The 60,948-nt window shown below is 41.8% G+C and overlaps 6 protein-coding genes, 1 long non-coding RNA gene and 3 other non-coding genes across 11 annotated transcripts; 9 read left to right on the top strand and 1 right to left on the bottom strand.

Moving 5' to 3' along the window:
• The first annotated feature begins 6,059 nt into the window (after positions 1-6,059).
• Positions 6,060-9,250, top strand: si:ch211-106k21.5 (leucine-rich repeat-containing protein 38). Its single transcript, XM_054767701.1, has 3 exons — positions 6,060-6,165; positions 7,348-7,471; positions 7,543-9,250. The coding sequence occupies exon 3, from the start codon at positions 7,545-7,547 to the stop codon at positions 8,622-8,624; it is 1,080 nt and encodes a 359-aa protein (XP_054623676.1). The 5' UTR covers positions 6,060-6,165; positions 7,348-7,471; positions 7,543-7,544; the 3' UTR covers positions 8,625-9,250.
• A 7,285-nt stretch (positions 9,251-16,535) lies between these two features.
• best4 (bestrophin 4) lies at positions 16,536-20,405 on the top strand. The gene is made up of 9 exons (XM_054769037.1): positions 16,536-16,687; positions 16,760-16,860; positions 17,949-18,182; positions 18,287-18,441; positions 18,529-18,606; positions 18,680-18,832; positions 19,817-19,897; positions 19,982-20,136; positions 20,204-20,405. Exons 1-9 carry the CDS (start codon positions 16,536-16,538, stop codon positions 20,403-20,405), a joined length of 1,311 nt encoding a protein of 436 aa, XP_054625012.1.
• Positions 20,406-20,532: 127 nt separating this feature from the next.
• On the bottom strand, positions 20,533-23,008 carry LOC129177064 (uncharacterized). The gene is made up of 5 exons (XR_008569568.1): positions 22,915-23,008; positions 22,274-22,344; positions 21,164-21,203; positions 20,938-20,992; positions 20,533-20,672 (listed from the first exon to the last, which is right to left on the bottom strand). It is a non-coding gene; the product is annotated as an uncharacterized LOC129177064 (long non-coding RNA).
• A 4,876-nt stretch (positions 23,009-27,884) lies between these two features.
• Positions 27,885-33,361, top strand: hectd3 (HECT domain containing 3). The gene is made up of 19 exons (XM_054767163.1): positions 27,885-28,035; positions 28,326-28,778; positions 28,919-29,172; positions 29,252-29,387; positions 29,467-29,588; positions 29,664-29,777; positions 30,523-30,605; positions 30,688-30,853; positions 30,959-31,040; positions 31,133-31,315; positions 31,385-31,606; positions 31,810-31,923; positions 31,999-32,088; positions 32,158-32,364; positions 32,440-32,569; positions 32,655-32,729; positions 32,797-32,884; positions 32,968-33,036; positions 33,125-33,361. Exons 2-19 carry the CDS (start codon positions 28,431-28,433, stop codon positions 33,207-33,209), a joined length of 2,568 nt encoding a protein of 855 aa, XP_054623138.1. The 5' UTR covers positions 27,885-28,035; positions 28,326-28,430; the 3' UTR covers positions 33,210-33,361.
• A 582-nt stretch (positions 33,362-33,943) lies between these two features.
• Positions 33,944-37,312, top strand: rps8a (ribosomal protein S8a). Its single transcript, XM_054767957.1, has 6 exons — positions 33,944-33,987; positions 34,803-34,909; positions 35,120-35,219; positions 35,396-35,571; positions 35,804-35,933; positions 37,163-37,312. The coding sequence occupies exons 1-6, from the start codon at positions 33,984-33,986 to the stop codon at positions 37,270-37,272; spliced, it is 627 nt and encodes a 208-aa protein (XP_054623932.1). The 5' UTR covers positions 33,944-33,983; the 3' UTR covers positions 37,273-37,312.
• On the top strand, positions 34,943-35,051 carry LOC129177941 (small nucleolar RNA SNORD46). Its single transcript, XR_008569711.1, has one exon. It is a non-coding gene; the product is annotated as a small nucleolar RNA SNORD46 (small nucleolar RNA).
• Positions 35,257-35,323, top strand: LOC129177940 (small nucleolar RNA SNORD38). Its single transcript, XR_008569710.1, has one exon. It is a non-coding gene; the product is annotated as a small nucleolar RNA SNORD38 (small nucleolar RNA).
• Positions 35,654-35,722, top strand: LOC129177939 (small nucleolar RNA SNORD38). The gene has a single exon (XR_008569709.1). It is a non-coding gene; the product is annotated as a small nucleolar RNA SNORD38 (small nucleolar RNA).
• Positions 37,313-38,466: 1,154 nt separating the features above from the next.
• Positions 38,467-51,455, top strand: acadm (acyl-CoA dehydrogenase medium chain). 2 transcript variants are annotated; one of them, XM_054767955.1, is made up of 12 exons: positions 38,467-38,596; positions 39,687-39,795; positions 44,963-45,060; positions 46,052-46,121; positions 46,251-46,351; positions 46,429-46,509; positions 46,640-46,770; positions 46,843-46,951; positions 47,973-48,113; positions 48,183-48,278; positions 50,054-50,302; positions 50,365-51,455. In XM_054767955.1, the coding sequence occupies exons 1-12, from the start codon at positions 38,582-38,584 to the stop codon at positions 50,434-50,436; spliced, it is 1,272 nt and encodes a 423-aa protein (XP_054623930.1). In that variant the 5' UTR covers positions 38,467-38,581; the 3' UTR covers positions 50,437-51,455. The 2 variants fall into 2 exon arrangements, with proteins under 2 accessions (XP_054623930.1, XP_054623931.1); XM_054767956.1 differs by lacking the exon at positions 39,687-39,795 and having other exon boundaries at positions 38,534-38,596.
• Positions 51,456-54,693: 3,238 nt separating this feature from the next.
• On the top strand, positions 54,694-60,449 carry rabggtb (Rab geranylgeranyltransferase subunit beta). The gene is made up of 9 exons (XM_054767055.1): positions 54,694-54,837; positions 55,129-55,236; positions 55,523-55,720; positions 55,810-55,915; positions 56,015-56,067; positions 56,153-56,263; positions 56,346-56,471; positions 59,496-59,645; positions 59,721-60,449. The coding sequence occupies exons 1-9, from the start codon at positions 54,835-54,837 to the stop codon at positions 59,859-59,861; spliced, it is 996 nt and encodes a 331-aa protein (XP_054623030.1). The 5' UTR covers positions 54,694-54,834; the 3' UTR covers positions 59,862-60,449.
• Positions 60,450-60,948: the final 499 nt, after the last annotated feature.

The following is a 60,948-nucleotide window of genomic DNA, read 5'->3' on the forward strand; positions in this document are numbered from 1 at the left end:
AGTGATTGCCCCCGAAACCTAATAATTGGTTGGACCACCCTTAGCAGCAACAACTGCAATCAATCATTTGTGATAACTTGCAATGAGTCTCTTACAGCGCTGTGGAGCAATTTTGGCCCACTCATCTTTGCGGAATTGTTGTAATTCAGCCACATTGGACGTTTTCCAGCATGAACCATTGATTATGTTCTTTTTTCTGAAATGCGGCCTTACTTTTACGCCAGATGGGGGGGATTCGTTGGCTGATTGGATCTGGACCCGTGGCGGACAGAAACTAATCATCCTGGAATTTTTTTTTTTCCCAAGCCTCTCTCTGACATTCGGAGTTGCTGAGGGATGACTGTCCAGGACAGATCATCACCACTGGAATCTTTTATCAGAGTGCAACTACATCTTTTGCACGATGAGAATGCTGAAATAAATACTATTTTTGGCCATTAGGTAACAATATACACATTGTAATATCTCCCATATGCACATTTGGTCACAGCTTTCTTAATTGTGCCCGGAGGAACAATTTGGATTCACAGTGAAAACGGCATCTTAGGCTTTCTTCATTGTGCCCGAGTGAACAATTTGGATTCACAGTGTGTCTAGGCTTTCTTACAATACAATAGTACAATTACAATAGTATTCTCATGGGTACAGTGCTAATTAACCCAAGAGAAGGCCTTGCCGCCGTTCATGCGCTTGGATTGTGTGTTGGTGATCTCTCCCGTGTCTTACCTGTCTGTGTGTGTGTCTTTGTGATGCACAGATGGTGTTTCCAGAGGAGCCAAGTTGATCAACCTCAAACAGATAGCAGATGAGGCAGAACAAAAGTGCAGGGAAAAGTACGCCCTCTCTTCCCAACACACACACACACACACACACACAAATACACTTCCTTAAATCTCTGCAGCACCACATGTTTACAAGGTAATGGCCTGTGAGTCATCGCACACACTTTGCTATCAAGGACATTGTGGAAACATGTTCTTGTTGCCAGGCGACACAGATGCACTAATTCAGCAGATAATCGCAACGCATCCCAGGAGAGAGGTTTGTAAGTGTGCGAGAGAGGTTCAATACACACTTGCCGGCCACAATATTAGGTACACCTGCACAATCTGTATAATCTGTATATAAGAGCTCTCCAAGTCAGTAAGGTTTGGTGCTCATTTCTCTTCAAAAGAGAAATGCTTGTCTTTTTTCATTCTCTCACAGCGCATCATTATGCGATGTTTGGTGGTCAAAGCACCATGCACTGAGGACAGAGAGCAGCAGCAGCATGCAACAAACTACAGGTATGCATGTACTTGTAGTTACATGCATATTTGTCCATTGCAGGAGGTAGGTACACTTGCACAAATAAGCCCAAATACAAGAGCTGCATCACAAACTCTGCCTTTACAAAGATAATGATGTAATAATTTGATCAAATGAGCCACTCAGAAGAACATTTACACTCTAATTTCTTTCACTTTTGGAATCCATTAAAATCAAGATGATGTCTAATGGGATACAATATGGATCTATGTATGTACACTGCTCAAAAAACAAACGGAACACTAAAATAACACATCTTAGATCTGAATGAATGAAATATTCTTATTAAATACTTCCGCTCTTCGGGGTAGTTTCAGTGTTCACCGTTAATAATCAACGTGCACAGTTGTAGATGACCACTATGTATCCCACTGGACATCTTTACTTGATTTTATCATGGATGAGAAGCATAAATTGATGCTTTATTGTTATGCTTTGTAAATGTACATTTGTAAAGAGTCACCTACCTCCTCTTCCTCCAGGTGTGACCTCCCCAGCCCATCAATCCAGAGGCGTGACACTGGTTCCACGAAGATGTCGGTCACTTTCTGGCAGACAGAGACCGTAAAAGGACAGTAAAGGATACAATGTTATCACAGTCATGTTAGCCACTAGTCAGCACAGTCCTTATGTCATTAACACTAGAATGAACGAGTACACCACTGTCTGTATCTCTATCTGTATCTGTTCACCCATCTAAATGATCCGTATCTGTGCTCAGAGTGGGCGGAACATAAATCGAAAGTGGGCGTGGCTTACTCTGAAATGGGTGGGGCTTAAATCAGTACATTATTTTAAGTCTGAAATTGACATGGCTTGATGAGAAGTTGCTATATTTACTGTTTATTATTCATCTATATGTGTACTGTGTATGTGTGTAAGTGATCTATAAGACTATTTCATTATTTTTAATGATCTGTGTGAAGTTGGTGATTCATGCAAACATCCAGTGATGGCAAACAGGGAAATCATCTGTCAGCCTTGTTCACTGTAGTTTTCGCAAAAGCACACCGTTCAGTATTACAAGCAAACTTAGAAGCAAGTATATAACTTCGGTATAAATATTGGTTTGTCACCGTCTAACTGATGAAGGTTGTCCAAATTCTTAACACAGTGGGCCGTATACAGAAAAATTGAAGAATGTTGGGGGCGGATTGGGAGGGGGGCACGTTGATACATTTTGTACATTAAAGATGCTAAAAGCAATTCAAACTATCTGAACAAAACAAACACATCTCAGCTTGTAGTGTATTACCTAATAAATCAATCAATCAAGTCAAATACATTTTATTTTAACAATATGCCAAGGGCTAATTTAAAAAAAACAGCTGGGGGCTAAAATGGCCCCCGGGCTACACTTTGGATACCCATGTTGTAACCTATACAGTAGAGTAGCACTGATACCCCAATTGTAGTCAATACCAACCAACAGCTTTTGAAACTCTCCTGTAAATGGTTTCCTCCTTTCTGACCTTTGAGCACAGATGACGGGAGCCATGACAGGAGGGTGTGTGTGTGTGTGTGTGTGTGTGTGTGTGTGTGTGTGTGTGTGTGTGTGTGTGTGTGTGTGTGTGTGTGTGTGTGTAAAACAATGGGCAACACTGCGTCATCACTCCCCAGCAGTGGTAGATGAGTGGTTGCCATGACTACCCCCTCATATCCGGCCCCTCTTCCACTGCAGATGTTTTTTTTAACCCTTGTAATACAGTCAGAGAGTAGTTAGAGATAGAGGTGCTCCATATGTGCTTTCTTACCAATACCCAATATAGCAATATTGTCTAGCGCGTCAGTATAAGCAATTGCTGTTAATTTACAGCCAATTTCCAACAGTAATATACTGTATTAATGAAATACTACTAATGTACTGTTTGTTCAACGTGAAGCAACAGAGCACAGGCCTTCAACAGTAAAATACAGTATTTTTTTAATTTGCTGTGTGCCAAACTCCTGATGGTAAGTTTTCCTGCCAGAGCATTGGCGACATGTGTTGCTACACATGACCAAGAAGTTCTTCTTCCTCCTCGGGTTGTGCATCTACATATAACACAGGAAGTAAAAACTTACTTATCTTTGTTTCTTCGGCAAAAGATTACAACTAAAATAATGTTTGAAATACTGTTGCTCGGCAAGTCGTCCTAGCTAGAGCGTGTTTTTGTTTTTGCATTTGATTTTGCTATGGATAATTTAACACCCTGCTCATCTTCCTTCGAACAAGTGAGAACTGCTGCTCAGTGCTAGCAGTCAGCACAACCAGGCCAGGCCAGCAAGACTGAGGGTATGAAGAGCACATTCTTGGAATAACGACTATTACTTGTTTGATCCAGGTAAAGTTCAATATGGTAAGATAAGACACTCTTAGTAAAACAAAAGTATGGAAACAGTCACACGTTTTGGTACGTTTTTAAGGCCTTTATTTTGATTGCAGTGAAAATTGAGATTTGAGACATTCTAAAGTGCTGAGTTACTGTGTAACACCTGTCTACAGTAAAACAGTGAGAAAGTAACCCCAGAACGTTGCTGTAAATTCAAATAATTACTGAAATACACTGCATTTTATTTTTACTGCAGGCTGTGAAATTGGTCAACAGTATGGAAACTGCAAAATGACGGTGTATTGCTGGCGTCTGTGCTGCCAGAAATACAGGAATATACTGTATTTCAGTGAAACAGTAATTTGCTGTGAAGTCATTTCACAGCATAAACACTGTACAGTAAAATAACAGTAGAGTGCTGGCGTCTTTGCTGCCAATACTTTACTTAAATAAAAAAAATACAGAAACATACCATATTTCACTATTACAGTAATAAGCAGTGAAGTGCTGGCATCTCTGCTGCCAGCACATTACCTTTATTTTACAGATACATTTTTTACAATGTTCATTTACCGATACTGATATCAAGCGATAATGATGTTGGCATCAGCTCTTCCTTCAAACTAATGTCATGTAATGAACACATTACACTTCTTTGACTGTGATACCACTGGATGCATTTCACAAATGAACACAGCTTGTGCAAAATAAGACAAATACAGCAATGATACCATTTCAAAAGCTGCACATTTCTATGTGGCACAAACATCCGTATAAGAACAAAGTACAGTATTGTGCAAAGTATGAAACTGTGGACTACTGCAATCTGTGAAATTATAAACTAGTTATAGCTGCGTTGTTTTTTCCAGTCGCGCTGTTCCATCATTATTTTGCAGCATAGCGCTGTGTGTGAGTCCGAGTGATTCTTCCTGGCGTGCGATATTAGATTAGAAGTATCGAAGGACTACGGCTTACCTTACTCTCCCCTTGCATGAGTAGCGCTGCAGTGTCATTGCAAATTGCATATTTACAATCCAAACGCAAAACGTGGATATAATTCAGACTGCGGCCATACTGAGCTAGCAAGCTCTGTTGCTTTGTTGAGCACAATGAAATCTGATGAGTTCTCACTCGCACACCAATATCAATATAGGCAGAAAAGCCGATTACAATATCCGATATCTAATTTTTATACCAATATAATCAGACCTCCCTAGTATTAATATAACAATATATTTTTATATTCTTGAGCTTGTAATATTGTTTGCGGCATTTTTTCTTATGTGGATATGTAGTAAATGTCTAATTAATTCATTCATTCATAAATACTTCTAATAAATATTTGAAACAGGTCTCCTTATGATACAGCGCAGTACTAACGGATAGATATGCAGAGTCCCATAAAATCACATAGCAAAGATCAGTCGAGGGCAAGGGTGTCCAAAGTGCGGCCTGGGCGCAATTTGGGGCATTTGCCTGTGGCACATTCTGAAAATTCAATGAAACAAGAAAACAACAGCAAAAAAGGAAAAAAAACTTTTTACAAGAATAAGGTTGAAATTTTAGAAGCATAAAGTTGAAATATAAAAAAAAAGATGTTGTTTTCAAAAGTTGTATTATTATGAGAAACAAAACAAAGAATTAAGCTGAAAATTTGGGAAAATCAGGTTGGGAAAAAGTTACAATATCATAAGAATAAACTCGTAATATTCAGAGTAAAAAATGTATAGAAGCATAAAGTTGAAATACTAAATAAAAACATGTTATTTTTTAAAGCCGTAATATGAGAAACAAAACAAAACAAAAAATGAAGTTGCAAATTTAGCAAAATTTGGTTGGGAAAAATGTTATATTACGAGAATAAAGCCAAAATATTACGGGAATAAAGTCTGAACATTACAAGAAAAAGAAAATGTAAATGTTGAAATATTTGAGAAAAAAACGACAGAAATTGAAAAACAAGCCAAAAAAAAGTGTCATTTAAGGAGAAAAAGTCGATACTAATAATAGGCTTTTTCACCTATATCACAAAGCTGAGGTGCAGGCTGTTTTTTTCTTTAAATATATATATAACTTCTTAGCATGTCCACGTGTTGCTTTACAAAATGTAAATGATCAAAGTGGCCCTTCCATCCTTTCATTTTTGATTATGCGGCCCTCTGGAAAACGTTTGGACACCCCTTGTCTAGGGTAATAAAGTTGCACTAGCCACCAGGGGGCGCCCTGCCACCACATACAGTACTTTCCATGTGTTTAGTGACTCTTCAGCGTGGATGTCAATGAGGATCATCTCCACTAGAGTCTAAAGATGTTAAATTCATTTTTTAGGTGCTGCTAAGTCATCATGAAAAACACTGGTCAACACCAAGTGAGTGGAAGCTTAAACTCCACCCACATGGGTGGAGAGACACACCTCTTCTTCTGCATGAGGAGGAGGAAGAAGAAATGAGAGTCATTGGGATGCAGGAGGAAGAGAACGTCTTCTTCAGCATATTTTTTGGAAGATCCATATTAGGATTGTGAATGAGCTGCACCCACTCCTCAGGTATGCGTTCAACTTTAAAGTCCTGGCAGTGTTTTATCTCCAGCAGGTGTCAATCACTTGAGTGCGGTCGTGTACATCACTGCAGCCTGAAGGGAACTTCTCTACACTTGACATTTACAGCATATCTGAACCTTTTTTGTCTTTGTCTACATTTTTAGTCCCGGAAAAGGCATAAACATTTAGCTTTTCAGTCCTACAACTAGTTTATATGGAACATAAATGTCGACGCTTTGTTCTCGAAGGTTTTAGAGGCAAACATTGTGGTGATGAACGAGGAGAACGGAGGCGTTGTTTCACAGGAAGCTGGGGAGGATGTTGCATTGTTTGGGAATGAGATCATCCCAAATCTCCAGATTTATAGTTCACATACACATTAAGACACGCACACACACACACGCGCGCGAATCTTGACAGATGAATCTCACCAAGTTTGAATGTTGTACGTTGAAAAGCCAGAGATCATAAAGAAAAGGCCAAACAAGGCAAATGTGTCCCCAGCGACCTTTAGTCTCTCTTACCACACAGCACAACAAGCCATGATGGCACAAAACGTTTCCTCTCGGACTCTCTTTCAGCATGACATCAGCCGTGCAACACACAAATAATAAAGACATTCATTCTGCCTTTTTACACACCGCACGATTCCTTAGACAAGCAGGCCGGGAGAACCGTGTTGAAAAAGAAACTCCTCATTCCGTTTGTAAAAACCCACAGCAAGTAAACAAGTCGTCATGGTCTTCCAGCCATGCAGCAAGCACACACCTGAACAGGCAGCTTACTCATGTGACAGCTATTCTCCGCCTGTCTTACTCCGCCCACAAATACAAAAGCATTCTGGTGCTGACTGCAGTTGAGCAGCTGAACTCCTCCCAAGCACCACTTGAGGAAGTATGCTTGTCACACTTTGGGAAAAGATTCCTACTCTTGCTTTGTAGTTGTGAATGAATTCCACTAACTGGAATTTTTTTGTATGTATTTCCGTGTCAAAACTCAAATAAAAGGCAGTGCAAATGTTCTGAAAAAGATGGCACGACAATCCAATATTTGAGTCTGAACTTTTGCGTATAACACCCCCACAAAAATGGGGATTGAAAACTCCAATTGAGACCACACTGATCTTAGCTGAAGCTGGTATTGGAGTGCCTTGACAAGCCCCGCCCTACCTCTAATAAACCTTCACAGGAGACTCACATCTGTTGTCCCCAACCACGCCATATCCATGCCGACGCTCACCATCCCCGGAGCAACCAGGCGTCGTCAGAGAAGGGTGGCAGTTTATGAGCCTTTTTCTACGCTGAGAGTTGAGGTGGGAGCATAAGATGAAGATGTTTTGTAGAAAATGCAATGGCTAGGATTGACTTAGTCTTTGTCCTGCAGAGATGCATCGTCAGTGGAGTGTCCTCGTCGTCACTCTGCTGAGGACGGGGCTTGCGGGCGGCTGCCTATGTCCACCTGCCACCATCTTGTCTGAGTTCCCCTCAGAGGCGCCCGCCGCCGGTTGCTGCCTAAACTTCTCCGGCTCCACTTTGGGGCATGTGCGGTGGTCCTGGCTAACCAACCAGTCCATCCTGCAGATTCTGGATCTTTCCAACTGTAACATCACCTCAGTGGAGATGTCAGGCGTGGAGGCCTCCTTGCTGGAAAAGGTTTACTTGGGCCACAACAGAATCGCAGCTTTGCCGCGGGACTTCCTAGCCGGACAGCCCCGCCTGGAGGAAGTGGATCTAAGCAGTAACAGACTCGAGGAGCTCCCGGAAGGTTTCTTGCAGGACTCGGACAACCTGCGGAGTTTGCATTTGCAAGAGAACCAGCTCAGCTTCCTTCCAGCCTCTGTGCTGCAGAGGCCTGCTCTGCAGAGCCTGGAGCTGGATGGGAACCCTTGGGACTGCTCCTGCTCCTTCCTGGAAGTCCTGGAGAACAGCAAGGATACAAAGACGGGGGACTTGGTGAGAAACCTGACATGCATCTCCCCTTGGAAACTGGCAGGCCGGGTGGTGTGGTCAGTGAGGTTGAGCGACATGTGTCGCCCAGCCAGCCTCACTGCGCTCTTTATCGCGCTCCCGCTCCTCATCCTCTCCACCCTGGTGGTCTGCTGGTGCTGTGGGAGGAAGAGGAAAGAGGCGCTTATTTTGGGGTCATCAAAGAAACGGACGTCCGGCTCCCACGGGCCGCCTGCAGGTGGTCAGCAGATGTCAGCTGACTGCACGGCTTCCAAGCTCCTGAGCAGCACCGCAAACGTCGATGAAGAGAAGGAAGTCCAGCTGGGTTCTGTGGAGTCTCTCCACCCAGGATCCTGCTGCTCAGATGGGAAGCCTAGCAGGTCTGAGCTGGACTCAGTCAGCGTGTCGGAGGTGCTGAAAGACTCGGCGGACCGGGAGAAAGCTTACATGACTCAGTCCACAGAATATTACAGCCTGGTACCGGGAATCCAGCTGGATGACTCTGACCATGGCGAGTGACAAGGTGAAGATTTAGGATGTTTGTTTTGGAAACTTAATACAATGGAATCAACCTCTTTAGGTGGAAAACATGATTTTATTGATAGATTTGTTTGCATTTCAATGCAGTCTGACTTTAAAAAAACTTTAAATGCAATACTTTGGTCTGCTGTTTAATATATTTCTGAAGGAAAGGACGCTGTTTGTATTTGGTCAAAGTTTCACTGTAGATGTTACATATTGAATTCCAACCACCATGGCTCAGTTGTAAATAACTTGTCTGCCTTCTTTTTTGAAGAATATGTGCTTGTGGCACCTCCCCAATATGGGAGTGTTGTACTCGACATGCATTCCCGTTCAACTTGTTTCTTATCCTTTTCCATTTGGGAAGTTGGGTATCAAACTCCCTCGAGTGGAGCCGCGCAAACCAGAAAAGTCAGTGCTTGCTGACAAAGCCCAGCATGCCAAGTCTTGACATGATACACGCACACACGCATGCTGCTTCAAGGCCCAAACGTGGGGCCTTATTTTGAGGTGTGTCAAAGTGCGTAATCCTGCTCCTGCTGTCCGTCATATTGTAAAATGTGCCCACGCTGTTGTTTTTATATCAGCCAATTACTGTCTGATGTACTTTTCATTTTCATAATAAACAGACACAGACACAGTCTATGACAGAGGTGTCCAAACTTTTTCCACCGAGGGCGCGAGGCCACTTGCGCTAGGCTGAAGTTGCATTTCCTGGGCTATTGAGCAGAGGGCAGCACTGCCACACATAGCAGAGAAAGGACAGGGAGAGTCTGCAGGAAACAGGAAGCCACAGAAAGACACACTAAGTAAAAGCAGCACTACAAGGATTTGTTAGGCCAGTTCATTACCCCCGCCAAGCGCAGCGCAAAAATAACTTGAAAAGTTATAAAGATGGATTTGGATTACATTTTCAGGAATTGTCGGAAATAGGATATGGAAGAACTGATCACATTTGGGGGGTGATCCAAAATTCAACATTTTCCCAAAATTCACCCTTTTCCCTACAACTAATTATTCCCGATACCTGCTACTTCTTTATACTGAAACAAAATTCAAAATGATCCCAAAATTCACACTTTTATGTATACCTGCTGATGCCTACTACTGCTTCCACATTTGTCAACCGATTCACCTCATTCCAACATCAACTCATTCAACAACATCAGGACATCCATGCTATTAGCCACAGCACGAAAATTCCCACATTTTTTGTTCCGGAATGGAAAATACCTCTGATCTCAAGAGTTCTGGCTACTTCCACATTTCTCAACCGATTCAGACCGTTCCAAAGTCAAAATTCTCAACATTTAGCTTTCCTGGTACATTATGCTAGGTGTTAGCATGCTAACATTAGCATGTTACCATTGCTATCATGCTAATGTTAGCATACTAGCAGTTTTAGCAAATTTCATGGGTAGACACATATATAAACCTTTAGCATTATCATGCTAGGTATTATCATGTTAACGTTAGCATGTTAGCATTGTTAGCATGATAACATTAGCATAGCAGCATTTTTAGCCATTTTCATAGCTTGACACATACAGTATACAACACTTAGCACTATTATGCTACATGTTAGCATGCTAACATTAGCATGTTATCATTGATAGCATGTTAACATTAGCATAGTAGCATTTTAGCCATTTTGATAGCTAGACATTTATATAAACACTTACCACTATTATGCTAGGTGGTAGCATGACAACGTTAGTATGTTAGCACTGCTTGCATGCTAACATGAGCAATCTAAATTCATCCATCCATCTATTTTCTTTGCCACTTCTAATATGTTGATAAAATAAATGTAGAACATGCTGTTGGAATATTTCTTGACATTAAAAAAAGCATTGGGCACCATAAATCACCATAAATCACCTCATGAGTGTTGTAGTGGTTAGATATAGAATTTTTGTACACGGTGGTTCCAGACTCTTCTTCCTTGTATATAGCAAACATCAACTGCTTGTATTGTTTCTTGAAATCGCTCATCTTGTTGTTTTGTTTGAGTTCCTTACTCAATCCGTTCCATATTTTCATCCCACATACTGAAATGCTGTGGGTTTTAGCATTGTTCTCGCGTGTAAGTGTTTTATAGGGATACACTAGGTCCCCAACTTACGAACAAAATTGGTTACAGACAACCGTTCGCAAGTCGATTTGTTCGTAAGTCCAACAAAAGGTAATATTACCAATGATATAGGTACTACATGTACATGTATACATATACAGTATATGTGTATGTATGTAAATATGAGTTTGGATGCAGTAGTAATATTAAACATGGATAATTAATGAAAAAAACAATAATAAAAGTGATATAATAATACGTAATGATAAATGTTATTTACGTTTGAAGAGGAGTGGTCCAGCATACGTCGTTGTGGTGGAGGAGGAGGAGTTATTGAGAAAAGGACAAATGGTCGTCTTCGTTAGACTCTTCTAAAAGAGGTAGTGTTCTGTGGGTGGTGTAGAATTAAGCAGGCCTATTAACTCTTCATTAACTTCAATCACACGCTCTGTCCGGGTTGTATCATAAACCTCTTAGCCTTCCTCTCTCCTCTTCCTCGTCTTCCTGTATCTGTTGGTCCCATTAGCAGTGTCACAGTGCCCTCTGCTGGTCAAGCATGTAGCAGTATAAATATGGAGTTCCAAAAGGCAAAATACATGAAAATATAAACCAGTCAGCTTGCGTTCGTATCCGCGAATGTTCGCTAGTCGGATGTTCGTAATTTGGGGACCTAGTATAGTTCAAATTTTTTGACATGGAGTTGGTTGACATCCAGGCGGGAGTGTACTACACCAACAGTGACATACAGGACCCAACTGGTCCTGTATGTCCAATTCTGGTCAGAGATCAGTGACGAGGAACGAGTTTGGCTTCTCCAAACAATATGCGTTCAAAAGTGGAATACATTTGCATCACAAAAATGCCTCCTCAAAAAAATCTGACCTCACAAAACGCTCGGTGTTATATTTTTTTCCCGACGTATCCCTGCGCACTGTTGCCTGTGCATTTATGTGTATGTGACGAAGACGCTCGCATCTGCTTCCGCTGTGGAGCACATACGTGGCCGCAGCGCCCTGCGCGGAAGAAGAGTGGCATTGCCCCGAGCGTCTTCGTCACTGTGTTTCAGAAGCACACTGACTTGTGCTTGTGCTTGGTGCTGGCGGCTGAGAGCGCTTATGACAAAGAAGGTCCAGATTACTGCTTTGATCAATTCTGAAGCCGATAAGCGTTTTCTACGGTTCATTCCTGCTTGGTTTTCAGCAGCGCTTTAGTTTTGATATCCTGCTCGGTTCTCAGCAGCGTCCTTTGTTACCGTGTAGTTGTCCTGCTGGTTTTTGGCAGCGCTTTATGTTCCTTTTTGGCTTCTGCAACCTGTCTTTTTGTCTGTGTAGGCTCTCAGTCGTACAGGAGTTGTCCATCGAGGAAAAGGCTTCTTGAGACGTCATCTGTACTTCTGTGAAGAAGGTGTCGGACGTTTCGCTCCTCATCCGAAGAGCTTCGTCAGCGAACTAATAAGTGCTGGTAGCTTAGGCCTTAAATACAGTAAGAGTGGGCGGAATTGGTGTGCCAACACCCTCCTCCTATTGGTTCGTTACACTAAGCCTGGGCGGAGTAGTGGTATAATCCTATCCTGTTATTAACACCTCCGATAAAAGGGAAGTGTCGCTCCCTGAATTGGGTATGAACGACTCTGATACTGGCTTGTTAGCATCTATTGTTCTGGCTCGGCCCTGCCTTCACCTCATTTGCAAGACTAAGAGCTGTGGGTTTTGGTCTCAGTAACCTGCTGAACACAGGGTCCAAATTAAACCTCAAGCCACCATTCCGATTCAATGACGGGTTCTGTTGTTTGACAAAAATAGCTTCCTTTACTCCTCTTTCAAACCATCTGTTTTCTTTGGCCAAAATCTTTACCTCGCTGTCCTCAAAAGAGTGATTGGTAGCTTTCAGGTGTAGATGTACTGCTGATTGAGGACCACTAGCATTGTCCCTGCGATGTTGATAAAGCCTTTTTTGGAGCATTTGCTTAGTTTCCCCAATGTAGTGCTCTTTGCATTCCTCATCTTTACAGTGGATGGATGTGACTTCACTTTTCACATCTGTCCCCACCTCAGCAGCAGTCTCGGTGGTGAGGAAGAGACTGCTCGAGGACTCAACTCTGCATCGGAGAACAAAACTTAGTGCTGACCACATCTGCCAATTACTGGAAATTTGCCTTAACACCACATATTTTCAGTTTAGAGGGAAATTCTACAGACAAATTCATGGTTGTGCTATGGGCTCACCAGTCTCACCCATAGTGGCGAATCTGTACATGGAAGAGATGGAGAAACAGGCTCTCACATCCTTCTCAGGGACAAAACCAAGGCACTGGTTTAGATACGTGGATGACACCTTTGTCATAATCAAAAAACAAGAAATTCAGTCTTTCACAGATCACATCAATGCGGTGGATACCAATATCAAATTTACTCGCGAGGACACTAAAGAAAACCAACTAGCCTTCTTAGACTGCAAGGTAATTATAGGAAAGGACAGACAGCTACTTACAGAGGTCTTTAGAAAGGCCACACACACTGACCAATACCTGCTTTTTGAATCAAACCATCCACTACAACATAAACTAGGGGTTATTAGGACCCTCCAACATAGAGCAGAACAAATACCAACTAGTGCTGAGGGAAAGAAAAAGGAGACACAACATGTCCAGAGAGCGCTCTCAACCTGTGGGTACCCACGGTGGGCTTTTAACAAATGTCAAAAGAAGAGAGTAGGGAAAGAAACCCAAAAGCCCACAGAAGCAAAAAGGAGAGGAGTGGTAGTCCCTTATGTAGCTGGGGTCTCCGAAAAACTCCAGAGGATCTTATGGCAACACAAAATTCCTACCTATTTCAAACCAGTAAATACCCTGAGACAAAAATTAGTGCATCCTAAAGACAAGGCTCCAAACCAGAAACAGAGCAATGTGGTCTATTCCATCCACTGTAAAGATGAGGAATGCAAAGAGCACTACATTGGGGAAACTAAGCAAATGCTCCAAAAAAGGCTTTATCAACATCGCAGGGACAATGCTAGTGGTCCTCAATCAGCAGTACATCTACACCTGAAAGCTACCAATCACTCTTTTGAGGACAGCGAGGTAAAGATTTTGGCCAAAGAAAACAGATGGTTTGAAAGAGGAGTAAAGGAAGCTATTTTTGTCAAACAACAGAACCCGTCATTGAATCGGAATGGTGGCTTGAGGTTTAATTTGGACCCTGTGTTCAGCAGGTTACTGAGACCAAAACCCACAGCTCTTAGTCTTGCAAATGAGGTGAAGGCAGGGCCGAGCCAGAACAATAGATGCTAACAAGCCAGTATCAGAGTCGTTCATACCCAATTCAGGGAGCGACACTTCCCTTTTATCGGAGGTGTTAATAACAGGATAGGATTATACCACTACTCCGCCCAGGCTTAGTGTAACGAACCAATAGGAGGAGGGTGTTGGCACACCAATTCCGCCCACTCTTACTGTATTTAAGGCCTAAGCTACCAGCACTTATTAGTTCGCTGACGAAGCTCTTCGGATGAGGAGCGAAACGTCCCCACACCTTCTTCACAGAAGTACAGATGACGTCTCAAGAAACCTGTCTTTTTGTTACTGGACTCATTTTTTTGTGCCCTTTTCCTCCTGTGGAGCGATTTTTTTCTGTATTAAACATTTTTTGTTCACTTCAAGTGTAGTGAATCTTTGGGATCCAAATCCCGGCGTTAGGCTGTTTTGTGAAATTAAATTCATTAATATTAAATTCACTTATCGCGGTCGGGGCTGGAAGCAATTAACAGTGATAAACGAAGGATTGACTGTGTTGCTCAGTTGGTCCAGCTCATGATCATACTGAAAAAGCTGATACCAACTACTACAGTGTATCTATAGTAATAATTGAAAGTGTTAAAACATTACTGAATTTCTTCTCTTGTGGTGAAGCTTATCTTGACTATCTCGACCATGAGCATTAATCATATTTATCACGACTACTCCAAACTACGGCCATAGAAATGATAACAGAGATGATCAGTCCAAAGCAATAGCGAGACGTTGACATTATGTCCTGTCACCAGTCCAAAGGAGGGGTTGAGGTGGTACCATAAACGTTGTGTCCACAGCAAAGAGAGGCTGATTTACAGAGGACACGAGCATGTGAAAAACAAACATGGCAGCTGAGAGCGGCCCGACCCATGACAAAAGACAAAAGATGTGGGTGGGACGGACCATATGACCACACTGCTAAATCACCGTGCAACATTAAGACACGTTAAACCTTAAATGTTCCAAATGTAACAGGTAGAAAAATATAGATATAAAATATAGAATGTAAAATATTGATCCATTGATATGATATGATGCATTAGAAAATACTGTAAGAATGCCACTTCCATATAATTGGTATCTTTATTTTATAATGAAAGATTAACATCTACAGCAACAAACATTACCCGTAGAATTTAATTGAATCAAAGTTTGTACACCGCATCGAATCATATTGAACCATTCGGGTTTTAAAATATATCGTTTTCGAATCTGTGTATATGTGTATGAATCGAATTGTCTATCACAAAGAGATTTACATCCCCAGTTCAAACGTTGTAGATCATGGGTGTCCAAACTTTTTCCATCGAGGGTCGCATAGCGAAAAATGAAACGATACTCGGGCAACTTTGATATTTTGTAATGTCGACATGATAAGAAGTTATCTATATTTCAAGAAAAAACAGCCTGCACCTCAGCCTTGTAAGATATGTAAAAAAGCCTACAGCAGGGGTCACCAACGTTTTTCCTTGTGAGAGCTACTTTTACGAAATGAAAATGGCCAAGAGCTACTCATTTTTGTAACATTTATTTTCAGAGCTTATTTTAAACCCAAACAAAGCGAATATGCTTGTTTTACCAGAACATGAACAAAATGCTGGTGTCCACAACTCACATTTTGTATTTCAGAATGCATTTCTTTCTACTGTTCTTTCATTATTAACTGAAAACCTGAATGAAAAGCAGGCTTGCGGGCACCTCATGTGGTCGTGGGGGGCTACCTGGTGCCCACGGGCACCACGTTGGTGACCGCTGGTATACTGTATTAGTAGGAACTTTTTCTCCTTAACCACTTTTTAATACTGGTTTTTCTTTTTTTTCCTCAAATATTTCAACATTTACATTTTCTTTTTCTTGTAATGTTATGACTTTATTCCCGTAATATTTTGACTTCATTCTCATAATAGTATAACTTTTCCCAACCAAATATTCCTAAATTTGCAATTTCTTTTTTTTTTTTTTTTTTAGAAAATACCATTTTTTTTCTTTAGTATTTCAACTTTATGCTTCAAAAAACAATGTGTTTTTTACTCACAATATTACAATTTTAGTGTCCTAAAATGATGACTTTTTTCCCGTAAGATGACACATTTTTTCTCATAATATTATGACTTTATGACTTATATATTTCAACTTTATGCTTCTAAAAATGACATATTTATATGAATACATTTATATTTTGACCTTATTCTCCTTATGAGGTTACCGCTGGTGTTTTCCATTTTTGCAGTTGTGTTTTTGGAATCTGCCACGGGCCACATACAAATATGACATGATATTATAGTGTACCTTATGATCTACATGCCACACAAACCAATGAAAGAAATGTTGATAAGGAAGATTTGTGCCCTTTGAGGAAGGTAACCCGACAAACATTCCCAGGTCATAAATCAACATGTTGAGCCTTTAAATACACAGAAGGAGGACGAGAAGGCTCTTCTCTTCATCATCATCACTCAGCTCTTCAGGTGATCTAGCACCACAGGTGAGGCAGCACGTAGTTGAATGTGTCCCACACGGCTGATGACCCTCCTTATCTGCAGACATGACAGTTTCCTACACCCTGGAGGTGGCCAACGTGAGGTTTGGTGGCTTCACCAAGGTGCTGTTCAGGTGGAAGGGCAGCATCTACAAGCTGCTCTACAAGGAGTTCCTCCTCTTCTGCGGCGTCTATGTCTTTTTCAGCGTGCTTTACAGGTGAGACACCGCATCCTCCGTATTGAGACGTATTGCAAAGGAATGACTTTTGTTTTGCCTTCAACCACACAGGCTGATGCTCACACCCAAGCAGCAGGATCTGTTTGAGCGCATCGCCCTATACTGCGACCAGTTCACCAACACCAGCTTCATCCCCGTTCTTTTTGTGCTAGGTATGTGGAGAGAACACAGATATGCTGACCGAATGAAATTTAATACAAAAAATACATGGAAAATGATACCTTTTCAAAACTAAGTATGATAAAACTTGTTTGACCAAATTGTCGCCAATTTGGCCACAATTTGGTTGCGGGGGCTGCAGTCTCAGTAGGGAAGCCCAGACTTCCCGGTCCCCGGCCACCTTCTGCAGCTCCGGGAGGACACCAAGGCGTTCCCAGGCCAGCTGTGAGACACGCTCCAACCTTCCCTCACTTGTGAACAAGACTCTTGAACTCTTGATACTTGAACTCCTCGACCTAGGGCAGGACGTCATTCTCAACCCGAAGGGACCAATCCACCCTTTTCCGACTGAGAACCATGGCCTCAGATTTGCAGGTGCCGAGTCTCATCCCAGAAGCTTCACACTCAGCTGCAAACTGCCCCAGTAAACGCTGAAGGTCACAGCCCGATGAGGCCATCAGGACCACATTGTCGAGATCCTAAGGCCACCGAACTGGACTCCCTTGACGCCTTGGCTGCGCCTAGAAATTCTGTCCATGAAAATGATGAACAGAATCAGTGACAAAGGGCAGCCTTGGCTGAGGCCAACGTTCACCGGAAACAGGCTCGACTTACTGCTGGCAATGCAAACCAGGCTCCTGCTCCGAACGGCACGTAGTAGCGCACCACCAATCCACCAATCCACAGGACACCGCGAGGGACACGGTCGAATGCCTTTTCCAAGCCCACAAAGCACATGTAGACCAGTTGGGCAAACTCCCAAGTACCCTCCAGTACGCGTGCAAGGGTGTAGAGCAGGTCCAGTGTTCCCCGACCGGGACAAAAAACACATTGCACCTCCTGTAGGCGAGGTTTGGCTAACGGTCGTAACCTTCTCTTTGTTTCACACACATTTAATTCTGCTTACATTTTTTACAGTATACAGCTAAATGAGGTCACCAAAATAGCATCAGCTCAGGTGTACCTAATGAAGTGTCCTGTAAGTTTTGTAAGTGTGTGCAAGTTCAAACTATTGAACTGAACGTGTATACTTGCAACAGCATGGGGTGGGAAAAAAAACAAAAAAAAATGACTTTTCCAGGCTTCTATGTGACTTTGGCCTTCAACCGTTGGTGGGGTCAATACACCAGCTTCCCGTTGCCCGACAACCTGATGATGGTGGTTTCCGGCAACGTCCACGGCACTGACGAGAGGGGTCGGCTGCTGCGCCGCACGCTGATGAGATGCGCCAACCTGTCTTCGGTTCTTATCCTGCGTTCGATCAGCACCAGGGTTCACAAGCGCTTCCCCACGTTGGAGCATGTGGTGGAAGCTGGTAGGTAGCACCTCGGATTCACCTGCAGGAAACAAGAGACAAGGAACATCAAGCACATTGAGTCAGATGTCCATCCCCAGCTGTCACATAATGTTTGTGTCCAGGCTTCATGACGTCACACGAGCTAAAAATATTTGAGTCGCTGCACTCGGACTTCAACAAGTACTGGATGCCTTTGACCTGGTTCGCTAATCTGGCGTCCAGAGCAAGAGAGGAGGGTCGTGTGAAGGACGACATTGCTTTGAGACTCCTCATGGATGTGACTCACTTTGGTTTATCAGCAAGTTGACATTAAAAAGCAACAACTTGTGATTAAAGTTCAACTCGGGTATTCTTTCTTATGCAGGAGCTAAACAACTACAGGGCCAAGTGCAGCCTCCTGTTCCACTACGACTGGATCAGCATCCCTCTGGTCTACACTCAGGTGAAATACCATCAAGGTGGATGAGACACGACCACGCCCACATCTTACTGGCCGTCTCGCTGTCATTCCCCAGGTGGTAACTTTAGCCGTCTACTCCTTCTTCGCCTTCTCTGTCATTGGCCGCCAGTTCCTCAACCCGGACAAAGGCTACAAGGACCATAAATTGGACCTGTATGTGCCTGTCTTCACACTGCTGCAGTTCTTCTTCTACGCCGGATGGCTCAAGGTGAGGCCAGGCAGCCCTGGTCCAGTCCGGTCCGGTCAAAGTTCTAGAATATGATCTTTAGGGGGCCCCTAATTGAAATGCCCAGTATACACACATGGTATTAATGACACCAACAAGGCTGATAAAATTAATATTGAGCCACAAACAATCACTTGGTTGACTGCAGTGTACCTTCATAGATTTTTAAGCATCAACTTAATAAAGAAGTTACAAATATTTTGACTCTACATAACCACTGCAAGTTAGCTGAACGCAACTATCTTGAGTGACAGCGAACTAGCCTGTGTGAGGTTAAGTTTTACACAGACGCACGGTTGTTTATTTGAAGAGCGACTGTACCTGGTTTAAAATCATCATTGATTTGTGTAGTTAAAATTACAAATAAACATAATTAAATCAAACTATATTAGCGCTGATTAGTGTCAAAGGCTTTCACACTAATCGCTTGCTTCGGGTCGGTATTGACGATACCAGCCTGAGTTTTACTCAGTATCGGATCAGAAACGAAATCAGCGGTATCACACATAACAGAAAGGTGAAAGACACATGACTGCAACACTTGCCAGTGCAATACAGTACATTCTGGGAGATGTAGTATCGGTGGCCAATGTTGTACTACAGTATTTCACTTTTTTGTTTCAATTACAATTGCAAGACTGGGCACAAGATAAATAATATTCTTTCATAATTGGAAGAGAACCCACAACAGTTTTGTCATGTGCTGTCATGCAGCAATAAGTACAGTATGTAAAGGTAAAAAGAAAAGTAGACTATATAGTCATATATAAACATAAAAAACAGCAGCAGAAGCATTGATGTAGTTAAATAAGAACCATAGAATTACGGCATTATTTACAGGAATATTGAGTGTGCAAATGTTTTATTATATGATTTATTATACAGAGCATTTAGAGCAGAGTGCTTTAAATGTATGCAGTAGAGGCGACTTAAAGGTTCTAACATCTGTTACGGGTCTCATTTTAGGTAGGAGAGTTGATCATCAACCCATTTGGAGAGGATGACGATGACTTTGAAACCAACCAGCTGATTGACAGAAACTTTCAGGTTGCAAAATGTCACATTCTTTCAGACATCTGCTGCTGCTGAGATGTTTTGGTGCTGACTGGTGTCATTTTGTGCTTCCTGCAGGTGTCCATGCTGGCGGTGGATGATATGTACCAGAACCTGGCTCCCCTAGAGAAGGACAAGCATTGGGCTCAGAGACATTTCTCAATCCCTTATACATTGTCCACTGCAGCTGACAGTCTGAAACCAGCATTCAAAGGTTCCACCTTTGACATGAGGTCAGTGATGTCCTCATGCATCTGCTGAACGTTCAGACTTCATTTTTTAAATGTGCTGTATTTGCAGGATGAGCATGGAGGATCTGGAGATCCACCAGCCCGGGACGATAGGGCAGCAGAAAGATGGTGCGTATGTGCTGCGGGGTTGCAGCCTTCCATCACTGATTGACACATCATTACATCACCTCATGGAGAACACTGACAATGATGAGCACCGTCATAAAGAACAAGTGAAGATAATGATCAAAGTGGAAACAGACGAGGAATAAATATTACTTATAATACAGAGTGTTGTGAAAATGAGCAATGAGGAAATCTTTGTTTCTATGATCCAATTCCTATACCAAAATTTCAAGTGCTGCAGTTAAACTGCAAATGATGAAATGACGCTAAATCTATTTTACGGTAAGTTGTTTTATTGTGTTATGTTTCATTAAAACAAAACTCCAATGCAGTGACGTTGCTTCTAGAGTTCCAGTCACGTCCACAAGAGGGCGCCGTCGTGTCCACTTACTCAGCTCAGGCTACACGTCACACTACAATAACAGAAAAATCGAGTATTACTTTAAAACACAGGTGTTAACACGTGCATTATTGATAAGACGTAATGTTTCAGGTCTTCAGTCAGGTTATGGTAAACTGGAATTACATAAACCTGTGCCAAAGTCCTGACATTTATCTCCCAATACAAAGATTCCACAACAGAGGGAAATTGGTCTCTGACATGGCAGTACAAGATTGGGTTTACCGTATGGGTACACTGTTGTACATTTCAAATAAAAAAAAGCAGATATTGCACACCTGAACATTTGATATGTGGCATCTACAGCTACCTGCAGGTCAACCACTGTATGTCCTGCAGGAGAGAAATGAGCCATAAGTTAGTGGTCCACAACGCAGATTAACACCAAGAGTCATCTAGTGTGCTCAGGGTTAAAGTTCACCATGATATTTTGTCTGCATGATGTGTTTGAAAAGACATCACAGCACACTTGGCAAAAATGCAGTCCAGCCATGGATGACTCACCTCGTTGACAACTCACATCACCATCGGCTGCAAAACCATCCTACGGGACATTTCAAAAATCATTCTTCATTTCAACTATACTGCTCAAAAAAAATTTAGAGGAACACTTTGAAAACACATCAGATCTAAACTGGGGGAAAATGATGTTGAATATCTTTCCTGATAATAAGTGGGTGATGTATTAGTAACAAAATGATGCCACATCATTTGATAGAAATGAAAATGATCACCCTAAAGAGGGGGGAAATCAAAGACACCCCAAAAATGAAAGTGAAAAAATGATGCAGCACACTGGTCCATTTTGCTAAAATGTCATTGTAGCAACTCAAAATGATTCTCAGTAGTTTGTGTGGCCCCCACGTGCTTGTACGCATGCCTGACAACGTCGGGGCATGCTCCTAATGAGACTACGGATGGTGTCCTGGAGGATCTCCTCCCAGATCATTTTTCCCCCAATTTAAATCTGATGTGTTTTCGAAGTGTTCCTCTAATTTTTTTGAGCAGTGTACAAACATGTACACAAAACAGCATTACGTGTGTGTGGCCCTGCACTAGGCCCGCCCCGACATGGGTCCGGGATGGGCCACTCTCGTTGGGCCTCGCCCTGCAGCCGCTCAGCAGCGGCAGAAACTAAAACAGAACCTGCAGAGCTGAGAAACATTTGCAGAGGCTTCATCTTCCAGCACTGTAACACTGAGCCAGACACGTCGCCTGGGCAGCTGACTGAGTGCTGGGATGTGATGCTACATTTCAGAAACCTTGCAAGTAGGATTGGCAGCTAATGTCTGATTTAATTGTACTCATGCCCAGTTTCTGGAATGTACCATTAGGCTTCTTGGCTTACACCAGTGGTTCTCAGTTATTTTCTGTCACACCCCCCGCCCCCAATCCCGATTTCAAATACTATTGAGAAACTGATCATCTGTACTGCACAGACTGAACTCGAAACCAAAAAAATGGAGAGTCAAATTGCATGAGTACAACACATTTGCACTTGTTGGCAGGTCTGCACTAACATTAAAAGTACTCCCTGCCTCACGCACCCACACTATTTGAGAAGCACTGGCTTACACCAAGCATAATTTCAAATGTGGTGGACATGCATTATACCTAAATTGATGGATAATACTGTGTTACTTTCATCCCACGTCTGCTGCTCGTTTCCAATAGATCTTGCATCTCTGAAAAAAAACAATTTGGCACAAGTCAAACATTTGCAACCACTACAGGGGAAAATGTCTTTGTGCTGCCCTTTATTCGGAAGCTAAGTTAGCATAACCAAAAATGGCAATACTACCATCATTGTCGGAGGGTTACCATAATTGAAAGTCAACATTATCTATAATACTTGTCTGCAGGGCTCTTTGATTCTAATATCAATATTATTAAAAGTAAGCGTCGTGGAATGCGACCGTTTGCATTAGCATGTAGCTACATAGTCGGCTGCCTCGTGCTACTAGATCCCACGAGGTAAGGACAGCAGTTACATAAATACTTGCGTTTTTACATATTTCATAAGTCATTTTGCCCATTTGTAGTCCAGTTAAGCGATATAAGTAATCATACAAGTAATGCATTAGTTCTACGGGGTGCACTAATGAGCTCGTTCATCACAACATGACCCACTTGAAACGAAAAAAAAAAAATATTCCCCTCACTTAAAAATGATCACGACTGCGAGCTTTCTCACACACACTAATCGTTTACACAAAAATGCATTTAACGAAAACTGTAACAAATGAAATGCTGACCAATCTTTTGAGCACGAGGACGCGTTGCCAACCCATGGATCTTCCAGAAAGAGGGAGAGACCGGAAGTCACGTGATGCGAAAAGAATACCAGTCTGGCGCAGTGCATTGTGGGAAAAGTAGTGGTGCTGTGTCGGACGCGAACGAATCGGCTCTAAGAGCCGGCTCTTTAAAATGAACGTCAGGAGCCGGTTCACGTCTTTGGGCGCTATACAATTGCAACTGGTCTTGTTCTTAAGAACCACAACTACAGCTGGCAGAGGAAACCGAAGAAGACAGAGGATGATGTGACCTTCCCTACATTGAGGCAGCATAGACGCCCAAGGAGGTTGGAATCAGACTTATAGTGAAGACCTCTTCAGTACAGACTACATTATTTATACAATTCAGAATTGTTTTCCAAAACTGTACACCTTGTATGCTCTTTCTTTCCAGATGAATCTGGTCAAAAATCAAGAAAGCTGTTCAGGACTGTGGGTATACCTGCAAGCCCTGCAGGTAAGTTAACATTTATGCACATATTTAAGAACATTGCCAAACAAGTCATATTTTCTGGCTTGGAGCTAACATTCATGATGAATAACCTGGTGTATGTCATGTGACTGATCTGATGGGTTTGATATGTCCAGTTAGCATTTGATATCAAACATTACCGATATACAAGAAATGAAAATGATTATGTAAAAGGCAGTGCAGCCAAAGTCAAGGCAACATATTAAAAAGCTTTCAGCAATGAGCACATTTTCCAATTCATCATAAAATAATAGTTTAAGAAAGGAAAGAGTAGAAAAACACGCATTTCTATAGTGGAGTTCATGACGTGAAGCAAAGCCCTCAAACAACTTACTTTTTTTCTACATAACTAGCCGCCACAAGTGAATGGATAACTTTTGTTATCGATATAGGCATCTTACTGCTCAGTTAGTTCATCCATAATCGGAAGATGAAAGTTGCATCTCTGTGTGTAGTTTGACACGTATGTTCACCATTGCCACGGGGGAGCAACAGCAAGGAGGGGAGCTTCATGTCAGCTGACTGATGTCATATGATATCGACAAAGCGGCATTTATAGATCGACCCAAACTACCTTCGTGATCTACCGGTAGCTTGTGATCAATGTAATAGGCACGCCTCATGTAGGTACCCCTCATGTAAAACATGTAAAACACTCTTCTTACCATTGTAGTTGCCCCCAGTTGAACATCAGTTGCATATTTTTTGTCTTCAAGTACAGTTTTAGCAATTAGCATAACTGCTTCTTTGACAACCTCCCCGTCTGAAAAGGCCTTCTTTTTCTTAATCAAGAATTGCGTAGCTCTAAATGAGGCTTTGGTTGCTTTATGGGAGTTTTTAACTGACAGTAACCATTATTTCTTTGCAATAAAGAGCTTCTTGAGCTACCACCTCCTCGTGATTTTAATAGCATCTGTGCAGACGTTACACTGGTGTCAGAAGTGAAAAACCGGACGTCATGGCGGCACAACGTGGTGAGGGAGGCAGTCACCTGACAGTCAAGAAGAAGGTGATGGACATTGCTGTTGATGGTATGTGGCGACAGGAGGCAGAGCTCGACTGTGCTTCGGAGCTTCAGATGCCGGCTTCGGCTTACTGAGTACTATGACAAAGGTGGCGGTACCCATGGTGACAACGTAGGTGCCGGCGCTTGGGGCGTAATCAAAGATGGCGGCACCCCTGGAAACCAGAACACACACATGTACTGTATATCAGCATAACTTCAGTGTTGCGACAATATTGTCATTTCCTGTTTACATGCAAGTGTGATTTAAACAAGAATAGCAACCAAAAAAATTAGATGCAGCTCACTGGTAAGTGGCGCTATTAGAGCTATTTTTAGAACAGACCAGCGGGCTACTCGTGGTACTTAGGGGCAACCTGGTGCGCGCGGGCATCGTGTTGGTGACCCCGTTCTACAGTTTCTGTTCTCACTGAGCAGCAATGGGTGCTGCTGACAGGTACACCCCGCCCCCACTGTTGGAACTCCTCAGTAAGAAAAGTAGCTATTGGTTGTCCTAGAAGTCGCTGGATGAAGTCATCGACTGATTTGCTTATTATTTGCATGTGATGTAAGAGCTACTGTAGGAAAAAAGCAGAACCGCATAGGAGAGATAAAAAAGTGAGTAAAAACACCTTCATTACGTTTAAAACTACAAATGAACTTGATTCTTAGTTTGTTCATTTAAAATTGTCCATCACTTTGTCAAAATAATGCAATTTTAATATTTTATCCCAGCCAGTGCTTCTCAAAGTCAAGACAGTGTAATTACATCCGGACTCGCCTCCAGCCTCTGCCTTTTATTTTGCAGTTAGGACTACTTGTTTAACTTATCACACATTGTTCTCCCATCACACGTTCTGACACACTGACAGATAAGTGACCGAGCCCGAATGAGGTTTGAGTATAATGAGTAGTAATTTAATGAAGATTAAAAACCATTCAGGTTTTAGAACCCTCTCCGCAAAACAGGGCAAGACCATCACAGTGGCATCGCGCATGCTGCTCAGTGAGAACAGAAACTGCAGATCAATATGTGCCTTCACTTTTAAGTCCTCAAATACCAGAAAACTCTGCAACAACGTCAGAAAAAGTAGGTAGATTTGTTGCTAGTTGCTTTTGAGAAAATACGTCGCCAAGAGGGTTTGGAATGTTGCCAGATTTAGCGACAAAGTCGCCAAGTTGGCAACACTGCACTGTCAGCTTCCGCGGCACACTGAAGCATAAATATTTCTTAATCTTCATTAAATTACTACTCATTACACTCAAACCTCATTCGGACTCGGTTGCTTACCTGTCAGTGTGTCAGAATGTGTGATAGAAGAAGGTTGTGTGATAAATGAAACAAGTAGCCCTAACTGCAAGATCAAAGGTGGAGGCTGGAGACGAGTCCGGATGTAATTATAACACTGTCTAGACCAGGGGTCACCAACGTGGTGCCCGCGGGCACAAGGTAGCCCCCCACGACCACATGAGGTGCCCGCAAGCCTGCTTTTCATTCAGGTTTGCAGTTAATAATGTGAGAATACTAGAAAGAAATGCATTCTGAAATACAAAATGTGAGTTGTGGACACGAGCATTTTGTTCATGTTCTGGTAAAACAAGCATATTTGCTTTGTTTGGGTTTAAAATAAGCTCTGAAAATAACTGTTACAAAAATGAGTAGCTCTTGGCCATTTTCATTTTGTAAAAGTAACTCTCACAAGGAAAAACGTTGGTGACCCCTGGTCTAGACTTTGAGAGGCTGGCTGAGATCAAATATTAAAATTATTTTATTTTAATGAAGTGATGGCCAATTTTAAATTACCAAAACAAGACTCAAGTTTATTTGTAGTTCTAAACATAATTAGGGTCAGTTGTGTCTTGGCTGCGTTCAGACTCACTTGTGCCATACGGAAACATATACTTCCTTCCACAGAATAAATATAAACACCTTGATTTTCCACACTAAGTACACCTTCCCTCATATTCTATTAAAAAACCCTGTGTTCCTTAAATAGTCAAACAACCTCCTTTGATGTGTCCTTTCACCCATTTCAGTAAACCTTTTAGTGGTATTTCTTCCATTCCCACTCCCATCAGTTCCCTCCTCATCACCTCCTCTCGTGCATTATAGCTCCTGCACCTCAGAATCACATGCTCAAGTGACTCCTCTTCCTGACACTTTTCACATAATCCAGTGTTATTCATCCCCAGAACTTTCAATGTTTCGTTAACAGCACAGTGTCCTACACTTCATCTTGTTATCACCACTTCTTTTCTCCTGCTCTTACCGCCAATTCTTGAATCTTTGACCTTTTGTTGGTTTGATGCAGGTGTCTTCCTCTACCCTCTCTGTGCCACATGCTTTGCCAAATTCGGCTCATTTCCCCCTTTATCATGCTTTTCACTTCTGTCTTGCCTATGCTTACTTGCATTTCAACCATATTTGCCCTCAGTGCCCTTTTTGCCACTTGTCTGCCTTTTTCTTCCCTTGGCCATGTGTTGGCACCCAAAGAAAAGTGACCTGGTCCCCCTTGTTGTTTATCTTTGTGACTGTGCGCAGAATCTGATATACTTGTAGAATGTCCTGCCTGCTGTCAGAGTGAAATGATGTGATACTTTCAAGGACTGATGCTGAGTCTGAGCATATAACTCTCTTCTTTTTCGATTGTAGCACGCATACTTTAGTGCCCATTTTAGTGCCACCAACGCTGCAACCATGTGGGTAATTGGCTCTATAATCCCCTCAAATTCACCCAATAATAAGCCATCAATTGCTTCCCCCTTATCTCCAGTGGCATTTCTCACGTCTCTACCCGGATTGCAGGAATTGGTGAGGACTTAAAAGCTCCACAACAGACTCGTAATGCCTGCACTTGTATGACATGGAGCTTCATAGCTGCTGAGCCACACGCCATACTCCCATAGCCCAACACAAATCGTATTAGTGCAACATAAACTTTTTGAAGTGAATTGCAGCTTGCTCCTCATTTTCTGCCAGCTATAGAGCGCATCACATTTTTCCTTCTGTGCTGGTGATATGGCCTGACCGTGTCAGCCTTTCATCAAGGAACTTAAATTCGTACACCCTTTACAGGTCTTCACCACTCATTTTTGACTTACATCTTCTGTCATTTTTTTTCTAGTGAAGAACACAGCACCGCTTTAGTTCTGTTGAAATCTTACAACCCCGCGATCGGTTCAGTTAATATAATGCCATTTTTATGTATTTGGCATTCATTATCTAGGATTTATTTATCTGGAGTTAAATTTAGAACATCACATATATGAGTGATGTACCTCTTTTCTCATTTTATCCGTTTTGTATTATTTTTGAGACGCAACGGAAGGATACAAACGCTTGTAGCCCTCTCCAAATATGTAAAATAGAAAGTTTCTTTGTCTAATCTATGTCAAGCAGTGTGGCGTTGCGACATGAAAGTGGTAAAGAGTTATTGAGCCACAGAAGAAGTTTTAAAAATGTGTTGTAAGTGAACGCTTATTTTGAAGTACGGAAGTCCAAGAGGGTCAAAAGTTGCCTGGGCACTTCCGTACGGTCACGTCGCAGCAAAATCATCACGGACTAAAATACTTGTCTGACAAACCGAAACGGTGATCGTCATTAGCGGTACGTAGACGAATGTTGAGTCTGAATGTTACGGGTGTCTTAAAATGACAGAAGAGTTCATAAACAATCCCCGTTGGCGATTTAGGAAACGCTAAATTGACAACCGCTTGCTAGCTTGCTACGTTAGCTTTGAAGGAACTGATAGTTTTATTGCCACATGATAGGAACTGCTTATCTATCGACCTTTGCATTTCCTATGTTTAATTACAACATGAAATCCCGGCTGCTGACTGTATGAATTAATTCTGGTGTGCTCAAGAACATTCGCTTTTGTACGGCGTGTTTGACAGGCGGGTCTTCGGTCTGCCAAGCGGAGAGGAGGACTGTGGGGTTATGTCAGCAGACTGCCACTTCCATCCATCCCCATCACCACCACCACAACCATCAACATCATCATGTCTCTGGGGGACAGCCTTCACCTGCTGCTTGGCCGTATTCGCTTCTTGAACAGATGCATTGAGTGTTTCAAGAGGAGCGAGCCACTTCCTGAGTGTCTGTGTTATGTTCCCAAAGAAGTGTGCTACAAAATCTGCAAGGATTTGTCCGCCAGTGGCTCTACCCCTTCCGGGACATCCACTGGAGGCTCTGGCAAGACTGTGGTGTCAGTCTTTGACAGCCCACATCAGAGTGCGCTCAACAAGAAACTGTGCAAGTACACCATTGAACCAAAGAAAGGGACATGTATACGGACGACAGGGGAGGAGTACTGCAACAGCCAAGGCCTCTGGGTCAAACTCAACAAAGTAAGAATGTTGTCATTTTCTTCTGGCTCCTTATGCAATTTATCCTCCCCATGACAATGTTTTGAGGATGCCGCTGTGACCCTGTGATTCAAGATTCAAGAGTGTTTATTGTGTTTATTGTGATCAACGTATTTGTCCAGGAGCAGCTGGAAGAGCATCGTCCAGGGCAGGACTTGAAGGAGGGTTGGATCCTGGTGTGCAAGCACACAGAGGGCGGCGACAGGTTGGTGCCTGTGGAGTCTCCAGAGACACTGAGCAGACAGCAGCAGCTCTTTGGCTTCGACCACAAAGCGTGCAATAGGTGGGAGCAGGTGGTGGATGTGGAAAATGCGCTCTTCCTCGGCTCCAAACCCAAGATTGCGGAGCGAGACGACGTAGCTATGGAGAAGCTTAGGTAAGTCGGCTTGTGGGATGTCTTCCATGTCCCCCCTCACCCACGACTGGAATACAGTACATTCTCTCACAATGTCAAGGCACGTCCCTCCTACGTGGACATATGAATGCGACGAGGACCTAGTGCACTACTTTTACGACCACGTAGGCAAAGAGGATGAGAACCTGGGCAGTCTGAAGCAGAGTGTGACCACTATTTTTGTTTCTTCATGTTCAGTGAGTAATGAACACTACCTCATTTGCAGCAATAATTCAGGACGGCTCAGTCTCACCTTGTTACACGATGTGCCGGTAGGAGGATCCCAGCGGCGGGGTGAACTGCCTGACGGACGGCGACACAAAAACATACTGGGAGAGCGACGGCATGCAGGGACAACACTGGATCCGTCTGCATATGAGGAGAGGAACGGTGGTCAAGTGAGAAGCTGCCACGTGCAATGAACAACACCCGTGAATAATGTGCAACAGTCATTTTGTTTTTTTTTTCTTAAGTAAGCTGATTTTGACGGTCGACTCAACAGACGACAACTACATGCCAAAGAGGGTCACTGTGTATGGAGGAGAGGGAGACAACCTGAAGAAGCTGAGTGATGTCACCATTGATGAGTAAGCATATTATTACAAGTGTTTCTAGACTTGCTAAGCCAGGGAAATACACGATACAGGAGATTCTTGCTATTCGAATGGCCAAAGACCACGACGAATGGACGCACTCAAAAGCCTGAAAAATGCTTATTTTTAATACTTGAAATCCTATTAGATGCCTCTCACAATTTTAAACGCATTTTAAATTAAGTTTTATACAGTACAAAGGATCCTCGCATATTCTTGATTCAGAATTCACAACACTGCAAATCCATTGATTCTTGGTCCGAAAGCAATAAATTAATACATTTTAATACAATACAATGAATTAATACAATTAATAATTTTTTTTCCTCCAAAAGTCAGTAATCATTTCTAAATACAGTGGTGCCTTGGTTAACGTCATTAATCAGTTCCAGAAGGGCCGACTCAAACCGAAATGGACTCATGGAGTCATGGGAGAACTTTTTTTCCACTGTCATTTCAGACATGCCATGGCTGACTCCATGCATTGTTAAGTTAATGTAATGTCTCATCAATGTAACATTACTGGCGCCCAGTGACCATAGGCCATAGTCACATATGACTTGTATTTCAATATTTTTTACTAATAATGGGCCATAGTCAACCACAAAACAGCGATCATTTATTAATACATTTTTGTGAAACCGTGATGGAGTGAGGGAGTAAAGTTTGAACCGCAAAGTGGTGAAGGACAAGTGTATTTCAATTTAGAAGCTATTTTTTGCTTGGCTTTTGTCTTCAGCAATCTGATTGGAGAAGTATGCGTGCTGGAAGACATGGCGTCCCACCTGCCTGTCATTGAGATCCGGATCGAGGAATGTCGGGGTGAGTTTTTGGATCCTTTAAAAAAGAAATGTCCTCTTGTTTCCCATCGTCTGACACACTGCTGCTTTCTTTCGACGTAAAGATGAGGGGATAGACGTGCGGATCCGAGGACTAAAGATCAAGTCGTCATGCGAGCGAGACCTCGGACTGAACGCTGATGTTTTCCAGTCCTCCTACTTGGTGCGCTACCCCCGTCTGCAGGGGACCCCGGCTGACGTCCTGTACCGCCGAGCACTCGTCATCCAGAGGTGGACTTTAGCTTGCTCACATGCTTTCTAGTCAAGCAACCAAGTGCATATGCTCAAAATGGTCCACAGTGCTAAAATAATTCCTGTTCATATTTCTTCCTGCAGGTTCATCTCTTTACTGGACAGCATTCTTCCACACTTTGTGCCAGCCTGGGACTACAGCATTGGTACCTTCAACCAGATCAAAGTGAGAAAATGCATACTCTTTTGGACTAAACTACAGAATAAGTTGTAACACTGTGATGAATCATTTGTTTGGTGCTCTGTGGCGCCATCCAGAGCATAAAACAGTTCCTGTTGCAGTCCAAACGACGCTCGGCACTGGTTACACAGTGCCTGAAGGACTCTGAGACCAGCAAGCCCAACTTCCTGCCTTGCCTCTATATCAACAGGCGGCTGGCCATGGAGCACAGAGACAACCCCTCCCTAGACTCCAGCTGCAAGAACGCTGTGTTCAGTCAGGTGAGTCAAGGTCTACTTTGGTGGCTCAAGGATATTCCTGACACTGATTTGTGCATCTAATCCTTGCAGGTGTACGAAGGCCTGAAGCCGTCGGATAAATTTGAGAAGACGTTGGATTACAGGTGGCCCGCTCGCTACGACCAGTGGTGGGAATGCAAGTTCATCGCTGAGGGAATTATCGACCAGGGCGGCGGCTTCCGGGACAGCCTGGCGGACATGTCGGAGGAGTTATGCCCCAGCTCGGCCGAGTGTCCCATGCCACTACCCTTTTTCACTCGTACATCCAACCAAGTAAGTATTAAACCTGCTGTTTAATCATCATTATTGGGGGTCTACATGCAAAGGCTGGAACGTCAAAACACCCAGCATTGACTTTTTCAACATACTTTTCACAGACAGTTCAGTTCCAGACAGTTCTTTTGTCAAGTTATGTGCTCACTACTAAGCCAGAAGGATCCTGATATCCAATTATTGAGGATTTTATCTCCATCCAGGGTGCTCTTGAGGCCAGAGATTTCTATGTCCCCAACCCGTCCTGTAAAGAGTTCCACAAGTACGAGTGGATCGGGCAGCTCATGGGTGCTGCGCTCAGAGGAAAAGATTTCCTGGTGAGTCGGTCAGGTTTCATCATCCCTCCTCCTCTTTAGTATACAGTGTTACTTGATTTTGAATGAATCTGGAAGGTTCTGGCTCTTCCCGGCCTGGTTTGGAAGCAGCTGACAGGGGAAACGGTCAACTGGAGCAAAGACTTTCCTGCCGTTGACTCTGTGCTGGTGAGGATATTCAGCACAAAATTATTCAGAGTCACATCACACAGTCTTGGTTTTCTTCCATGATCTCAGGTCAATCTGCTGGACGCCATGGAGAACATGGACCGTGAGACGTTTGACTTCAGGTTCGGCGAGGAGCTGGTCTACACCACCCTCCTGAGCGACGGGCAGATGGTGGATCTCTTACCTGGTGGCAGCAACGTGGCGGTGCGCTACGAGGACCGCCAGGAGTTCATTCGCCTGGTGCAGAAGGCTCGTCTGGAGGAGAGCAAGCAGCAGGTGGAGATCTGAGTGCCATTCTTTTCCTTCTCGCCTTTTGCTTTGCCCTCTTCATTTTCCTGTTGACTGTTGCAGATCGCCGCCATACAAACCGGGCTGCTAAAGGTTGTCCCTCAGGCGGTTCTGGATCTGCTCACGTGGCAGGAAGTGGAAAAGAAAGTGTGTGGAGATCCTGAGATCAGCGTGGAAGCCCTCAAGAGACTCAGTGAGTTTGCTCAGTGCTCAAATAGATGACTGCTGGTTGTGACATGATAAGGCATCTTCAGTGTTTCTATCTTCCTCTTCTGCAGCTCGCTATGAGGACCTGGAACAAAATGATGTCCGGGTGCAGTACTTGTGGGAGGCGCTCACAAACTTCACCAATGGTCCATTGACCTTCAATGATGAACTGATGAATCCAACGTGAAACTTAAGGTGATTTCTTCTTTTCAGAGGACCGAAGCAGGTTCCTGAGGTTTGTAACAGGTCGAAGTCGTCTTCCTGCTCCAATCTACGTCTTTTCTGACAAACAAGTATTTTGGCAAGTATACAGTCATCAGTGAATACTTTTAAAATACTACACATTTAAACTATTTTTTGTTGCGTACTTCATTCCTGGTGTAGCTCTGAAAGCGAGGCACTTCCGCAGTCTTCTACATGCTCCAGCACACTCTACCTGCCAAACTATCCAAGGTGAAATGCATATTATAAAGTTCAACTCCACTGAATGCCACCCCCATTGCAACGTCCGATCAATGTCTCCTTGGTTTTTGTCTTACAGTGCTAAAGTTTGCGAGGAGAAGCTGCGTTACGCCGCCTACAACTGCGTGGCCATCGACACGGACATGAGCCCCTGGGAAGAGTGATCGCTCGGCTGAAAGAACATCTTGTCTGCACAGATCACTTTTGGGTGGAGGAATTCGAGTTAATCTCCAAATACCGTCGACATAACTGCCAAGTCGTCACAGTTGTAAATAATGATGGAAATAAAATAATAAAGAAATATATGGAAACATGATTTTTGTTGTCTTGTGGCCTCTGATGTTGAATGAATCATTGAAAATTTGTCTTGTGTTAATCTCAATATGATATAAACTGGATGGTTATTAAAAAAAAAATTATACATGGAATTCAAAGCAAACTAATACAAATCTAAATATGATAAATATACATTGTCAGAAGTATTTAATAATGTTGCATGGTTAAACTGCACTGTACCACGTCGAGAGGTGTTTAAAAAATTCTCTCTTTAATGATAACCTAAATATTAAGAATAATTCAGTGAAGTCTACAACAAAAAAACACAATTATGAACATAAAGCCTTTTTTAAATATATATATATATATATATATATATATATATATATATAAAGCTCTTATACGGAAGTTAGTATAACTTTTAAAATGCACCTCGACGTTTAAATATAATGTAACAAATATATATATATATAATATAATGTAACAAAGAAAACATGATTTAAAAAACAATTCAAACATGATAAGACGGATTATAGCTTTAGAAAATGATGTAGAAAACATTTAACACCAAATCTCAACAAGGTGTGAGTTGTCGCGAGAACACATTGCTTCAAACCTTCCCATGGTCCTTTGCGATTTCTCTTTCTAGCCGGCGCCGGAGAATGGGTACGTGTTATCATGCTTAGGTCGGAAGGCGAATCCTTGTCCATCTGACGTTTATCAAAGTAATAACGAACTCACCAACTATTATATTAAAGATAAATATGGATAGAGCAAAGGCCTTTTCAACTTGACTATGTGCGGGATGTTATCGGATATTTTGAGTAAGGAATTTTCGTGGATGTCTGAAATCCAAGCCAAGATGGCTTCCTGCTGTCCATGTAGCGAGATGCTACATGGTACAGTTGTGGTTTTCGAGAGAGACTAAGGTATTTTATCACATTACGTTATTAACGTTTCAGGTGATGGTGTCACGAATCGACTAATTACAACGTATTACCTAAAAACACGATCCGGACAGACGCTGTTAGCATTAGCCGCTTCAGTAAGGCTGCGCTCGATCGTATAGCATTAGCATCAACGCGGAGTGTTTCTACATGAACACGGTAATGTTTATGTAGTCATTGCATTATTACTAGACGTCTTTTTGGAAGGGGGCGGTGTTTGTTACGTGTTGGTGAATCAGTGTGTTTATGGTCTGTTGAAGGACCACGAATAAAGGCCATTAAACTGACATGCCGCACATGTGGCTAACTAAGCTTTGCTTTTCCGTTTTGGGTGGTTTTCATTCATTCAACAATGCATAAGAGTGCAATTTGAATTTGCTTGAGTGACATGATGAAGCTCTTTATGCGGAGTCCAAATAGACAATGTGGACAACCTACCTTGGAGAACTGATTGCTCAAGCAGACATAGCCTGGTGTATTGTGCAGTATTTGCATTTATTTGTCCACCAGTGCTTACAAAGTGGTCTGTTTAAGGTATTTCAAGGGACAACTGGCATAAACGCCGCAAGACTGGTGGCAAACGCAAACCCTACCACAAGAAGAGGAAGTATGAACTCGGACGGCCTCCAGCAAACACAAAGGTAAACACCAACCTGTGAGTTCAAGCTTGATGGCGTGTGAGTGATGAAAACCGGACCTTAGGTAGGTCTTTTTTTGTGTCGTTTTGGTGCAAAGCTTTGGACCTACCCATGCTAGGCCTTGTCATAGTTACACTGACACACCCCACAAGCATTTTAATGGACAATTTGTATGTTAAGTTTGTTACTAAGCTAAAATATCTGTTCCTCAAGATCGGACCTCGTCGTATCCACACTGTGAGGGTCCGTGGTGGGAACAAGAAGTACAGAGCTCTGAGGCTGGATGTTGGGAACTTCTCATGGGGTTCTGAGTGTAAGTGTCCCATTACAGTCATAGCCATTCATAATCCTCAATGATGATAACTTTTTGTCCAGTTCTGCTACTGAATGCAAGTGCTGATAGTTAAGACTCTGAGAAAAACCTGTCATCACTGTTACTGTCGTCCCTCATACGCAAGCAAACATAAACAACCCTGCATCTGTTTTTAGGCTGCACGCGTAAGACCAGGATCATTGATGTGGTCTACAACGCGTCCAACAACGAGCTGGTCAGAACCAAGACATTGGTGAAGAACTGCGTTGTTCTGGTTGACAGCCTTCCCTTCAGACAGTGGTATGAGGCTCACTACGCTACTCCTCTGGGACGCAAGAAAGGAACCAAATTGGTATGACAATGTTTGACTGTTAATTTGCTTGCATACCTTAATCAGCGTGTAACTAAAGTAGACTTGAGGCTATGTGCACGTCTTTCAGGGAAGATAACTTAGTCCAGTTCTGCTACTGAATGAAAGTGATGCAAATGAAGACTCTGAGAAAGACGTGCCAAAGATCCTAACATTGCACATTTGCGACAATCTAGTGGTCCTTTTAGTCTAACCTTTTGTTCTTGTACTTTAGACTCCTGAGGAGGAAGAGGTCCTGAACAAAAAGAGGTCCAAGAAAACCCAGAAGAAGTATGATGAGCGTAAAAAGACCGCCAAGATCAGCACCCTCTTGGAGGAGCAGTTCCAGCAGGGAAAACTTCTAGGTGAGTGAGGAGCTATGCAAAGTGGATGTTATTGCTACAACACAAAATCTCAGTAGAGCACAGGTAGCATCTGTAAAGCTGAATGGCATTTAAAGGAAAACTGCACTTGTTTTGGAATTTTGCCCATCATCCACAATCCTTATGAGACTTAAAACGGGTCTCTTTTTTTTCTGTATGTTCTAAAGGTGTGTGTGTGTGTGTGTGTGTGTGTGTGTATGTGTATGTATATATGTGTGTGTGTGTATGTGTATGTATATATGTGTGTGTGTATATATGTGTGTGTGTATATATGTATATATGTGTGTGTGTGTATATATGTATATATGTGTGTGTATGTATATATGTATATATGTGTGTGTATGTATATATGTGTGTGTGTATATATATGTGTATATGTATATATATGTGTATATATGTGTATATACGTATGTGTATATATGTGTATATACGTATGTGTATATATGTGTATATATATGTATACGTGTGTGTATATATATGTATACGTGTGTGTATATATATGTATACGTGTGTGTGTGTATATATATGTATACGTGTGTGTATATGTATGTATACGTGTGTATATATATGTATACGTGTGTATATGTATGTGTATATATGTATACGTATGTGTGTATATATGTATACGTATGTGTGTGTGTGTGTGTATATATATATATATATATATATATATATATATATATATATATATATATATATATATATATATATATATATATATATGGGGGGGGGGGGGGGGGGAGCTAAGAGTGTACGTAGTGGGATGCAACTATTCCGCCTATAAAGAAAAGGAGGAAAGGGGAAAAAAACCCAAAACTGCCAAGTTTTTGCTAGGTGGAGCATTCGTTTTTATGTTGCTATGTGAAATCAATGCACCCAGGAAGGAAGTATGGCAAAATACTAAGCAAGTATTGCATGTTCTCATGAATGTGCCTGTTGCTACATGGTTACAGCATGGATATAAAATGATAAAGTTTTTGGAGGTGTTTTAATAGCGGGCTTTCTTGGCGGAATAGGTGTGTCCCATTACATGCATTGATGCGCTGCCTCGTATCTTTGGAACGCACAGAAGAGACGTGTGTTCATGTCTCTCATAAAGATTGTGGACGGGAAAAATTCAAAAGTGCAGTTTTCCTTTTAAAACTTATAAAGTGAAGGGTAACAGTAAATCCTATCACTGCTCTTTTAAAAAATGGGTGTTCTCTTTGCAGCCTGCATTGCTTCCAGACCGGGACAGTGTGGCAGAGCAGACGGCTACATCCTGGAGGGCAAAGAACTTGAGTTCTATTTGAGGAAAATCAAAGCCAAGAAAGGCAAATAGATGTACAGCTCTTTGATGCGTCAATAAAAACTCAAATGTCCCCAACCTGCCTTGTTTTTACTCTGAAGAGCATGTTCTATTGCAGTGGTCCCCAAACTTTTTTGACCCGCGGGGAGGGGGGGGCTGGGGTTCGTACATTATAGCGATCTAATTTATCTTATGCATTGTGTAAAACTAAGACATGAATAACATCAAATTAAAAGCACAAATGAATGCCGATCCACCATCCACTAGTTCAGGCTTCCAGAGATTATTACATTGCTGTTTGATGTGTGTGGTAAAAGGCAGTGTGCTAGCATGAATTGAGACAAATGTGCACATTAGCACTCCATAAGTCATCAAAACTTACCTTTATGCATTCCCACATGGTATCAGCATTTGACACCAAATATGAGGTGAAAGAAAAATGGTAAAAATACAGTAGTAGTCTGTACGGCATGAGATAAAGTTAGCGCACGCACAATGGACAGGTGTCAAGTGAGACGGATGTAACACAGAATCCAGCCACTTTTCAAAATACAGCAAAAAATGGAAATTATTTTTTCTTTCTGTGCGGCCCGGTGTGTTATAGTGTCAGGAGTAAGATGCTGTATCAACAATTTTTGCACTGTTAATCCAAGAAGGCTCTACAAAGTAGGGGTGTCCAAACTTTTTCGGGCAAAAGTCGTACACAGATTCTTAAATTAAAGGCCTTTGTACGTAAGATGCTAAAAGCAATCAAATGTAGGTCACTAAATGCTAAGTTATTTGAAGAAAACAGCTGTGTAATAGCTACTCTAGTTGGATATACATATGTCACCTCAATTTTATTTAACAAAGTTGCCAAGGGCAACCAAACGAGCTGTGGGCCAAAAATGACCCCCAGGCCTTACTATACTATTACTATATATAGAACTGTTATTTTACAATCGTCAAAGAAGATGAAATGTGTCTTGGATATAGCCATTTTTGATACATGTTTCAGTTGGTACATGTAAGATGAGGGACCAAAGTGTTTAGCTGACTTTACTTGAATGTCGAAATAACATTTACAATTACAAGCTTTTTTCCCAGTGGTTGATATTCGGTTGTAAGAACCCCATTTAATTAACTATAAAACAATATTTGCTCGTCTACTAGCAGTCGGCAAAGCTTTAAAAGACAGGTGTAAAACAAAATTAGGTAACACAGTAGAGTAAAGGTCGCTCGACTAAGCGTTGGCAAAGGTCATGTGACTGAATGTGCTGCTGTGATTGGCTGCCAGGGACGTCATATTGAAGCTGTGCAAAGGCAAACTCATCTATTATTGCTGTGTCACCAAGGTTGAACAATGCTATTGAATAAGGTGAGTGTTTTATGTTTTGTTTACATTAGCTACGTATACATAAAGTAAAGACACCATATTATAGTCACTTTTAGTCAATTAAAGACGGCTAATTTGATTTTGTTAGCTGAAGCTCACGGCCGTGCTAGCTTAGTAGGTCCTCAGATTCAAGAGTTTTATTGTCATTTGCATAGTAAAACAGGTAGTTCTGCTATGCAATGAAATTCATGTTCTGTTAATTCTCCCAAGAAAGAAAGAAAGAAAAACACAAAAAATCAATAAGAACAGAATAAACATTACTACCAATAAATTAAGCAACAACAACAGAAGAGACATTAGCTTTTCCAAAATGGGGTCTTAGAACAGCCTTCAAAGCACCTTTCATGTTGCTGTAGACTTGGTACAGGATGTTATTTGCCCTCATGGGAAAGCCTACATGCTGAGAACATTCCCCGAGGCTCTGTGTCCACAAGACGCTGAAGTCCGATCTCCTCGGCAAGCGGCAAATGTCGTCCAGCCAGGCCTCCGCGAGCACACAGCACTCTCCGATCTCAAGTAGAGCTGCAATCCTTGCTCGCAGATCGTCCATCCTGTCTTCGAGAGAGCGGACGCTGGCCAGCAGCAGGCCCGGTAGCGGTGGCCCTGTTGCTCCAACTTTTAGCCTAGCACGTAGCCTCGCCTCCACCCCGGACGCTTCGCTCGCCGGGCATTCAGCTCACCAGGCACGCAAGCTGCTGAACGAAACCTCCCCCGCTAACGCTGTGTTGGGATGTGCTCTCACATTGTCATGAGTTGTTTTTGTTTACAATGCATGTGTGGTAATTTGTTTTATTTGTGCCACCTGTGAGTGGGCGTGACAATCAATTTGCCATACAATAAAACGCCTCAGGGAAAACTGAGCGCAGTCAGTCTGCGGTTGGTTGTGTCAAGAGAGTTTCCACTGTCCAGTGCATCACTCTGCTAAGACGCTGACTTGTTTAACGTCTTGCAGACATATCAATACCAACTCCATACTGCATAATATTAAATAAGACTAGGTGACTGGGTTATCATTATTGACATTGTGTGGCTGTGTGTTGGTGAAATGCCTCATGCTTCTGTGCACTGCCAGATACTTCGGGTCGGAGCGCGCAGCGGTGTCCGGCTGCAGAGCTCCGGTGCGGCGGCAGCCAGCGTCAAAACTTCCGGCGACCACACGGTGGCGAACGGCTTCTCGTTTGGTAGGTAGCATAAAGAACTTGTTGTATTACTATACTGTCGCCTCGCCTTTAAAAATAACTGTCATTGTAAACTGCTAATGAATTAATGAATCAAGGCTTGCTAGTCATCCGAACATGGGGTGCGCTTGTTTTGTTCACATTAAAAACCAGTAGCCATGTAGTAGTCTGAACAAAATACAGTCAAACCTGTCTTAGCGGCCACCTGCCTATAGCGGCCGCTGACAAATTCCCCTGCAGCAAATTTACACGTTATAGACCCTGTGTATAGCAGTCACCCGTCTAACACGGCCAGCGGCCACCCATTTTGTCTCCCTTGGTCAATATCTGACCGCATTTAGTGGCCAAATTACCGACTCAAGTAGAAGCTTCATGCACGAAAAAGTTTCGTTTTTCAATCAATGAAGCCGTCATGTGTAGACTTTAATTACTGAGTCCTAGCTCAGTCACAATCATTCACAAGATCCACACAAACTGTCAGTTGTTCCACATAAAAAAGCCGTCTTCTTTTGAGCTTGCTATTTCCTGGTCAAACATGTAACTTTAAGAGCATTTGCACCAAAACATTACCGCAAAGTAGGCTGGGAACAGGACGTGCTCCCAGCGACGCTACAATACAATAGAATACTGCATGCACGCTAAAACCATGCTAGCATATGTTTTTAAAAAGGCAGCAGGAGCAAAACTGAGTTCGGTTGTACTTAATTGAAGTATTTTAGAATGTACTCACGTTATTTTTGATGAATCCTCATCCACAAATCCATCAAAGTCCTCATCTTCTGTATTCGACACAAAAAAAGCCGTCGTCTTTGCCGTTCGCTTAACTTGCCAGTGTTATTCAGTAAGGGCGACCTGACTCCAGCAAAGAAGGAAACTTCTTCTGTTGCTTCTGTCAACTTTATTTATTGCACGCGGCCACCAGAGAGCAGCTCAGAACACACACACGTCTCATCTCTCCTTCCTGCTTGCCCACAAGCCAAAGGTTAGGAGGAGGAGAGACTCACGTCGCCGATGCACTTTAATGGCTTTATTAACAGCGGAGCACACTGCAGGACTTTACATCCACGCAAACATCACACACACTTCCCAACTCTCTCCACACTGAGCTAGCACTGAGCCTAGCTCTCCTGCTCCGGACACCCACCGTCATTTCCCGTCACTTCCTGATGAACTAAAGCTGTAATGACACTCTGCCGTATAAAAAGTAAAATATTAAAAACAAGTGTAAGACATTACTAGCACAGCTTTGTTCTGTGGGTCGTGGATAATAACAAGCCTAGTAGTGCTGTACAACTTTTATCCGCAGTCCCACAGTGCCCTCTACTGGTCAACATAAAAAAATTCTTCCCTTTTTTTCTTTTTTTTCCCCTCTACTGGTCAACATTCAAACTGGACGCCAACCTGTCTATGGAGGCCACCTGTCTATAGCGGCCACTTTTGCAGTCTCCCTCTAGTGGCCGCTATAGACAAGTTTGACTGGACTAAAGGAATTGAAAGAGAAATAATTGCTGTGACCACGTGACCCAGACGCAGCGTGTCACTTCCGTTGAGAGGCTTATGGATGAAAGCATAAGCGATGGACACACATGCAAACTCATGTTTGAAATAGTTTGGTGATGAAAGCAATTAACCGCATGTTGAAATTATTTGATCTAATTGTGTAAGTGTACATTGTGTGATGCATGAAGATATAAAATAGTTGAAAACGAGACAAGCAAAAAGCAGTGAAAGCTTATCTCAGCATTAGACACCAAATCAGTTTGCATTAGGGATGTTGTGATCAGGGTTTTATGCTGCCGATTCAGATACCGATCATCCAGGACTGAAATCGTCCGTTAGCGATACCAATCACATGGATTAATTATAAATTTTTGTATTTCATTTTGTATAAGTGGCATTGGCCGTATACGAAAAAGGAACCATAAAATCACTTTAATTTAGACAAAAACATATTTGACATACTTTTTCAAGAGAACATGTCACTTGTGAAATTTACAGATTATGCGACTGATGTGAGTCCTGATTTGTGGAGGTGACTGGAATGTTTGTTTGAATCCTTCCCTTGATTTCACAAACTCGACGAAGAGGATGCAACCTGAGGCTCAATGTCAGAAAAATGTTAAAAGCAATGGGAATGATAGATGTGTGGAGGGTAATACACCCCCAAGAAAGGGCCTATACTCGAATTGACTTATTTTTTTAATGTTTGAGAGAGACATAAAATCAGACAATGTGATATTGGTGTAAAAGACATGTCCAACCATGCTATCTATCTTACACTTCATCTGAACAGCACACCTAATGAGACATTATGGAGGCTGAACAAGAATATGGATAAGGACGCCTTCAGCCAAATAGAGGAAACAAAAGTAATATTAAATGATATCTATGAAAAGCAGATAAGGAACAAACTAACATTTACAAAACAGTTACTATGACAACAGTCTAAAATCTAAAGCTCCTCGCTCTGAGAATTAGAAAACAGGCTGGCCGATTTGTACCTAAAGTGAGAGATCCTGACAATGATAAATTATACCACGACATAGGGGGTATACAGAACACGTTTGAAAAGTGCTATACTAAGTTAGTGTATATACACAACCACAGGCAGCCGAAATTGAGGTGTCCAACTTTCTGGCGACTTTAGAGCTACCATCTATTGGCAAAGAGAGAGCCCTAGTTTTTGTAATCTCCCTAATCTTCAGATACTGTTTTTATCGTGATTGATTGTTAAACTTTCCCCTTCAATTTGGTAATAAATTATTATGCAGATTTAAACCGTAGCCATCGTCAGACAAAAAAAGCGATTTTCAAATTCAAGCCATTCAAACAGAAGAATGTCAACATCAGACTGGAATAAAAGATATGTGGCATGATTACTTATCTATTTATCAGTGCTCATGTGAAACTTGTTTCAAAATGTAACCATGCAATAAACCAATTAACTGTGTCCAGTATTTGTAAAAGATATGTTTGATTGCTTATCTATTGGTGCTCATGTGAAACGTTACCCAAAATGTGACTATGCAAAATACACAATTTTGACCCAAAAATACTATATAACTAATAACGATTAATTGTGTTCAATATTTCAAGTATAAAATATCAAAAGATGCGTTGTTTTTGTTTTGTTTTATTCATTTATTTTTTTTTAACGTGTGCAGGAGTAGGGGGTTCATGGCTTGAGGTCAAATGTCTGAAGCGGTACGCCACTGTAAAAAAAAGTTTGGGAACCACTGTTTTTAGAACAATCTTAATATCTTTTCTGAAAGATTGTTTCAACTATATCTTAAAAGGGGGACAAATGAAGCAATTATTTCAATAATTCCCAAACCAGGTGAAGATAAAACCCATTGCAAATCATACAGACCCGTGTCTGTTTTGAATATAGATTACAGACTATATGCATTAATACTAGTTAAGAGGATGGAAAATCTCATCCCTGATTTAATTGAAACGGCTCAAACTGGGTTTGGCGTAAGTGCATGTCTCATAAAACGTTTTGTTGACATTGTTGATGGAAAGACAAATAAATAAAAAATGTAAAAAAAAAAAATTGTAGAATTTATTCCTCCCTACAAGAAGAGAAAGGCCTCTCTACAATATATGTCAAACAGGTGGGGAAAAAGCCGGAAACATACAATTAACTGAGGAAGATTGGACAAACATGTAACACAACATACTACATATGGTTCCCCACTGTTGAGATAATTTATATGGAAGAAGAACCTGAGGTTCTTTATTACCCCCAGAATTAAGCAACTACAAACCAGATGACTGGTGTTGTTTGACTGTGTGGGGAAAATTCAGCATATTTCATATTCAATATTCATATTCAGCATATTTCAAAATTCATTGTCATATTTTCTGGAGCTGTCCAATTGTAGATACTTATTGGACAGATATTATTTCTGCAATCAGACAAATGATTGGGGGGGGAGAATACTGGGAAACGTGTCTATCTTACTATGAGCTCAAATGACTATGTTCTTATGTACCGAGATGAGTGTGTATGTATACGGGCATGGCTCAGAACAGGCTACTACGGACTCAGAAATCAAGACTCATTGGGACAATAGTGAAGGTAACCCATTTGATGCCCCGTCTTCATTATATATTATGTACCTAGGCCTGAGATGTGGCTATTGACTGACTGACTGCATCTGCAAATGTTTGTATGACTGTTTTTTGGGGGGGAGAAAAAGTTGTTTGGGGGAGGGTGGAAGAGAAGTCAAACGCTCCCTCTTATGTAAATGTGCACTAAGCACACAACCGAGAACTGGACTTGACAAAATAAGTTGATAACCACCGTTGCAGTACAGTTTAATTCTGTTTGGGGAATTCCGTTTTTCTTGAGCTGCATCTTGAGCACAAAGCCCGGCTTTGTTGAGTCACATTCACAGTACACCCCCGCCCTGTTACGAATACACTTATTTGGCCCCCCCATCTCTTTGAGGCGGGGCTGAAAACAGCTTGATGTGACATCACGTGAAACCCAGTAGTTGAAAAGGGCTAGATAGGTCTTTTTATTTTATTTTGTACTTTTTGGCAGTTTAGTCGGCATGTAATTACAAGAGAATAATAATTATTGAAATAACAGTGTGCCTAATTTTTCTTGTGGCAGTGCCGGTATGGACCTTAGCATTTATGAAGGTATGGCGATATAATTAAATTCAGCGGAGTCTTGTATAAAAAGCTACAAATCCTAACCCATATGATTAAATTAAAAGTAAGATTACCTATGACACTGTGTAGAGTGTCCAAAGCAAGCCAGTCTATTCCAGTTGTTGAGGGCAGCTGCTGTCACAATATTCAATCCAGTGCCAGTAGTTGCACATACTTGTTTCTTCTCATTCCAAGTCCCATTCCTGGAGAGACTTGTTCAACTCACTTGTGATGTTTTCACCTGTGTGTTCATCCGGAAAAAAACTTGTCTGGAGACAGGACGGCTTCAAAGCTTTTCGTGTCGTAAGGAAGGCAATGAGCAAAAGCGGTGTGTATTTTTGACTCGGTCCAAAAATCACCCAACACTAGTGAAAACAATGCAAAGCAGTAGAAAAATAAACATTCACACTCTGCAGGTAATCAGTGCAATGACAGCAACTGAATGTCACAGAGCGATTGTTGTGCTCACCTTTTTTAAAAACACTATCTTCTGTCCAACCCACAGAGCTGACAGATCAACAGCGTGAGTTCCAGCAGCTGGCGCGAAAGTTTGCATGTGAAGAAATCATCCCCCAGGCTGCAGATTATGACAAAAGTGGAGAGGTAAGTTATCGTCAAGAAAAGGTGGTCTTTTTTATGATGGATTTAATACACAGGTGTCAAACTCAAGGCCTGCGTGCCAAACGTGGCCCGCCACGTCATTTTATGTGGCCCACAAGAGCAATTAAATAGGTCAAAAGCATGCTTTCCCACAATGCCTGTCGACTACAATACGAAGTGACGGCTCACCGCCACTAAACGGCAGTGTCTCCACATCAATGCCAGCAAGTTGAATTGACAAATAATGATCCCAAAATGTCCAGGGAGAGAAAAGTTGATGCGGATGGAAGACTGTTTCAAGAAAGATGGGAAGGCAGGTACTTGTTTGTGCTTCAAGGAGAAACACCGGTATGTCTTTTGTGTTACAAAGCGATGTCTGTTGTTAAAGAGTACAATCTGCGTTGGCATTTAGTACGCCAACGCTAGCCTTCAAGAAAAGCAACAAATTGCCCAAGAATTAAAAGGCAAACTGCAGTTGCAGCAGAGTGTGGTCACGAAATCCACAGCCAAAAAAATTGCGGCAGTGGAAGCTAGCTTTATTGTGGCTGAAGAAATTGGCCACACTTCCAAGTGTTTTTCAGAGGAAGCGTTTTTTGAAGCAGTGCATGCTGAAGGTCTATGAGCAGGTGTGTCCCGACCAATTACAGATTTAAAAAAATGTCAGTTCTTGATTGATGAAGTGGTGTGGGTTTCATAAGCTGACAAATTCAAATGATTTATGTTAGAACAGAGCAACAAGTAAAGATATTTTTTTCTATGCAACTGTAATGTTTGTCACTTGAATAAGTAATAAATTGAGAGTAATTTAACAATTAAGGATTTGTTGCGTTTATTTTACATTACATTCAATGACATTTAGTTTTATTTATAAGTTACATCTGGCCCATTGAGGACAGCCATTATGTCGATTTGGCCCTAAGTGAAAATGAGTTTGGCACCCCTGATTTAATAGGTGCTGAATTATATGGTATGACAATTGAACCTTTTTTTGCAGTATCCAATGCCTATCATCAAGAAAGCATGGGAGCTAGGACTGATGAATAGCCACATTGCAGAGGACTATGGTACATTTTGACCTCTAAATTGACTTTGCATGAGTTTTAAGTCTGCTTTCCTGACATGACAGCCTCACCGAATGTCTAATTTGTCATCGTTTGTTGGTTGTCTTTTTTTTGTTGTTGTTTTCTTCCCAGGTGGCATGGGCTTGTCTATTTTTGACAGCTGCCTCATCACTGAGGAGCTGGCCTACGGCTGCACAGGCGTGCAAACAGCCATCGAGGCCAACTCTCTGGGAGTGAGTTTAAAAAGCCCTTCATGTGTTTGCTCTAATAAACCATTTCTTTAATTACACCTACTGCCCATCCTTTACAGCAAATGCCCGTTATTATTGCTGGCAACGATGCACAGAAGAAGAAATACCTAGGAAGGATGACCGAGGAGCCTCTCATGTGTGTAAGTCCTTAAAAATTTAAGGTTCCCATCCCAGAATGGTTGCTAGTTGACCGCTTTGGTCAGAAATTTACAATCACGGTAAAATGTCACTTCATGTGTCACTTCTAGATCTTTCGCTTTTGTTCTGCAGGCGTACTGTGTCACTGAGCCGGGTGCTGGCTCCGATGTCGCGAGTGTCAAGACTCGGGCTGTGAGGAAGGGCGACGAGTATGTGGTCAATGGCCAGAAGATGTGGATCACCAATGGGGGCAAAGCTAACTGGTGTGTTTTGTGTGCTTGCATTACACACGGCCACATTGCTTGTGTGTACTTAATGTTGCCTTTTCATAACAGGTACTTCCTCCTGGCTCGCACTGACCCAGACCCTAAATGTCCCACCAACAAGGCTTTTACCGGTTTCATTGTGGATGCAGATACCCCTGGAGTCCAAGCGGGGAGAAAGGTAAGATTTCTTATATTTTTATTTTATTTTTGGGGGGGTAGGGGGGTGGACGGCGACAGTGTGACAATGACAATAACAAAACAACAGAAAACAAACAGGACTACATCAACGAATGTCTGACTACCATCAAGACCATAACTGAAATGACAAGATAATATCAATAGCCACTGATAATACTATATTGAAACAGTCATAGTTATTAGTGGTAATAGTAGTAATGAAAACATTGACCATAATAGCGAACAAAATGACAATAGCTATAATGCACACAACTGTAATAACTATAATCTTATTGCTGACATCACCACCACTGTAATAAAACCAACAACATAACACCATGGATAAATCAGTGAGTTATGTGGGGAAGTACGTATGTACTGAGTGTGTGTGTGTGTGTGTGTGTATGCGTTTACAGGTATTTCTGTAGATGTGTACACTATGTTTGCATGTGTGAACGTGTAATTGTCACTGAGAATGTATGAAAGGAGAGGGACTGCCTCCTACCACCCAGCAAGCCCTGCCCCACACAGCCAGGCTGAGCTCCCACCACCAGAGAGCCACCAGCCCCACAGAGGCGAGCAGAACCCCAAAAAAAGATAAAAATTACTCTCACAAACATCGACACTTTGGTCCCCACCACGGCGGCATGCAGGCCGCCAGGAGCACAGACCCCGCTCACCGGAGACTGTCAGACCAACCCCAAGCGCATTGAAGTGCCCACCGCCCAGGTCAGTCCAGCACCGCAAATTGCACACCCGGTGTCTCGGAATCAACTGGCCCCAGCGGGCCTCCCCTGGACCACCCCCCAAAGTCCTATATGTATGTGAACTAGTGTAGTGAAGCAGGAAGGACGGGGGCCCCGCATGCCCTCAGGCACCCTGCCAAGGCCAGAAAAAAAAAACAAACAAAAAACGCCGTAAGGTTTCTTTTAAAAGGCATATGATTTAAGATTGGCTAACTGGTGTGTATGCAAACTGCAGGTGTGTTTTTTTTTTTTTCTTTTTTTTTCTTGCGACTGCAGGAAATGAACATGGGCCAGAGGTGCTCTGACACCAGAGGCATCACATTTGAGGACGTCAGGATTCCGAAGGAGAATGTCCTCCTCGGCGAGGGAGCAGGATTCAAGATCGCTATGGGTGCCTTTGACAAGACCCGGCCACCGGCAAGTCATCTGACTCGGATGTCCATTTTTCAGGATAATATTGCTAATAAAGTTTATGTACTACTGCAGGTGGCAGCAGGAGCCACTGGCCTGGCTCAGAGGGCCCTTGATGAAGCCACCGCTTATGCTCTGGAGAGGAAGACTTTTGGCAAACTGATTGCTGAGGTTTGTTTTTCCTGAGTGGTAACAAACTTAGGGCTGCAAAAAATGTTGATCACGATATATTTATTGTTCACAATAGAGATTGCGATTCTCTGGGACAATATTTTCTCACACTGAATGTATAGGAAGTCTGCATGAGCAATAGTTCAAAAAAGTTCTAACCATTCCTCGTATAATTATTTCAAATTGGACACCCTGGTTTAATGTAGAAAAAAACGTTTTCCAGCGAGGGCCACATAGTGAAAAATGAAAGAATGCAACTTTGCCACTTTGATCATTCGGAAAGCAACACATGTAGAGATAAGAAGTTATATATTTCAAGAAAAAACGGCATCTCAGCTTTGTCATATAGGTGAAAAAACCTATTCGTATCAACTTAGCTCTTGGTTCTTTTTTTCCCCAGTTTTTGCTGTTTTTAATTTTCCAAATATTTCAACTTTTCTTGCACATTTTCTTCTTGTAATATGACTGTATTTCCATAATATTTTGACTTTATTCACATAACTTTTTCCCCAACCTAATTTTCCAAAAATAACTTTTTTGGAAAATTTTGTTTTTCCTTAATATTTCAACTCTATGCTACTAAAATTACATTTTCCTCATTATATTATTCTCATAAAATTGTTGACTGTCTTTTTCGTTCGGATGCGCCGATCAGGATTTTTCTGGTACAGATACCGATCACATGGATTTACTATGCATTTTTCTATTTTATTTATGATGAGTGCTATTGGCCAGGGTGCTGTATATGGGGTAAAGTTACACAATTCCAAGGGCCCCTGGCAAATACAAACTTTTGTTGATTTTTTTTTTTTTTTTTTTATGTTTTTTATTTATTAATTTTTTTTTATGTGTGTGTGAAATGACTACTATTTGACACAAACCTGAATTTAATTTGATTCATGTTTTGGAGTATTAAAATCACATGGGAGTATTTTATTTATTTTTTTATAGTTCAAGCTAACAATTAACAGAAAATAATACAAATTTCTTTATTAAATAGAAATCTGTACTAAAAAATTCAGTGTTTAGGTTGCAGGGATCTCCAGCTTTACGGTCATTTTGTCATTATGAAGACAAAGTCTGAATTCAAACAGAGTTGAAGCAAATATTCTTTGAGTGTTTGGTGAGCGGTTTTGAAAGGCATTTATGAGAAAATGCAGATCACATGTTATTTTTACAGAAATCGGCCGATATTGATCGGTGGCTGATCAATCAGAGCATCCCTAGTTAGAATACAAGCTTTTTTTTTTTTCTCTCTCTCAATATTTTGACTTTATTCCCAAAATTATACAGCTGGGTTTTTTTGTTGTTTTTTTCCCCCCCCTTGTTGGGTTTTTCAAATATTTTTTAACTATTTGAACTTGTATTTTTGTAACTTTATTCCCATAATATTTTGACCTTATTCCCATAATATAACTTTATAAAAAAAATAACTTTTTCTCCTCATTTTCCAAAAATGACTGTCATATTATAACTTAAGTCTTTTATTATTGCAATTTTATAATACTCAAAAGTTTTTTTTGTTGTTTTTTTTTTTTGTAAAAATACTTGATTAAAACTTTTTTCTAAATAGGTTGACTTTATTCTTCTAAAATTACTTTTTTTTTCTTTTTCAGCTTTTTCTTGTGAAATTATATTTTTAGAATGTGCTGCAGGCCACACTTTGGACACCCTTGTGTTAAACTATAATTATTCTCTATAATGTATTTTTGGTTGTTATTGAGTGTTTGGAACAGAATGCCACATCAGGGAATCTATATCTTCCCCCCCGGCAGCACCAGGCCATCTCCTTCCTGCTGGCGGAAATGGCGATGAAGGTGGAGCTGGCCCGCATGGCGTACCAGCGGGCCGCCTGGGAAGTGGACCGCGGCCGCAGGAACACCTACTACGCCTCCATCGCCAAGGCCTTCGCTGGTGACATTGCCAACCAGGTGGCCTCGGACGCTGTGCAGATATTCGGAGGAAATGGCTTCAACAGTGACTACCCCGTGGAGAAGCTGATGAGGGATGCCAAGATCTACCAGGTGAGCGTCCAAGGGCTTTCTTCACGTTGAGCACATTTTGAAAGACTGTCTTTCTTTCACAGATCTATGAAGGCACAGCTCAAATCCAAAGATTGATTATTTCCCGGGAGCACCTGGCAAAGGCCAAGAAATGAACATCTGTAATGATCGGTCTGTTTATAAATAGGTAAAAGTCATCAATTAGTTGCATACGTTTGGTCTTGTCGTCACCCACCTGCCTTGCTAAGTCTCAAGTGTAAATCAGTTTGTTCAGACATTCAGCCGCAATTGCCTTAAGCTGTGATGATTAAGTGCAGTTGGTTTAAAATGCTCATGACACCAAAACAAATGTTAGTCTCGGATGAATTTCTGTTTGTTTTAGGGTCGTCTTTGATCGCAGCGTCACTACGAATTTTAGAAGAATATGGCTTTTCATGCCAAATTGCTTGCCAAACAAGTACAGTCACTTGTTTTCAGCTCCATGCAGTGTGTTGTACGTAGAGCTAACTGATAGCTGTGGCTATCACTGCCAGTAAAACATACTCTTCACAACACAATATTGGTGAATATTTCACTTTCGTTAAATGCGTTCATGGTTGTGTTTGCACTTGGTTGCCTGCGTCACCCGTAAGTGTGTTCTCGACGTGGATTGCTAGCCAAACATGGATTGCTGTCACTCGTCTTTCTAGCCTATCTTGCAGTTGGTCTGTCAGTTTATAGATGATATATAGATGGTCTTTTTATTTTGCAGTGTGCATTGAGTCAGTGTCACATACTGACGGTAATAAAAATAAATCAAATTGTGACCATTTTTTTGTTTCTTTGCTTTACCTCAACTTCATGGCTGCATGTGATTTTAAATCTGGTTCTCGGAATGTGTTCTGGTCATAACGTCACAGCCAAGATGGCGTTGTTTCAGAAAACTCGCTGGGGGTTTCACCACAAATCATCACTTTTTTTTTCTTTTTTTTGTGTGTCATGAGCACTTAAAGGAATGGATTACTCAAGTCTACTCTTGGCACTGTTTGTTAATCAAATTCTGCTTGTTTGCTAATACTATACCATTCCTGATATTTCAGGTAATCTGTAAAGTTCCACCATAACATATTTTGCATTCTATTGGGCACTTAGTCATGTAAGTGTCAGTTTATGAAATAAACACCTGTACAAATGATAGTTTGTCATGTTTTGCCACAAATTGTATGATCTTATTGTAGCTTGTTCTAAAAAAAAACTTTCTTTGAAACATAACTTGTGGCTGTGCCTCTCCCAAGTTGTGATCCTGATGTGAAATAAAAACAATTACCATGGCTATAAAGTCGCCTACTCCTGCACTTAAAGGTCTGCCGTTATGTTAATATAACCCCAATGGGGTGAAGCGTCCCCTCCTCCAATCCTTGTGGTTATTAGTCCAATATATATTACAGCAGGGGTCACCAACCTTGCGGTTGCGAGCTGCTTGTTGATCTTTTGAGACTTTCCCTGTCGATCGTGAGAATATTAGGAAAAAAAATGTATTACATCAGTGACGTCCCCTTCCGGAGAGTGACCAACAGGCACGTATTTTGACCACTGAACACGTTCGTACGCCTCGCCGCCCTCCAGGCATGCAACCCGCAAGCTCCCGCCAAGAACACAGTACCCAAAACCCGACTGTAGGTATCGGCGCACGTACACCGGATCGCCTCGGTGCAGAGGGAGAGAGCGAGACGGGGCGTGCCTGTGCACACATCTGTAGTTACTGCATAATTAATATGGGTCAAAATCTGCCTTTGCTACCTCAAAAGAATATGGCTTTTCATGGCAAATTGCTTGCCAAACAACAATTACAGTCAGTCGTTTTCAGCTCCATGCAGTGTGTATAGAGCTAACTGATAGCTGTGGCTATCACTGCCAGTAAAACATATACTCTTCACAACACAATATTGGTCAAAGTTGGATCAGAAATCTCTGAAGAATATAATATAGCAAACGGTATTCCACAGGAGAGTGTAATTAGTCCAGTTTTGTTCAATGTTATCATTGGACAGGAGGATTGGGTTGGCCCTATACGCCGATGATGGAGCTATTAGGGCAAGGGAACGAGATTCCGTAAACGTGGCAAGTATAATTAAGGAAGCAATAAAGAAGATAGAACAATGGACGTATGACTGCCCAGTAAGTCGTGCTATATGATGATTACCAGGAAGAAAGACATTAAAAAAATCAAGAGCCTGAAACTGTATGGACAAAACATTGTAAAAATGAATAGTATATGGCTGGATCAGAAAGGCACATGGAAGACTCATGTGGAAAATGTAGAAAACAAATATAACAAGATAATAAAGTTAATGAGACCTGTTGCCGGTAAGTAGTGGGGAGCAGATAAACAATCACTGATGTGTGTATATACTGTATATACTGTATATACTGTATATATATATAGAGAGAGAGCGCTTTGATGAAAGCAACTATAGATTATAGAAGTTTTGTGTACGGAGCTGCAGCTAAAACGCATTTATTGAAAATAGAAATATTCACACAGCATTTAGGATTTGTACAGGTGCAACTAGATCAACACCAATTAAAGCAATTCAGGTTGAGTTAGGGGAAGTACCATATGACCTGAGAAGAGAGAAACGTATGTTGACAAACTGGAGTAAACTTAAGGGATGTAGTAATGGAAATTTGGCCAGGAAAGTTGGGAGTATAAAACAACTAAAAGTAATAGTTTTGGATGGATAATTAAAGATAAAACAGAGAAATACAAACTAAACAGTATATATATTATTCTACACCCACAAGTAATGTTCCTATGGTTACGGTATTTCCAAAACCTGAGGTAGATATAGATATAATAGAGTTAAAAAGTAATTGGCGAGATGGTGAAAAAGGAACTAAAACAAGCCAATATATAAGAAACAAATACTACAGTTATTTAGATATTTATACAGATGGATCAAAATGATCTATGTACCATCAATGAACTATAGCATTGCAAAAAGACTACCAGATTAGCTTTCAGTTTATACAGCAAAAATTATGGCAATTATCATTGGCCTGCAATGGATAGAGGAAATAAAACCAGATAGCGTGGTAGGTAAGTTGTGTGGGCTTTCTGGCATCCTAATATAGTATTAAAAATATGGAATCAAGTCGAGAGGATTTATTATTAGAAATACATCAAAGCCTATTTCAATGACGTATGTTAAAAATACAAATAAGGTTCTGCTGGGTGCCTGCACATGTACACCCCTGATCAAAATCTTAAGACCAGTTGAAAAATTGCTAGAATTTGCATTTTGTGCATTTGGATATAGAAGCACGGTGGTCTAGTGGTTAGCACGTTGGCCAATACAGGAACAGCCTGGAGATTGGGAAGACCTGGCCATTTCTTGCATGTTCTCCCCGTGTGCGCGTGGGTTTTCTCCGGGCACTCCGGCTTCCTCCCACATTCCCAAAAACATGCATGTTAGGTTAATTGGCGACTCTAAATTGTCCATAGGTATGAATGTGAGTGTGAATGGTTGTTCTCTATATGTGCCCTGCGGGTGTACCCCGCCTGTCGCCCGAAGTCAGCTGGGATAGGCTCCAGCATGCCCCCACGACCCTAATGAGGATGAAGCGGTATAGAAAATGGATGGATGGATGGATTTTAATGAGGTTTTAAGTAGAGCTACAATATGCAAAAGCAAGATGGGGGAGTGGGACAAAAAACATTTGGAACTTGTAATTTCAACAACAACAACAAAAAAACTGAAATAGGTTGTTTATCACCTGATCAAAAGTTTAAGACCACAGGCTATAAAAAGATGCCCTTGGTGAAGCCATCTTCACCACTTGGAGCAGTGTTCCCACTAGCCTCCTGGAAACACTCGCATCAAGCATGCCCAAACCAATTTTTGAAGTGATTAACAAGAATAGTGGAGCTACTCATTACTGAGTTCAACTGAGAACATTTTTGGTTCTGGTTTGGAGAGTTTTGGGATTTTTTTTAGCGATGGTCTTAAACTTTTGATCAGCTGATAAACAGCCTATTTTCAGTTTAATTGTTGTTTTCAATAAATTACTTTTTCAAAATACTTTGTCTCACTCCCCCTTCTTGTTTTTGTTCTACTTAAAACCTTGTTGAGATCCAAATGTGCAAAATGCACGTTCCAGCAATTTTTCAACTGGTCTTAAGATTTTGATCAGGTCTGTAGAGTATTTGAAGGACACAGGACTGTATAATAGAAGATAGATATTAGAATATTTTAATATTGTGTTATTATTATTATTATTATTATTAGTAGTAGTATTTTCCTCTCTCATTGTCTGAATTCATATAAAATAAGATACATGGCCCATGTTGCATACTCTGGTACAGTAGGTAGCGGTATGCACCTCTGAATTTACGGTTGCAACCCGCCATTAAACCACAAGAAGAAGAAGACGAAGAAGAAAAAACTAATCGGCTCCCAACGACGCGAGCCGGTTCGTGAAGCGGATTCGTTCGCGATCGACACATCAGTGTCAGTCAGCGGCTGTTGACAAGAAGCGGGCCACGGAAGTATGATAATGCGACAGTTTTCAAAATGGTGAACATTTTAATGTCGATAATATTGGTGTTCGTCTTTGTTTTTTAATGCAATGTAGAGCTAAAGCAAACGTACATGTCCGACTTTACTCCACTGAGTCCTTCATGAGAGATTGTGGGCCAACGCGGCTGCTAAAATGGTGTAGCATGTAGCTTGTCGATAGCACATCCGGTTTATCGATTAGCTTTATTGTTAGCATACTAACACGAACTAAAGTAGCGATAAACCTTTCAGGATTCAAGTGACGCTGTGCAGAAAGTGTGAATTGAAACGTTTGCTGTGTGTTGACAGGGTACTCAAGTGAAAGACGTCTTTATTAGCCCTGACGCCCTCAAAACGCTTCTGCTGGACAAACATGTAGACTACATCGCTGCGTACGGCTGCAAAAAGGACGACTATGTGAGTAAACATCCTTTACTAGCACAGTATTTGTATGGTGTGCCATTCAAGAATGTCTCACACATGTAGGCATTATTGTTATACGTCAAAACAAGAACTATGATCATTTTCAATATTGGTGCAGGTCTGTAATTTTAGCATTATGCCGCCAACAAACAATAAGCAAAGGCAAAATCATTCAATGATCTTTTTAAATAAAAGGAATCCTTATCAGTATCGGCAGTACCAGCCTGATATTTACTTGGTGTCGGCCATACTGTGTAGTAAAGAGCTAAATGGTGTCCAGGAGTACACACTGTCGGAGTACGTGCGCATGAGCGGCATCTACTGGGGCCTGACAGTGATGGACCTGATGGGCCAGCTGCCCCGCATGAACCGCCAGGAGATTGTAGACTTCATCAAAGCCTGCCAGCACGAGTGCGGTGGCGTCAGCGCCAGTGTGGGCCACGACCCCCACCTGCTCTACACACTCAGCGCTGTGCAAGTGAGGCTTGGATGCTTTGGGTGCTCGCTCTCTCGCTGTAGAGCCATATTGAAATGTCTCACCGGCTGTTCTTGACATCTCCTGGTCAGATTCTGTGCTTGTATGACTGCGTGGACGCGCTGGACGTAGACAAAGTGGTGAAGTACGTCAAAGGGCTACAGCAAGACGACGGCTCGTTCGCGGGAGATAAATGGGGTATGAGGCATTAAAGTGATCAGAAGACATTTTGGGGCACAGATGTGACGTTTTGGCTGCTTTGGGTCTAAAGTGTCTTTTTTTTTCTTGCCTCCACAGGTGAAATTGACACAAGATTTTCCTTCTGTGCAGTGGCCACGCTCGCCTTACTGGTTTGTATTTCCCTTTCACTTTCTTGCACACAATTCCTCATGTGGAGTCATGTTAAAAAGCTTTAATGGAGTCTTCTCTCACAAGGGCAAGGTGGACGTAATCAACGTGGACAAGGCCGTGGAGTTTGTCCTGTCTTGTATGAACTTTGACGGAGGTTTCGGATGCAGGCCCAGTTCAGAGTCTCATGCGGGTCAGGTGAGGCCCCCCCCACTCTTCCTTTTAAGGATCGTACTGTTCAACCTGAGCTTAAGTGGATGTACTGCTGTGTTTTTGCCAGATTTACTGCTGCACGGGCTTCTTGTCCCTGACAGGCCAGCTGCATCAGCTCAACGCAGACCTTCTGGGCTGGTGGCTCTGTGAGAGGCAGCTGCCCTCTGGAGGCCTCAACGGGCGGCCTGAGAAGGTTCCATACCTCACTGACTCTTGCACACATCCACATTTATTTGCTTCAGCTCTTCTTGTCATTTGCATGGACTTTGTATAGTCTAACTCAGGGGTCGGTAACCTTAACTATCATAAGAAACATTTTGACTCCTTGCCCACTAAAGGAAAATTGTCTGGATCCGCAAAACATAATAATAACTTATAAACTTTTAAAAGTTTTAATCTTTCTTAATTTTACCTGTTACAACAGCATACAACAAACATAAGTACAGTGTGCATGTATAACGGATGCCAACCAGTGGGGTTGTGATAGTACGCTGCTTCAGCCTCACTACCAGAAGCCTAAAAAAATATGCAGCACAGTGATTGACAGCCTGTTCCTTTTAGGTCGCTGGCTAATGCTGCTCGACTTAACGATCAGTCAGTGGACTTAGGTGCTCGCCATTCAAGCCCCGCGTGTGCAGGGCTGTACTGCAGGGACCACTGTAGGAACATTGACATGCGTAGGTCTACTTTGAAATGAATTACTACTTTTCAGAAAGTAGGTGCTTGTTTTGAACATTTGTTTCAATGCTTTATGTTGTTTCTCACCATATATCAAGCGTACAGGTAAGACAAAGGAGAGAGAAGACAAAGGAATCTGACCGTGCAGAATTAAACACTCTATTTTGTTCTGAGATGTTTCTTGTGGGATAAATTAATGGTTAGCTTACCGTGGAGGAAAAATTTGTCATGTCTCAAGTTCTCAATGAACGCAGGTAGGCAAACACCAGCTTCCTAGCGCTCATCCAATGACCAGTCACAACTCAGCCATGATGCATTCACGGTTGTACAGAAAGTCGAATATTTTAAACTCTTTCAAAAAATGCACATTTTCCTCACTTGGGTGTTAAACAGTATTCCAGTATTGCGAAGGGAGCCACCACAAGAAGGCTGAAGAGCCGCATGAGGCTCCGGAGCAGTGAGTTGCCGACTCCTGGTCTAACTATATACAAACTTGCAACCACTTCGTTAAGTACACATATAATACAAGTTAGTATAAGTACATAAGATCATAATGATGCGTTATGATGAATTTGCTATTACTGTACCGTATCATACTGAGAGCACTTTGTATTATTTTAATTATATTAACCAAATTATTACAAACAACTGCTGTAGCAGGTATACAATTACAGACACAATAATAAACATATTACTAACCATAGGGCAGGTGTCACCAACGTTTTTCCTTGTGAGAGCTACTTTTAGAAAATGAAAATGCCCAAGAGCTACTCATTTTTGTAGAAATGATTTTCATACCTTATTTCAACCCAAACAAATCAAATATGCTTGTTTTACCAAAACATTCACAAAATGCTGGTATCCACAACTCACATTTTATGTTTCAGAATACTTTTCTTTCTACTGTTCTCACATTATTAACTGAAAACCTGAATGAAAAGCAGGCTTGCGGGCACCTCGTGGTCGTGGGGGGCTACCTGGTGCCCGCGGGCACCACGTTGGTGACCCCAGGGCATAGGGTATTTGTTGACATTAGGATTTTTTTTACATTATAATGAAATAGTTTTTTAATTAAACTGATTTTTTTTTTTTAATTTTTTTTTTTTTTTTACAAAATACACAAATAGGCCTGCCACGATAATCAATAAATCAATTAATGATAAATAAAAACAAACTCTATAATTTTGCCGGCCTCGATATAGTGACATGTGCATGCGTGTTTTTCCTCCTCTCTCCTCACCAAACAGGCTGGATGACAAGAGAGTTCACTCTGTGCATCTGTCTCAACATCTGGCCGTGGTTCTATAGAGGAATGAACAGAGTGAGTGAACCCTCCTGTCAGTCTTTCAGTCTCTTTGTCCCAGTGGGGAGAGGCAGGGTGCTAGCAAGTGCACACACAGCAGCAGCACTCTGTGTGCACTCGCTAGCTGTATTGGTCGTGTGCTACACAATCAAATATTTTGTTTGTGCCTGGTGTGTATAAAACACGATCATATGTCAATTTCAAAATTTACGTTTGCTGATCGTCGATTTGTGACATGAAAAGTTTGCGGCAAAGACAAATAAATAATAAATAATACAAAATGGTGGAACTTACATTTCAGCTGCCGTGATTCCCGAAGTATAACACCTAATTGTGCACCAGACACAGTTTGCTGCATCCAAAACATGTACTTTGACCAAAACTTCGACAAAACTTTACAGCTCATTAAACGTAAACAGCGTGTTCCACACACAAAGTTGCTCAAATGTAATCATGGAAGTGCATAGTTATTTCTCCATTTTTGGTCAACATTCAGACAATAACGAAAGTGAGGCTGATTCAAAATCAGAAATATGGCGTAAAGTCCATGATACACGTTACGTTTTGGTTTTCTATTGACCTATTTTTTCTAATCAATACACTTTGGGGAACTATTGTTTTACATCATGTTTCCGCATGTTTTATTTTATTTAAAAGCTCTTGACATTCCAATTCCGATGTTAAATACTCTTGGGAAATGAAAGTTTATTGCTGTTGATATGGTGTACTCGCATTATTATTAAGGGTGGGAATCTCTGTCCACCTCACGATTCGATGCGATTACCATTCAGAGGCCTGCGATGCAATGATAAAACGATTATCGAAGCATCTCGATGTAGGACAATTATTTTCCAGCAAAATTTTTCATGACAGGCCTATTCACATTTTTAATATAGAATTTTTTTTTTACCAAATCTTATCTTCTTATCTATCTTCTTCTTCTTTTTATTGTTCACGTTATATTTATAGAAGTGACAAATCAGTAAAATAAGTCCTTACCAGTCTGTTGATTGGCTGGGAGAAATCACATGGTTGTACTGCTTACAAAGAGCTAATTGAATGTCTCTCTGACAGTGAGTAGTAGGATTTTAAGGGTAGAATTGTTGATACAGCTCTTGTATTAGACCGCATTAGAGTGTGTAGGTATACTTAATGAAGTGTTTTTGTTTTTCCAACTCCAGCAAAGCATTACGCAAAGTCCAACAATTTTCCTTTTTTGAAATCTTTCTGCTTCAGCTTCCAGATGTGTGCTACTCCTGGTGGGTTCTGGCTTCCCTGAAGATCATCGGCAAGATTCACTGGATCGACAAGGACAAGCTGCGCAGTTTCATCCTGGCCTGCCAGGACGAGGAGACGGGAGGCTTCGCTGACCGGCCTGGAGACATGGTGAGAGGTTTTCCCCCAACGTTCCACATTCTAGACACTGTTTGCCGTCACATACATGCTGCTGCTGGTTTTCAGGTGGATCCTTTCCACACGCTCTTCGGAATCGCCGGCCTTTCCCTTCTTGGAGATGAGCAGATTAAACCAGTCAATCCTGTGCTGTGCATGCCGGAGGATGTCCTGCAGAAGCTGGGTCTGCAGCCGGAGCTCCTCACCTAACCCCCATCAACTCCCCCGGCCACTGATGGACGTTGGCCGCAGAAACATCTTCTTATATGATGCAAAGGAGCACTCAGTCATGCAATCCATCATTCAGTCACCGGTGGAGGAACGTACTAAATATTCCTGTAGAACATTCATGGACATCTTCACTTGCTCCAATTATTTCCTTGAGAGGAAAGCAAGTACTTGTTGGAATTGTCCATCGCGCTTTGTCTATGTTGCATTGGTGTTTCTATGGTTGAAAGAAGTTGAACGTAGCATGAATGCTTGGTAACATTTCATTATGAACCGTGACCTTTGTCTTTGTGGAACCCGACTGGTCTGCCCATGCCCATACACACGGGGTTCGAACCAGGGTCCACAAATCAGAGTTGAGCAGTGCAATGCGACAAGTTAAAATCCTGAGCCGTCAACTCACCGTCCACAGCTCTTGAAGGCATCAGGGAGTGAGCTTTACTCGCACTGCCATCCCTGCTGGCTTCTGTTACAATTGTCCAGAACGTATCACGCTATTGTACAATTCTGAGAATATGACTGTAACTTGTTTGTCCACTTCACCAATAAATGTCGTATTTCCTCCCTGGGGTTTTTTTGGTTCTGTTCTTTTGCTAACACGCCTTGACACTGGACACCAGTCTTGCATAGAAATTAATCGCGATGTTCCAATCGATTGGCCACCGATCATTATCAGACGGTTTTCGTGGAAAAGCACGTGATTGGTATATGCCAATGAATTCCTTTAAACGCTGATCACAAAAGCCGATCACCTCTGACTAGTACCACTTAAGCCTTTCGCGATGCCTCTGTGCAGTGTAGCATCTTGCTCTAACGCCTTGGAGAAGTGTCCCCCGCCCACTTTCCTTCAAACTGCGCAGGCACGCCAAAGCCAAAACAAACATGTCTACCGTGTCGAACTTATCTGCCATTGTGAGAGTGCTATAAAATAAAAAAAGAAAAATGCCACGAAAAATATTGAGTTGGGGTAGCATGTTAAAAAGCCTTAATACGGCATTTGAAGAATAAACAGTTGATAGAGTTTGGTGTGTTTTTGAGGCTCACGGTGTATCATCAGTCAAATGACAGC

The sequence above is a fragment of the Dunckerocampus dactyliophorus genome, chromosome 2, assembly GCF_027744805.1.
Source record: "Dunckerocampus dactyliophorus isolate RoL2022-P2 chromosome 2, RoL_Ddac_1.1, whole genome shotgun sequence".
Classification (NCBI taxonomy): Eukaryota; Metazoa; Chordata; class Actinopteri; order Syngnathiformes; family Syngnathidae; genus Dunckerocampus; species Dunckerocampus dactyliophorus.

Coding starts and splice junctions, on each gene's coding strand:
- si:ch211-106k21.5 (XM_054767701.1), top strand. CDS start 7,545: ATGCATCGTCAGTGGAGTGTCCTCGTCGTCACTCTGCTGAGGACGGGG.
- best4 (XM_054769037.1), top strand. CDS start 16,536: ATGACAGTTTCCTACACCCTGGAGGTGGCCAACGTGAGGTTTGGTGGC. Junction 16,861..17,948: donor CCCCGTTCTTTTTGTGCTAG/GTATGTGGAGAG, acceptor TGACTTTTCCAG/GCTTCTATGTGACTTTGGCC. Junction 19,898..19,981: donor TGATTGACAGAAACTTTCAG/GTTGCAAAATGT, acceptor TGCTTCCTGCAG/GTGTCCATGCTGGCGGTGGA.
- hectd3 (XM_054767163.1), top strand. CDS start 28,431: ATGTCTCTGGGGGACAGCCTTCACCTGCTGCTTGGCCGTATTCGCTTC. Junction 31,316..31,384: donor AGAACGCTGTGTTCAGTCAG/GTGAGTCAAGGT, acceptor TAATCCTTGCAG/GTGTACGAAGGCCTGAAGCC. Junction 32,089..32,157: donor CTGCCGTTGACTCTGTGCTG/GTGAGGATATTC, acceptor CCATGATCTCAG/GTCAATCTGCTGGACGCCAT.
- rps8a (XM_054767957.1), top strand. Junction 35,220..35,395: donor CTTCTCATGGGGTTCTGAGT/GTAAGTGTCCCA, acceptor ATCTGTTTTTAG/GCTGCACGCGTAAGACCAGG. Junction 35,572..35,803: donor GCAAGAAAGGAACCAAATTG/GTATGACAATGT, acceptor CTTGTACTTTAG/ACTCCTGAGGAGGAAGAGGT.
- acadm (XM_054767955.1), top strand. Junction 46,510..46,639: donor CCGAGGAGCCTCTCATGTGT/GTAAGTCCTTAA, acceptor TTTGTTCTGCAG/GCGTACTGTGTCACTGAGCC. Junction 48,114..48,182: donor TTGACAAGACCCGGCCACCG/GCAAGTCATCTG, acceptor GTACTACTGCAG/GTGGCAGCAGGAGCCACTGG.
- rabggtb (XM_054767055.1), top strand. Junction 55,721..55,809: donor ACACACTCAGCGCTGTGCAA/GTGAGGCTTGGA, acceptor TCTCCTGGTCAG/ATTCTGTGCTTGTATGACTG. Junction 55,916..56,014: donor GTTCGCGGGAGATAAATGGG/GTATGAGGCATT, acceptor TTGCCTCCACAG/GTGAAATTGACACAAGATTT.